The sequence below is a fragment of the Lontra canadensis genome, unplaced genomic scaffold (assembly GCF_010015895.1).
Source record: "Lontra canadensis isolate GAN:19392208 unplaced genomic scaffold, GSC_riverotter_1.0 scaffold49, whole genome shotgun sequence".
NCBI classification, from domain to species: domain Eukaryota; kingdom Metazoa; phylum Chordata; class Mammalia; order Carnivora; family Mustelidae; genus Lontra; species Lontra canadensis.
The window spans coordinates 10,851,432-10,923,520 of record NW_022631043.1 but is presented as its reverse complement, the minus strand read 5'-3'; positions in this window follow the sequence as shown (position 1 = coordinate 10,923,520).

Sequence of the window (72,089 nt, the reverse complement as noted above, 5' to 3'; positions counted from 1 at the left end):
CTCAAAGTCATAAGATAGAGCCCTGCATTGGGCTCTAGGCTCAGCGTGGAGTCTGCTTGAGATTCTCTCTTCTCTTCCTCTCCCTCTCCCTTGCTTTCCCTCTCTTTTTCTCCCTCCCTCCCTCTCTCTCTCTCAAGAAAATAAATCTTTTTAAAAATGGCAGGGGTGGGGGACTCAGCATTGAGTAAGGAAAATAAAAACATTTGCACCATCCTCTGGTGTAAATATTTCCTATTCAATTATCAGCAAGGTAAGTTTCAATTATTTTCCTAGTCACTGATCAGCCAGATAAATTTCTTTCAGTATGTCCTTCCTTCTGGCTGTCTCATTGACTGGGTTACACACATAATTAAACAGAAAAATGAATTGATTACAACTGTGAGAGTTTCTACAATGTAGAAAGGCCAAGTGCCTTGGGCTGCCTCATCTAGTTAGGGAGATCAAGGAAGGTTTCCCAGAAGTGAACAGTAAGTGGAAATCTGAAAAATGGAGCATTAGAAATAATCTAGAACAGAATTTCTCTCTCTTGGCACTATTGACATTTGGGGCCAGATGATTGCATTCAGTGGAAAGTTGTTCTGTGCATTATAAGATGTACAATGACATCCCTGGTCCTTACCCACTAGAAATCAATTGCATGCCTACTCAGTGTGACACACAAAAATGTATCCAGACATTTTCAAATGTCCTCTGGGGAAAAAGACTGATCTAGAGGGAAATGCAGGGGGTGTGACATTCTCAAGACAGGCACCCCTTATGCCACTCGAAGGCAGTAAACATGATGACGAGCCGGGCAAGATTGCTGTGTCTGGATCATGGAACCCCAGTGGACTGGCAGCTAGCGCTAGGTGACATAAACAAGGTAGGGGCAGACAGAATGCAAAACCTCAAGCATGTGTAAATGTTAGAGGGATGAGATGAATAACATATACAGCATTCTTGCATGACAGAAGATCCACGTAATGGACCTACACTGTTGACAAACCATCAGCATCATTTCCATCTTGGAACACACAGTCACTATAGAATTTGTAGGTTTTATTGGCTCTTTAATATTACTGCCAATGACATTCCAATTTCAGGCTTCACTCAGAGTTTTAAAAGAAAAAAAAAAACCTCCATTTGCAATCTGTTAACCTTTACAGCTACAATCTTTTTTTTTTTTTTTTTTTGTATTTTGCCTTTTCTTCTGCATTTCTCACACATATTAAATCTGACATGATGGCCTGATATTACTCCCTCTGAGAGCCAATGTGTAACCTCAAAGCCTCTCCAGACTCATATCTTATCTCTTTGGCTACCTTCCTTTCCCCATAGATTTGCTGTTTGTATCCCCAAAGAGACAGATGGACATTTTATACACTCTCCTGTCATTCATTTGCTTGCATCTTCTTTTCATGAACTTACTGTGTATTGGCCAACATGGCATCTTGGAGAGGTGACCCTCCAAAGAAAAGATGACACTTCTTCATGACTGAGTCAAATTTACCTTGAGAGATGGTTACTATAATTAGATTAATTAGATCTAATTAGATTACTCTTGCAAAGTCCTTTTTTTTTTTTTTCTTGGTTTGTCTTCTTTTCATGTCCCCATTCACTCCACCTCTCCCTTGTCATTTCAGATCAATTTCTAAAAATGGGATGCCATCCACTCTGAGGGACACCTGGGTGGCTCAGTCAGTTAAGCCTCTGCCTTTAACTCAGGTCATGATCCCAGGGCAATGGTATCGAGCCCTGCATCAGGCTCCTTGCTGGGTGGGGTACCTGCTTTACCCTCTCCCTCTGTGGCAACCCCTGCTTGTGCTTGGTCTATAAAAAAAATATTTTTTAAAAATAGAAATAAATAAATAAATATCCACTCTGAGCCTCATTAGGGGAGGAATTCCCTCTCATTCATCTCTGTCTAAAACTCAGAGATTGCTTCCTATGAATTAAATTTGCCATTGCTAAATCTCTCTTCTCCTATGTCACAAGGACCATACCTGCTGTGCTACAGTTGGCATAAAGTAAGTTCTCCCTGGACTAGCAAGGATCTGATTTTGGAGTCAAATTAGGACATAAACAATCAGTTCCTCATTCTGAAGCAAATTATTTGTAAGGAGTGAAAGATACTTATAGATGCAGATAAAGAACTAAAAATCCTCTGAAGAGCCCCTGGGTGGCTCAGTCCTTAAGCATCTGCCTTTGGCTCAGGTCATGATTCCAGGGTCCTGGGATCGAACCCCACATTGAACCCCACATTGGGCTCCTTGCTCAGTGGGAAGCCTGCTTTTCTATCTCCCACTTCGCCGGCTTGTGTTCCGTTTCCTGCTGTGTCTCTCTCTGTCAAATAAATAAATAAAATCTTTTTAAAAATCCTCTGATTTTTATCATTTTTTTAAGTAAACTCTACACTCAAGATTGGGTTTGAACTCACGACCCCAAGATCAAGGGTCAAATGCTCTATATACTGAGCCAGCCAGGTGCCCTGTAGCTACCTCTGATTTTTACCTAAGAAAAAACAAAAGATCCAGGGAGAAGTTTAACAATCAAATAGGTAGAGGCAAGAACTACTGGGAAACTCTGACTTTTATTAATCTAGAATTTAAGATAGCTGGACAAGAAACCTGTTATCCTTTCAACATTTCCCTTTACCCAAAGGACATTTATGCCTATTGCAATCATGACAAGTGTTACAAAGCAGAGGTGTGTGGTGCCTATGAGAACATAAAATAAGTAGGTTTGAGAACTGAAAGATCATTGGAACTGACTAGGTGAAGACGGAAAGAATATAGTCCAGTCAACAGAAATAGCATGTGCAAGAGCCCTGCAGTTGGACAGAATCTGGTATATTCCAGTAGAGGAAAGGCCACTGTGACTGAAAGGTTGAAAATAAGAGGAAGATAATGCTAAAAATGTAAACTATGACTTTATTATAAATTCAGTGGGAAACCAAGTACTTTAAGCTTAAGAATGGTGGCCTTGTTTTTTGAAGTTGAAGAAAGCCATTTCAGCAGAGTAGAAGGGATGGAAGGAATGGGTTGAACACTGAATCAAAGGGACAGAATTTAGCTGGAGATAGAAGGTTTGGTTAGAAAGAGCCTAACAATGGCATGTTGTGGAAAGGTTTGCTTTACATTTGACCTGTGACAGAAAGAACATGTTAAGTAAAGAGGAAGAGTGTACTTTCACAGGGGCCTTAGTTTTCTTCACCCATAGTGGTCAAGGAAGAGAGTAACATTGTGTAGGTTGTTTTATGTACATTTCCTGTATGTCCCACTTAATCCTTGCAAGAAGAGAAGGCTACAGAAGCAGTTGATGGTTGAGCTGATATTTCCATGGAAAGATCTTTAATGTGTACTATCTTGAATCTTGACTGGGGAGGAAAAGATGGGGAAATGGTGTAGACGATTTTCAAAGTCCTCGTATATCTTTTTGAAAGAAAAGCAAAATCCCAGAGATAGATCTGGGGGCAAATATTACATGGTTCTCCTTACTTTTATAACTTGCTAAAGTTTTATCATACTTCTTTCATTATACTCACTTTTAGCAGAGAAATTTCAAGACATTGTTTTAATCCACAGTTTAGAAGCCATGATCAAAATCAAGAACTAGGCCCACTTTGTTACATTTTTATACATGTATTTATCTTCTCTTGTCTTTGATCCCTTACATTAACTAATTTCCAAATCATTAGGAGAAATTGCCTCCCCAACTTATCATTTGCTCACTACCACTCAGATTTTAGTAGCTCACTCATTTATTGGTCCCAGCCAATCAGCAAAAGGTTGAAGTAGGTCTGCTGCTCCTGCAAGTGGATGGCTGGAGTAAGAAGAGGGGAGGTTAGCTTTGTCTGTCTCTATTGCTAACCATCATATTAAAGCTGTTTCATGTGTCTGATCAAAAAGATGGCAAAATGACACTTTTGAATAATTTCCTTCTTTTTTTTCTGAGACTGGGCATGGAGTTTCATTCACTGATTAGCTTTTACAGGATGATTAGGAGCAATGATTAGTTTCCCAGACAAATTTTAATTATAGTTTTCTTTTTTTTTAATCTGATAACTTGTTCTGTATTGGATATGGGCTAAAAGTATTTTCCTTAGAAACATTAGTCACTTTTCCCAATTTCCTTTAGTAGCCGTTATCTGTGATAAAATTAGTACACATACTTGCTTGTACAGTGTAACAGTTAAATCACAGGTATTAGAATTTAATTGCTTGGTTTAATTCCTCACTACACTACTTAACTATTATTTTAAAACTAATCAAATTGCTTAAACTCCCTGAGCCTCAGTTTCCTCATCTGTAAAATGCAAATAAAGATAATTCATGTCTCATAGAATTTTGGTAATATTTGAATAAAGTAAGTACATAAAGTTTCCCTAATAATGCTAGCTATTATTACTCTTTGGTTTTGTTGTTGTTTAAAAGATTTTATTTTTAGGTAATCTCTGTACCCAACATGGGGCTCGAACTTACCACCTCAGGGTCAAGAGTTGCATGTTTTATGGGTTGAGTCAGCCAGGCACACCAATTGTTGCTCTTTGTAACATGCACACATACACACATGCACATAAATAAGTAAGCACAAAGGAATGTGTATCTGGAGGCTACTTACAAAGCAATGCAGCATCCAGACACATCTAGAAAAGTGGAAGACAGCCAAGAGAAAGCTTCTGTGTTTCAGTAATTGGGGGTTTAATGAAGACCCATCATGTGACAACCTCCGGTCTTACTAGTTGAATACGTCCTAACTCTTACCCTCAAGGAGTTTAAATTCTAACAGAAAAGTCAAGCCAGGAAACTCTGCAACAAGAAGTGGGAGGAAAAAGAAAAGAAGAGTAGGGGTTGGGAAGAAGAAGGGGAAGGAGAAAAGGGAGAAGAAGATGGCCAGGATGGTTGATGAGAGCAAGGAAAGGGAAAGGGATCAGCCTCTGGAGTTGGCTTTGTCTTAGAAGAAAACCCATTTTCTACTTATATGAAAAGTAGTGAAGAAATTCAGCCTGAGTTTAATGGAAGAAACCATGATTACAAAATTTCTCCCTGCTCATATGTCGATCGTAGCAATAATTCAAACAACAACCTACACTTACTGAGCTTTCCCTGGGCACCACGACACTGTGTTAAGTGCTTTGTAAGTAATAGCTTAAACTTCACAATAATACAAAAAAAGTCCTCAATATTTCCCTTTTACAGATGAGAAAATGGAAATTGTACGGCATGAAGCATACTGGGAAGGAAAGATAGTAGGTTGGTGAGGCTAGCTTGTCTAAGGTGGTGTGAGGCTAGCATGTGTAAGGTTCTGGAACTGGGACTTGCAAATACAAAGGAGTAGAAGTGCAGGATGAGCTGGGACAAGTAAATGTAATACACTCCTCCACCTTCCCCAAATTCTGGGACATATTTAGCAGGTCCTAGAGTTCTCCCAGAACTTAGAACCGTTGTTCATGGCACATTCAATCTATCAAATGGAGTCATTCCAGTTGTGACAACCATGATAGCACAAAGTAACACACACCATGAGAGTGGCAGGCCCAGGGGGCTGGGTAGACATGAATGAGGGAGGTTTAGCCAGGCCTGAGCAGTTAGAGGAGACGTCCTTAGAGAGAAGCTTGGATGTGATTTCAAGGATGAGCAGGAACTCTCCAGGCAGAGAATTAGTGATAGTAAGCAGGGCATTCCAGGTGTGGGGTATGGCATTGGCAAAGGCACCATGTGAAATAGGGTTGTGTGGTGGAAGCCATAATTAGGCAGGTAAGATGAATGCTACCAAATTAACTGTTTAAACTCTACATCCGGGGTGCCTGGGTGGCTCAGTGGGTTAAAGCCTCTGCCTTCGGCTCAGGTCATGATCCCGGGGTCCTGGGATCGAGCTCCGTGTCGGGCTCTCTCCTTGGTGGGGAGCCTGCTTCCTCCTCTCTCTCTCTGCCTGCCACTCTGCCTACATGTGATCTCTCTCTCTCTGTCAAATAAATAAAATCTTAAAAAAAAAAAAAACCTCTACATCCACGGAAGAATCCAGAAATCCACATTCATATTCTAATTACCAATATTCTAGAAAATTCAGGCAAATTCAAGCAGAATTCTCTGCTTAATTTATTATTTTATTTATTCCATATTCTAGAAAATTCAGGCAAATTCAAGCAGAATTCTCTGCTTTCCTAAGCTTCAGCAAATAGTAAGCAAGGAAGAGAACATGATATTGGAGACAAGTACTCTCAAAGGAAGTGGGAAGAAACTGTAAAATCATAAAATCAGACATAAAAATCGGAAATAATAGACTGCAGTTAATAGTACACAGGCAGACTCACAAACTTCAACAGAACCACTGTCTTACCTGACAGTGTCACAACGAGGTGCTCCACAGTGATCAACTGAATGCTTTAAGTTTAGGTGGGGTCATGAGGGTGGGGCCGCCATAATGGATTAGTGCCATTTTAAGAAGAGGAGACCAGAGGGCCCTCTCTCTCACTATTTGAGGACACAGCAGGAAGGCAAACATCTGCAAAGCAAGAAGAAGTCCCTTCTTTGCCATGTACCTGACCTTGCTGGCACCTGATCTTAGGCTTCCTAGCCTCCAGAACTGTGAGAAATAAATGTCTGCTGTTTGAGCAATCCAGTTAATGATGTTGGTTGCAGTAGCTAGAACTCAATAAGACACCTAACCCCACTTCCAATGCAAGTATGGTTTCTGAAATAGTCCCAGAGCATGGTAGACCATTCATATCTTAATGCATGCCAGTGATGGTTAACATCACTTTAGCAGGTTTGGGAGCTGAGGAAGGAGAGCCTCAGATATCTCTCAGGTTTTTGATTTGGGAGCAGGTAGAAGGTGCTCTATAAATGGAAATGTGCTGGCTTAAATTGGAAGAACCTTACAAGATAACCAGGCAGAGTTACTCAGTGTGCCCTGGGGCATGTGAAGCTCAGGAAGAGATCTTGGGGAGGAATTTGGATTTGGGAAATAAGTGGCTGATGGCAAGTCATGGGAATAATGAGAGGGGAGAAGCCCAACTAAGAGGCTATAATTATCCAATGAAGGGGGAGGCCAGTGTGCTAAAGAATGCCCACACCAGGCCATTAAGAAAACCCACCAGGGCAATAAGATGGCCTTCCAGCATTTAGCCTTTCCTTCCAATGCCCTGCAGCTTTGTTATGTGCTTGATGCTGGTGTCCTAAAATAAATAGGTATTTTATGTCCAGAGGAGAGAGGAACTTTCACCTTATTTTAGATTCTAAAGTTCTATGAATGCAACTTATGTCTATATTAATGTTCCAGGAGCCATAGTCTGCTGTTGACTCATTCTGAATCTTTAGTCAAACTAAAACCCCTGAGTTATATTCTCATTAACTGTTATAAAGCCAAGTTTCTGTAACTTATGCTAGTGCAGTTGGTTTTTGACCTTCTATATAAATCTTGTCTGAATTAATTGTTTCATCCTTTGTTCTTTGGTGACTTAGGTCATCAGGAAAAAAAATGATGTTATATTTTATTTCTTCGACGTAAGAAGTTAGGTAAATGATTAACATATCATCTACAATATTTTTAATGAGAAACTGTAGTTTAAAGAGTCAGGTTTCAAACAGATTACAAAATATCATTCTTTCCTTAGTTCATTCTATAAATACGTGCTACCATGTTGGCTATTTACCAGGTACTAGGGGCTGAGTATTCAGGAATATAAACAGTCCAGTCTCTTCTCTTATGGGATTTATTCTCATGCGGGGAAGATAAATATTAAGCAGATGAATAGAAATATAAAAGTAAGTGCCATGAAGGAAAAGTACAGGTTTCTAAGAGAAAGAATGACAGGGGATCTCCATTAGATGGGTGAGTCAAGGCAGTCTTCTGAAGAAGCAGTGTTAAACTAGACCTGAACTATGAGTAGGTCGCAGCTAAATGAAGATGGAGTCGAGGAGCAAGGCTTCAAGACAGCCTGGGGCAAATACAAGATCCAGAGGCAGGAGAGGGTTGCTGTGTCTGATGTCCCAAATGAAGGTTAAAGCAGCAAGGGGGTCACCCTTGGTGGGACTGGTAAGTAAGAGGGCAGCCAAGTCATCTAGCCTGGTACATCACGTGAAGAATTATTTTTTGTTTATTGTTTGTTTTTGTGAAATGCAATGGGAAGTCCTTGAAGGGTTTTTAGCTAGAAAGTACATTTTTTGTTTGAGAAAGATGACCCTGGGGGATCCGTGGAAAGGTCATTGCCAAGGTTCAGGTGAGGGATGCTGGCAGTTGCACTTGGGTGGTGGCAGCAGAGGTGGGGAGATTCTTGATAAGCTTTGACAGGATATGTTGGGGAAGGTCTAACTAATTATGGCCAGGTTTGAGAACTGTTCAGTGAGGTGAAGGGAGGTAACATTTACAAAGATAAGGAAAACACCAGTAGTGACAGATTCATAAAGGCAGGTCAAGATTTTCCAAATTGACATGTCTGTCATGAAAGCATGTTAGTTATATTACTATTTCTAGCTAGAGATACACATTTTGGAGGCCTTGACCTGAGATGAAATTTAAAGGTAGTAAGTAATGTTGTGTAGAAGACACTACAAATCATGACTTGGCTTGAGATCAATGCTTTAGGAAACACCAACGTTTAGAAATGGTGTAAAAGAACTTAGCCAGCCAAAGCAATAGAGAAGGAAGGAAGGAAGGGAAAGAGAGAAGGAATACCTAGAGTTGTGCTTTCTTGGAACACAAGAGAAATGGGTGTCCAGAAGGAGGGTGCAATTAAATGCTAAGAGGTCAAGAAAGTTTTATGGCATTAAGTGCTTCTATGGGAAGTCTTGATGGGTGGATGTGACTTTATTTATGTGTGGGTTCCTAGACCTTGCCTCGTGTTTTCACGTGTTTTTCATAGCAGACTCACAATAGGTTTTTGCCAAATCAGTGAATAGGTAAGATAAGGAAATCATAATGCCTTTCAGGATTTGTGGAATGGTTTTAAATGCATAGTTAAACTCATAATCACACTGTGAGAGTCTTATTTTCCAAATGAAGGATTTGCTTCCTGGAGAAATTAGGGTTCTTGGCAAAAGTCAGATATCTAGTGGCATAGTATGTGGCCAGAACAACTCTATTGTTCTGTATCAATATCCCAATTCATTAAAAGTGAGGAATAAATGAAGTAACATAACTAGAAATTAACATGGGTTAGTATGTATTATATTAATATATCTTAAAGTATATATCTTAGAATGTATTTGTATATGGCTGTGAGTGTGTTTATGTGTGTCTGTCCACTCCAAAATTTGAAAATACAATCAAAGACCTAAACCATGGGGTTGGCAGTCAGCTTGCAGAGATGGCAGCCACACAGAGTAGTGTAAGGGGGAATGGAATCCTAAATAGTATAGTCTGGGTATCCAGGCAGTTGATGGAGGAGAAGAGGTTGAGGATATGAATGGACAGTCTCAGAAGGTTGACAGTGAGTCAGGCTGGAGACCAGTGGCCATCATGATGAAAGAACTGCCCATCACTCCCACATACATTGTACAGAGGACAGATTCAACATAGTCTTGGACTAGAGGGACTGAGTTGCACCTCCAGGATTCTAGGCCCACTCACACATGGGAAACAAGAGCAGGTGCAGTCCCTTCACAGACTGAGTACAATGACCCAGGGTGAAGGAATTAGTCATTCTTCACCTTCTTTTTCTCATGTTGTTCATTTGCTATTAACAACCGTTAACGGAAAGAAGGATTGTCCCTCCCACCATGACTTCCAGTTCCCATCACATCTACAAACCCACATTAACCAGCCCTAAATGGGGAATGTGAGGCTTGCAGGATAACTAAGTTTCAGGAAGTTCTGCTTTGGTTGAATAGATTTTACCATGACTTTTATAATCTCCTTTCTTCTGATTCCTTCTCAGCTGATTGAGGAGTGAATGAGCTCATAGAATTTCTTCTTTGGACATATATTTAAAAAAAAAAGAAGATCCTCATGATTTTCTGTATGTATGAGGACAAGGGTTTATTACTTCCCAGAATTTTGATTTCTGTAAAGTTCTAGCAGAGAATCACAGAATGGAACATAAAAAGTCCCTTCATGGCTCTGGGAACCTATGTTCTTGGAAGATGCACTCTGTAGCTCACTATATTAGGTGTTTCCAAGTTCATAATTGGAAATAAAGGATCCTAGTGATGCTTTTGGGTAAGCAGAGATTCTTGAAATCAGCTCAGCAGGGTCTATGCACTATGGGCTCTTAATGGCTTTGCAGTGTGGGTCTTTAATGACTTGCACAGTTGGATTGTATGGTTAAAAAAAGGGGGGGGCACTATCATTCTTCGAGATATTATTAAAAAAACTCAGAAAATAGCACACAAGGATAAGCCGTAATGCAGACATTTCCCAACAGGTATGAAGTCCTGTGAGGGTCTCCTTATTGGAAAGGATTCCACTGGTAAAGTGTTTGAGATTCATCTTGGCTACTATGAAATCTTATTCTTGGTTTCAAGAAAATCTTACACTTTAGAAACCAGTTACGTTTGCTTCATTCCATGCTTTCCAAATTTCTTTGCCCATAGGACCTTTGGGTTGTTTTTGATTTCTTTCTTCAATAGGAGTCTGGTTTATTGGACACAGATTGGGCAAGAACAACTAGTGCCTGCCCTGGGAAGACTTGGATTCAAATCCCAATTCTATTCTTTTTTTTTTTTTTTTTTTTTTTTTAGGTTGCTGCCCTAGCCACTGAGAGTGGAGTGAGTTTGGGCAAGTAACTTTAACCTCCAGAGCTCACAGAAACAGTAATGTATGCCTCAGCAATTATTTCAAAGATTAAGTGAGGTAATATATGTGAAATCCAATCATTAGTATTTGGTACACAGTAGGGGACGATAAAAAATCACTTAGCTAAATCTGAATCAGACTGAATTGCTGTACTGAAGGCAATCAAAATAAAAGCAAGCCAACAAAAGGCACGTTTCATAATGACGAAGACTCCTGTGGCAGGCTTTGTGAAGCATTGATGGCAGGCACACCACAATCGCATACCACTATTTACTAAGTCTTTATAGCAGGCGCATTCAGTAGAGATGCTTAAGTAAGTCCGTACGTGTCCTTGAACACTTTCAGCCTTATTGTCAGGCTAGATTAGTAAAGCAGACTGAAAGCCAGACCTTTGCATTGAACTTCCTTGAGGAAAAAGCATCCGGAATCAGAGAGCTAGAAAAGCTGTTCAAATACTTTCCCGGGAGATGCAAATCATTTCTGAATGCTGAACAGAAACATCATGACACTCCATTACAACACTGATATCAGGCAACAACAACAAAAAAAAACCATTTTGCTAAGGAAGCTCTTGTGGCCTGACAGGTTCAAGTTTAAAAGGAAGTTTAACTTCCGGCTCTCTTTCACTTTTAAAATAAGTGAAGGCATTATTTCTTAACCAGTGAGGAATTGATTTTCCATCTACTTCTAAACAGAATCTCCTTACACTAGGGAAGTCCAAGTCAACCCTGTATTTGAAAATTAGCATATGTTTACCAGACTTCCGACCAGAATGGAAATCCCTAACTGATCTTTTAACTGCATAGTGTAATTTTGTCTTTGAAAAAGAAAAAAGAAAAAAAAAAGAAAAAAAGAACCAGCTTTCTGGGAAGGGTTATCTTGTCCCAGCCTGAAACTGGAACACATTAGTCACCTTCATACTTTATTAAAAACTAGCAAAACAGTGGGTAAAAAATCTCCTGGTCCATTTATTTGACTAGAAATAGTTAGCTTCCTGAGAACAGCCTGAATCAAGAGGAGAGGCTGGACTCAATGAGTGAGAAACTTCATAACAACTTTACACCTTCAGGCATTTCCAATAAAAAGGGGGCGATATTTTCTCCAGACAGGTCTGGAGTATGGAGGATATGACTCAGATTCATAAACTATCTCAGACACTATTTAGAGGCCATGAATGTGAAATGCGACGTTCAGCATTGTGCCAGTCAACAACCCATACTAGATACATGATATGCACCTCAGCAGACAGCTGAACCAAGTCTGAAACAGAGCCTCCTCTACTGATGCAGTTTGAAGCCACTTTGTGATGAAAATGTGTCCAATCTATGCAAATATCTAAGCACTTCACAATAGGGGCTCATGAACTGGTGTTAGGGACTAACTAATGGTCTTGACCTGAAACTACTGAGAAGCATCATTGCTCAAGTATCCAATTCAGACAAATGATAAAACTAGACATAGAGTCTGAGGAAGGTAAAAGAGGGTGATGAGAGCATTTATTTAGCACCTACTGTGTTGCCTAGAGGCACTGTGTTGGTTAATTTGCATGCTTGCTCTCATTAAGCTCCATTACCACAGGGTGAGGTGGAGATGGACATTGTCATTTTAAAGAGAGAAAGAAAAGAAGCCATAGGCTCAAGATCAGTAGGGAAAAAATTCAAATTCAGTCCTTCTGATTGTAATATAAGGATTTTTTTCTTCTCTCAGTTATATCTCACCTGTGTTTTACAAACCAGAGGTCTGGGTGTTATTCAGTAGGTTAGTATTCTTGTCCATTTCCTTGTGTTACTTCAACAGGTCTTCATTCTTCTAAGTTAAAAAAAAAAAAGTATAATAGCTAACTCTATTGAATGACAAAAACTGCTTTGAATTTGGCAGAGATGATCTATTTTAATCTCTGCAAAAGACCTATGCCAAGTCCTAGCTTTCATCCTACAGATGGGAAAACAGAAACTCACGGCACACTTTGTCCAGCATTTACGTAGGTCAGAAGTGGCTAGACCAGGATTGGGGTCCAGGTAGTCTGATTCTAGATTTGCTCCCTCAGCCATTATGCTGAAATTAAATATACCTGCATACTCTATACATTTGCTTTTTAAAATTGCTCTCGACTTGTTTATTCTCTTCAGAAGTAGAATCACAGGACTGATGGGATCAGTGTGGGACCTCAGGCTTTGTCCACACACATGCTGTGGCTATCTACTTCCCAAATGATCAGGTTTATCCTGAGAATGCGGTTGCTTTGCAGTGAGTGGCTTATTTTAGTTATTGGACTGACATTAAGATGATGAACCTGCAAGTTGAAGCTAGTGGCTGGTGTTTTTATGTATGTGTATTGGCAGATCAACTATCAAAAAATTTCCAATATCACTTGATAGAATTGCTCCATAAAAGACCAATTGGACACCTGGGTGGCTCCTTAGGTTGAACATCTGCCTTTAGCTTGGGTCATGATCCCCAGATCCTGGGATGGAGTTTGGCATCAGGCTCCTGGCTCACTGGGGAGTCAGCTTCTCCTTCTGCCCCTCACCCCGCCGCACTCACTCAAAAATATTTATATAGATTTAAAAAAAAAAATGCAGTGGACTGCTGTGGGTAGCTTGGATACACATTCTGATATACTAGGCTTTAACCACACTTGTGATGATGTCTATATAGTAGAGATGGGGAGTGTGCCTTCTTTAGAACTTTACAACAGAAAGTTTTAGTGACATAAATTACATGAAGTACAGAGGCTTCACATTCAACTTTAAGTAAGCTGATCTCTCTTATACTGGGATATATTTATCATCATTCTTAAATATTATCAGGAACAGTTAAAGTGTTACTATAGTCTTCTTAAAATATTTCAACTCAAATCATTAGGAGACATCATGTTGACTTTAGTTGTCCCTAGAGTTTGTGTAAGAACAAGAAAGACCTACTGTTTCTTCTTGAAAAGGTGTTGCCATTCTTTCTCCCCTGAGTGCCAAAGAGAAAAATATAGTTGTACGTTTTTGTCTTCACACTTACAGCAAAACCTAGGTCTTAGTCATACAAAGAGTGATTTTGAATACTTTAACAGAACACAGAGAAAATATTCTCTCCAACATGAGTTTAGCTAATAGAAGCTCTGTTAGGTCTTTCTTACAGTTTAAAACAGTTTGTCTTTTAATATGTGGGTTTGCCTCCAGAAGGAGCCTGTACCTTTTCTAACTCGTTTCTTTTTTCAAAGATTCTCAGTAGTTTTCTCAAAAGGGCCACAAGGTTTTCATCCAAATTTCCCCACACAGACGACTGAGACCCCATAGCCTTGGTCTGAGGAGGGTCCTCAGGGGACCAGGCTAAGCTTGCTTGGTTGTTCCCTGGCTTTGAGGGGCAGATCTGAGGAGAAGCCATTATCTAGGTTTGGAGTGGAAGCATGCCCAGGAAGCATGGTAAGTTCCTAAATGTCTGTCCAAAGAGACAGTCCTGATGAAAGAAGAAAATGCCCAGTAAGGGCGCTGCAACTAGGACCGGGTGAGGCTCGGGACTCAGACTGGACGGATGCCTGAACCAGGGTTAGTGGCAGATCCGGGGCCTTTCCAGTTAGGCCAACATATTTTAACAAGACTTGCAGGTTGGCCACAAGCTTGTGTAGACACATTCAACTGTAAACACTTCTAAATGTAATTGAACAGCAATAAGACAAGATTCTATGCTGACCTCAGAAGCTACTTCTTCACAAGTTGAATCTTCACCCAGCAATCCTCTCTTTCGCCAGAATGCTTCCTTCACATTTTTGTGCTGAGATGTATCGCCCTGATGATCTTGCTCTGCCCTTGAGAGTTCAACTGCGTGTCTCTCTGGTCCTTCCCACGACACCAATACAAAGAGCTCATAAATGAAAAAGGTCATTCGTCAATGTGTATGTGGCATTATAAACATAAGACGGCGTGTGGGGGTATTTCGTTTCTTAGATATAACAGTTTGTTTTGGTGAAATTATTATAATTTTTAAATCTCTTTTATTGTGTTCCAAAATCTGAGCAATTGTTTTAATTAACGTAATTGTTTTTGTTTTTCAATTACACGTATGTTTTGCGTAAGCAACCCAGTCATTTTCTCTGCATTAAATAACATGGTCATTGTCTCTGCACTTGGACAGGTCTGGGCCCCAAATAGACAAGAATGAGTGTGCAGCTGACTCTAACCAGTTCCCAGCATGCAACAGTACTCAGTGTGTGGGAACAACTAACAGGTTCAACCTAAGAACACAAAGATTCCTTGGAAAAAACAAAATACATAGATTATAGCAAAATTTCTTTGCAGTTCCCATTTTAGCTCCTTTTCCAAGACTTTCTGCTTTTAACTTTTGTCCAGGAGCTTTAACAATTCATAAAAAAGAAGAAGAAGAAGAAGGAGGAGGAGGAGGAGGAGGAGGAGGAGGAGGAGGAGAAGGAAAAGAAAAAGAAGGAGATCACGCTTAAGTTTCTCTACTGAAATAAGATGGGGAAATAGTTGTATTCAGCAGTAGAAGTTCTGAGATCAAAATTCATTTTCTCCAGTTACTGACTGGATCAATGTGGAAAGGTCACATTATCTCTCTGAACCTTTGCTACCTAACCAATCACATAAAGGCATCAATCTTTTCTTTTTCTTCACTATCCCATAAGATTGCTCCTTAGAGCAATCAAAATACTATAAAATAGTTCAGTACATTGGAAAACAAAAGGTAAATACAAGTAATATGTATTATATTTTCTCCTCTTGCTATTTCATCAAAGAAGATAAAACCCACAATGTCCTCAAATGGCTAAAAGTTAGTTGGTAAGTCAGGATCAGGCCTGCCAGAATACAGCTCTGCAGTCTGTACACTGCACAACTAGGTCCAACAAGGTGGGGTTGAGAGGGACTGCTCTAACCTGAGGTTTACTAACATAGCCACGTACCCTGGCATGGGGTTGCTTTACTTATTTATTTTTGCTAATTAACCCAAAGGAATACTGGGGTTAACAGAAGCCTGGATGGTGCAAGAGAAATCAGGGCTCTGTAAACTAAATATATTTGTAACTAAATATATTTATAATATCATTCAATTACTCACATGTCAAAGTAAAAAGTTAGAATGAGGAAATATGGATTCTAGCCCTGGCTTTGCTGGAAATCAACATTTAAGCTGCTTCCCTAGCTAATTTGGACTTCTGCACACTCATTTGTAGAATGAAAGAGTTACTTCCATCTAATCTGGATAGTTAGTATGTTTCGTCAGCACTCTGAAAATGTAGACCTGTTCTTCACTCAGTGGATGGTCTGCCAGCATCCCATCCAGTTACTGAGGTTACTTAAAAATTCCTGACAAGCTGTAATTGGTTCCTAAGAATAATAGGCCTAATATTTAAAATGGAGAAAGCTCACATAGTCAGCCCCCAGCAGGTGCAGACGAGGGCTGGGGTTCTTTACCCAGGGCAAAAGACGCACATCCACCTCCTATCTTCTCCCTTACTCATCTCACTAAAAAATTGCTCACTGGTTATTGTGTAAAAGATAATTGATTTAATTACTCTCACCTAAACAAACAAAGCCAAACATCACACGATGGGATTAGCTGCTGGCATCTCAAAGGCCTGAAGGTCTGGGGCACCCACTTTAAATTGCACGTTAAACAGCAGGTTCACAGAACTGTGAAGAGGGTGGGTGCAGGGGACTTACGGATCAAGTTCAGCTTCTGTGTTGTTTAGATGGGGGCTCCTTGGAGAGCTGGGGCTGGCCCCAAGTCACTCGGACCTGAGTGGCAGCATCACCTGAATCAGAAACCAGGACATCTGACTTAGGTGTATCGCTTTTCCAATAATGTCATAGTTAGGCTTTGCCAATTCATCTACCTTCATCCTTCCTCTTCCTCAGAAAACTCATGGACCTCCCATGGCTACATCTAGTGTCTTTACACAACTGAGAAACAGACACTCGGACACACAGCTTTGTGAATAGACAATGACTTTCCTCATTTACACCAAAGTTGTTTCTACCTCAGGGCCTCTGTGCTGACTGTTTCCTCATCTTTGGAGTACACTTCTCTCCACAGATTTCTAGAAGGCTCCCTCTCTTCCTTGGAACTGTTCCTCAAATGCCACCTCTTCTGAGAAGCTGGTATCTGCCATTCCATCCGAAATCCTTGACCCTGCCATTATTCTCTATGTCCCAACTGTGCTTCCAAAGCCCTTATCAATCCTCAATATTATACTCATATTATTTATTTTCGTGCTTGTTAATTATTTCTTTTTTCTGCTCTTGAATGTGAGTTTCAAGAAAAATAAGAACTTTTTTCTTGTATCTACCACTTCATCTGAATGGCTCCTAGAAGACTGTCTGGCACATAGTAGGTGCTCAGTGCATATTGCTGAATGGACGAATGAATGAATGAGTTCCTAAGTGAGATAATCTTCGTAGTTTCCAGATAGTTTTCCTCCTACTCTTTTTTGGTAATTGAGCTGGTTAATTTGGGTGCTTCTAGGAAATTAGATTAGCATAATTCAACCTCAGTTTGACACTCTTTAAATGTCAACTCCCTCTTTTTCTCTTAACGATAAGTCATTCTTCTCTTTTTACTTCAGTTTTGCAAGGCGGTATAGTCAGTGTAGACTACCACAAGTTTCTTCTTGAATTGTAATGATAGATTCAGAGCTCAACAGGCTGTTTATGAATCGTATCTGTTTCAAATTGGTTAATTTTGAAAAGAAACCTCAAAGAAATTTCACCTCGTCTTTATTAAGTATTTCTGCTTGTTCATACTGTGTTTATATTGCTCTACTGATGAGGGTGCTCTGAACCCAGAACCATGCCTTTTTGTGTCTGAGGAGGTCTCCACAAATGGTGTAATACTAATTACATTCTCTACTTTAAGCCCAAAATATTGATGGATAGTGGGCTAAGGGTCCCAGTGGAAAAGTACTGGCAGGACTTCTTGCCTATTATGACATTTTTATTTAGCTCAGTCTTTATTTTCCAATCTACTTTCTTTAGAGTCACTTCACTTAAGGGCTTATTATTCATAGTGAGAACATTTTTCCCCCCTGTGGCAGAGAGAAGAGTCTAGAGATTGCATTTGATAGAAGGACAAATTCAGAAGCAATCCAAGCCAGACTCTGGCCTCTGTGCAGAGCCAAATCCATTAAACAGAGATGATGAGACAGAAAAGCATACCCTTTAATTAGTTACTACCCACAGAGAACAGCTTTCAAGGCAGAAGGGAATACTGGGGTCCTCTATGCAAGTGCCTTCTTGTCTGTCAGGGATTTCCTATAGTCTTCAGGAGATATTTGCTTGCAGATTAGGTCTTTCCTTATTTTGATTTAATGTAAGTTTTATGGTATGTGCTTTTTTTGTTTTGTTTTGTTTAAGACCTAGTTTACTTAGCCATTCACATGGCTGAGTTGCAAGTTCCTCAACGGGCAAAATGTATACTTAATCTATATTCAGAGCTTATACAGGACCTATAGTAGCTTTTGGCACATAGTAGGGGCTCTGTAAGTATTTGTGAATGAATGATTCAATCAATGAATGCATGAATGAGCAAATAAAGTAAACCAGTGAATTCATTCTTCTTACCTGGTTATTTATAGCAAGTACTTCATAAAAGAATACTTTTTGTGTAGTATTGGGTCTATCCCAACCCCTTGCCTTAATCTGGAGTTATTCTAGAAATCCTCATAGAATCAGTTGAGACCTCTGTTGTGACGCATCCACTTCTGCCCAGGCCTTCTCCCATCTTGTCCTACGAGGTGGGTTTCCCATAGGGACAGCCCTCTTCCCTCAACCAGGAAAATTTCTGCATTTAAATCTCTGCTGCAGAGTCTGGTTCCAGTAAACCCAGCCTAAGGCATCATTCCGAGGCTCCGTTTTCTGTATTTAAAAGAGAAGATTCTACTTACCCTGAAGAGTTGTTGAGAAGATCACAAGAAAAGTACAGAACAGAAATGCCATAGTTGGCCTCCAGTGGACATTAGCTTCTTTTCCTTCCTTTTTTTCACAACCTGGACCACACTTTAATCCTTTGCTACCACAAATAAATGGTAGGCAGACAGTTGTAGCATGAATAAAACATGTAAAGGTCCCCATGTGTCCTTTCCCTAGCCTGCAGCATGATGACACGGGTGAAAGCCAAGATGCCCAAATGCCAGGCCATCCTGTGTGCACTCTGGAAAGGAAACCTCCAAGTTCAAGTCTCATGGAGTTTACTCGTAGTAAGTTTAAGTTTCTCTTTTTTTATGAAAAGGAAAGAAAAGTCCAACAATCACACCAGGACATTGTGTCTCTTAGAGAGGGCTACAAGATTTTCTCGGGGCTAGGAATTGCTTCCATCAAAAGAGAAACTGGTCAGTTACCTGCCTCAGTCATCGTCATAAAGCTCTCCTAAGACTCGTTGGGTGTTTCTTTTTACCTGCGTTCTCAACTGTGACATTATGTCTGCCTCTAAAGAAAAGCCACTTGGCAGGAGTGCCAAGACAGGCTTTCCAGTTCGCTAGTATGGATTCTCCTTTGAGGGAATGCCGAAATGTTTACAGAGCTTCCCCGTTGCATGGTAGGCAGCAGATTTCCAAAACGATGCTGGACCCGGTTTGCCTTACGTATTGCATTGAATACTTAACTAATGGATTGTAGGCACCATGAATCTCTATTCCATCATTTCCCTCTCTGTAATGTGGAGTTAGATACTCTTTGGTGATGAAACTGTAGAATATTTTGTTTAAATATGGTGTAGACACAGATTCACTTACACGTACATTCTGTTTTCAATGGATACTTGATGCCAAGAGAAAAAAGATAAGAACAGTTGGATCCACTAGTTAGCAAGCACCATTCATGTGCCAGAGCCAAACATCTGGTATTAGGTTACTATTATAATAATGTTACATAAAAGAAAACCAACCCAAACAAGAGTCTTATAAACAACAACATTTGCTTTCAAGTCCATCATGGGATGTAACTACCATTTGGCTGATCTAGGCTCAGCTTTGCAGGGTAGTTCTGCTTTAGGCTGTGGATTTGCTGGGCTGCTTTCAATGAGTTTGCTCTGGAGTCTGGGATCAAGGGGACATGCTCCCTAAAGCAACCTACCCCCGACAGGAAAATATGAGCCCATCCACCGATTTCTTTAGTGTGATCTGCTGTTGTCTATCATAACTCATTTGTAGACAACAGCAGTTGTCTGTTTACCTACACTTCTCAGGGGCAATAGGTGTTATTCTTCCCGGGATCTGTTATATCTTAGAAACTGTCTGGCACACAAAAGGTGCTCAATAAGTGTTTTTGAGTTACCAGGTGCATAAGTAAAGATCATCTACATAAATCTATACCAATACATTTGAAAAGGATTGTGTTGAAATGATGAATGGTTAAGCTACAATTTGTAACTAGGACAAGCTTGACCTGCTTGGGCGGTTGCTGAATCCTTTGAAGCTGACACATTAGAGCGCAAATGACAAATGGCCCTTCATGTCAGCATGAGTGTCGTCCACTGGGCGGAATGGACCACTGACTTGACCCAGTATGTTTTCTTTTTGTATTCATTCATGGGAACCTGATGAAGTAATTGAGAGAGTTCAACAAGCATCCACACATGGCTTAGAGTCTTTAAAACGTTGTATTTGGAATTATTAGAGGGAAAGTTTTTGTTATCTATGAAGTATTAAGAAAGGATTCCAGTAACTTACTGAATGACCCCCTGGAGAGCAGTTCACACACAACTCCATAAAGGCAAACAGAAGGCGTTCATGGAAAGTCTTCACATCAAAGTACCAAGAGCTAGCTTGCAGAATCCCAGCTTCCATGGGAGATGTTCAGAATGGCAATAGGAGTTGTGGAATCAAGTTGCATGTCCTTCTTAGATTATAGAAGTGAAGGATGCTGGGCATGCCATTTAATTCTCCTGAGTGTCAATTTTGTCAGTTGTAAAAGGGGGCTAGGAACGTCTACATATTTAGTTCATCATGCAGATGGAAATGGGACAATGTACATGCAGCACCTGATGGATTTTCCTTGTTTTTTCGTGGAATTTGGAAGAACCTGTTATTCTCTCCATTTAACTTTTCTTTTGCCACTATCTTGGTATGCTGTAGAAGTATACAATTCTTTAAGTATTTGTTTATTTATCCAAAGTCTATTTTGTATCTGTATGATATAAATCAGTTGCATTAGACTTTTTATTAAGGGATCTGACTTCTGATCTGGTGATGGCTGGTTTCTGTGGCTCGGTTTCCTCACATGACTTAATTTCTTCGGGGTTAATTGAAGGTGTAAGAGTATACAAATCCCACACCTCTTCATCTATCCACTTACCATTCCCCCCCTTTCCTGTTTATGCATGCATCCATCTGTAATTCCATCAAAAATGCCTTCATGCCACTCACAAATGATCTTTTTACAGTAAATGGATCATTTGTATTAACTTGACATTATAGGCAAACAACTAAAATTAGCCAGGACACTGCTGAAATGGATACAGTGGGGAACAATATTACTGCAGTAGATGATAGCTACACATTATTAGATAAAAGAGTATATCATTTGGCTAAATAAAATTGAACTGGTGGCAAAGGCACATGCAACATGCTTTGTGCTATCTCCAAATCCTAAAATTCACATTAAAAAAGCAAATAAGTTAGAGGGTTATTATTTACCTCTAATCAATCAGTATAAGAATGTGTTAAATAACAAGCTCTTCTGACACATTCAGATGTGATTTAGTTTATGAGAATCTAATCTACATAGAGAATTTTTTCAAGAACACATACATCCCATAAATTAAACCAACATGGTCTTAATTACTAGTTTCATTAAAGATGAGCTCTTATTTTTTCATAAAATACAGTCTTAGATCTCAGTTCATTCTACTCTGAATTCAACCTCTAAGAAGAGCTTGAGCTCCTCTTTCATTCCCACTGTTGTGGAGTTTGAGGAATTCCCTACTGGTGATTACAATAGCCTCCTAGGTGACTTCCTGCTTTCCTAGCCAACTCTCTTCTATGTAATTTACCATCCATTCTGGTGATCTTCGAAGATAGAAATTTTTTTTTATCGTGTTATGTTAGTGACCATAAAATACATCATTAGTTTTTGATGCAGTGTTCCAAGATTCATTGGTTATATACAGCATCCAGTGCTCCATGCAATACATGCCCTCCTTAATACCCACCACCAGGCTGACCCATCCCCTCACACTCCTCCCCTCTAAAACCCCAGTTTGTTTCTCAAAGTCCACAGTCTCATGGGTCATCTCCCCTTCCGATTTCCAATGATTCACTTTTCTTTTCCTTCTTCTAATGTCTTCCATGTTATTCCTTATGTTCCACAAGTAAGTGAAACCATATGATAATTGACTTTCTCTGCTTGACTTACTGCACCCAGCATAATCTTTTCCAGTTCCATCCATGTTGATGCAAAAGTTGGGTATTCATCCTTTCTGATGGAGGCATAATACTCCATTGTATATATGGACCATATCTTCTTTATCCATTCACCTGTTGAAGGGCATCTTGGCTCTTTCCACAGTTTGGCTATTGTGGACATTGCTGCTATGAACATTGGGGTAAATGTGGCCCTTCTTTTCCCTACATCTGGATCTTTGGGGTAAATACCCAGTAGTGCAATTGCAGAGTCATAGGGTAGTTCTATTTTAAATTTTTTTGAGGAATCTCCACACTATTTTTCAAAGTGGTGGCACCAACTTGCATTCCCACCAACAGTGTAAAAGGGTTCCCCTTTCTCCACATCCTCTCCAATATTTGTTGTTTCTTGCCTTGTTAATCTTTGCCATTCTAACTGGTGTAAGATGGTATCTCAATGCGGTTTTGATTTGGATTTCCCTGATGGCTGATGATGATGAACATTTTTTCATGTGTCTGTTAGCCATTTCTATATCTTCATTGAAGAAGTGTCTGTTCATGTCTTCTGCTCATTTTGAAGATAGAAATTTGATCCTAAGGGCGACTGGATGGCTCAGTTGGTTAAGTGTCTGCCTTTGGCTCAGCTCATGATCCTGGGGTCCTGGAATCAAATCCCGCATAGGGCTCCCTGGTTTGCAGAGAGTCTGCTTCTCTGTCCTGTTCTGCCTCTCCCCATCTGCTACTCCTCCTCTGCCTCTTCCCTCTCTCCCTTTCCCTCTTCTCTACTTGTGTTCTCTTTCTCTCTCTATCTCTCTCAAATAAATAAATAAATCTTTAAAAAAAAAAAAGGAAAAAAAGAAATTTGATTCTTAAATTCACTCAAAGATATTTCATTTCCCTTAGGCTGAAGGACAAATGCCTTAGCAGAACACATGCCACTGATCTGGTCCTACTTCTCACAGCCCTACCACCTGTACCAAAATGAATTCATTAATTAAACTTCTTACTATTCCCTGAGTTTCCTTATGCTTCTGTGCCTTTCCAAAAGCTCTTTGCCCTTTAAGAAACAGCCTTTCTCCATTAATATTGCTGAAGCCTATTTGATCATCAAATGCCTCCTCCTCCAGGAAGCCACCCTTAACGTCATCATGTGTCTACCATTCTGTTATAGGGCTCCCTTCCTTTGCTTCAAAGCCAGCCTCAGTAACCTTGTTTGATGCTTAACATGCTGTACTGTAATTTTCTGAAAAAATGTTTCCATCTCTCCCTATCCACCGTGACTGGTTGAGTGCTAAGACCCATGGGCCTAACATAGTGCCTGGCATGTGTTAGGCATTTATCAAACATTTGTTGAATGAACAAACTGAATGAACTTTTTAAAGCAGCAGCAATTTGGTTGTCACACACAAAATTTCAAACAAGAAAGAGAATTACCATACAGGATGATTTGTCTGAGAGCTTTGTTTCCCTGTCATAGTATGTCAGGGATCAAAGGGGAGCATTTTCTCCTCTTCAAACTGAAAATAGTTTTGTTTTTACTGCTTTTTCGTCCCTCATATTGGAGGGAGCTTTCATGGTAGACTTTAATATGACTTGATTGTCTCTCTATTCATATCCCTTGATACCCTGCTTTTCACCACAAGTCAGCAAGATCAAAATCTGCTCCTAATTATCTTCACTACCTGCTGAAATATTTGCTTCTGGGAATGTGTCAGTTGCTCAACAATTTTGCTCGCGGACACGGCACACAGTCCCATGAGGCAGGGTAGTGATGTCCTGACTTCAAAGGGCCTCTGCCAAGCAGTGATGTATATTGTCATGCAATTACAGCGTAATTAGGGTGGCGTGCTATATTCTGACTTCTGCTTGTATCACAGAGAATGGATCCCAACAGTGCACACTGTCACCCTGATGGCGGTTCCAAAGTTACACAGAGGGTGGCTCTTTGACTCCTCCAGTGTCCAGTCATGTGAAGATGGCACAGGACGGTCGCTGGGGCCAGATTTATTTTAGCACATATGTAATGGGCTGTGGCTTTGTGCCAGGCCCAGAGGTAGTCTTAGGTACAGTATTTCGCAGATTCCTGGTGGCAAGTGTGAATTCTCATATCTCAGAGGGTTTAGCTAAAGCTCAGTAAGGTTATGGCTTGCCCCAAATCATGAGATTTGTCATTCACAGAGTCTGTATCAATGAGCAAGTTTCCTAACCTCTGAGATGCAATGTTTTCTCCTAAAAGCAAATTAATGCCTTCACTGCTGGTTTGCCATAAAAGATGCACACAGATATGTGCACATATGTATATATATGCATGCATGTTTGTATGTATCTATTTTTCTTTGTATATATGTATCTATATATCTCAAGTGGAGTAATTGACAGAATAGGTTCTCAGTAATTATGTTTTAATTGTTGCTATTTTGTTTTCCCTTCCAATACCTCCAAAGCTAGGGAATCACCCAGCCTTCCAGTTTCCTTATGCTTAATGACACACAGACCTTTGTGAACTCTCCTTTCATTCTGTCAAGGAGCAAGTGGAAATATCACCAATATTTGGTAGGTCCTTAAAGTGACTGAAGAAGAGCACGTGGAGACTCAGTTTCTCTCATATATCTCTTATTCTCACAGTGGAGGCCCCAAGAATGGTAGATTTGGGTAGGAGTTTGGAGGAGGTCATTTGGGGCTGTCTTGAACAGCTGATTTTTCTGGTCTCCCCCTGGGGGACTTGAGCTGATTCAGTACAGTCAAGAACACAAAATCAGGAGTTAGAAAAGTTCGAGTTTATTTTCAAGCTCTGTCACTTCTTTGTTGTGTCAGCTTAAGCAAGTTCCAAAACTTACCTAAACTTCAGGTTTATCATCTATAAAATGGGAATGATAAGAGCACTTGCCTCGCCAGGCTGTTGGGAGGATCGAATGAGGTAATGCAGATGGAGCTCTTGGCATTGTGTCGGTCACATTCTTAGATCCAATAAATATCATTATTATTATTAGCACGACTATTACTATAACTTCCTTTCCCTGTCTTCTCCTATTTTCTCTCTTCTCAGGCATACACAGTCTCAACCCAACCTGAAACTCACCTCAGATGTTAAAACATTCTTGAAGGTGCTACCATGAATGGGAGCAATTAAGTGGAAGTACAGGCTGTATGCAAATGAGCTCTGGAATTCACTCCACCCCTACCTTTGCATCTCCAGCTTACACACATTGCAAAGGCTCAAGCCACCTCAGGCAAGTTTTCTGGTAATAATAAGCACAATGAAAACTTGAACACAGTCTCTGAGACTTTTTGGAAGCAAGGTCTCCTTTTTATGTCAATAAACTGAATTTTGGGGGTGTATAGGTTGTTATCAGGGAGCAGTATCAAACCTTCAGAATCATCAGCAAAAAACTAGGTTGAGCTGGATGGGAGAGAGCTCTGCGTATGATTCTATCACTTCCTATCTCAAAGCAAATCAACAACAATACCAGAGTGGTTCCTGTACCAGTGTTTGAGTGTAGCAGTATGTCAACAGACCTGCACTATAGAATTCTGCTCATGATGTTTCAACTGTGAGGCAGAACTCAGTAGAGTATAAACTTAACTTACATCTTGATATGCAAATTTAAACACAGTGAGGGGGCAGAAGACCAGCAATGGAAGGTAAAAGAGAAATAAGGAGGAAGTGAGGGAGGAGGGACAGACAGACAGAGATGGTTGTCACTCAAATACCTGGTATTGCAGAGCAGTTTTCTTAGTATTTGTTATCTGTTAAGAACTTTCATTTCCCCCTTATATCTACTCTACCCTTTCAGCAAAGGATAATTTTTTAAAAAATTCCAAACCCTCAATGAATTCTCATAAGTGCTTTTAAAATTGAGAGAAAAAGATACCCTGTTTTTAAAGAATTATAGTAGGCAATTAGAACATTTGAATTGTTGGCAAGTTTTCAAATATTCCAGATTTACAGTAAGAAACCCAGTTTTCTGGAAATAAGTGATTCCAAGGGGCCAAATCTTGCTAATAACTTTGCATTCAGTCTCTTAAATGTTAAAGATATATTTTAGTATTTGATATATTTTTCCCCTTTTATGTCTTGAGTATGTCCTGGCCTTATGAAGCTATGATATAGACTCTCTTAAGATAAAGTGCTGTGGCAAGAATCTTGAATTCAGATGCCAACAGAGGTTGGCCAGATAAGATGATCCAGAGAGGCACACAGGCCAGCAGAGAAGAGAGAGAGCTGTTCTATGGGAGATGCTATGGCCATTTAAGGTGGTACTTAGCTCCAGTCCATTTTTCTCATACCAAATCAGGGAGGGAGTGGTTGAGAAAGGGGTATCCTATAGACTTCACGCCATCTGGCATACAACATGTATTTTTCATTTATGTGTCTGTTTCTCTTCTTCCTTGAGGGTGAAAAACATATGTATTGAATACACTTTAAAAATCTGAGAGGAGGATAATAATATTTCACATATAACATAGATGTAAACATGCACAATATGGCGGATACAGATGTTTGACCTTCCTACCTTCCTTCCCTTTTCTTTCTTTATTTGGCAAGTAAGTATTGGGAGTCTATAACGTGCCAGCCACTGTGTAAATGTGAGGAATACAGCAATGAACTAGTGGGAAAAATCCCTCTTTTCTTGGTACATACATCCTATGTAGGAAGACAGGGATAGTAAACTACACATATTCATAATAAGTATATTTTTAATATATGATAAGTATATACCTTTAAGTATGAATTGATGTATATTTTGATTTATTTATAGTCTGTATCTTCCCAACTAGAATGTAATCATTCCATACATATGTAAGTATGTGTGTGTGTGTGTGTGTGTGTGTATATATATATATATATGCTTACATATGTAAGGGTTTATATATAACTGTAATGGTTAAAAACAAGGTAAAGAAAGAGGGATATGGGGCTCCTCGATGGCTCAGTTGATTAAGCATCCAACTCTTGATTTCAGCTCAGGTTATGAACTCAGGTTTGTGGGATCAAGCCCTGCTTTGGCTCCATGCTGAGCATGGATCCTGCTTGAGATTCTTTTCTTATCCCCCTGCACCCCCCATCCCCCACTCATGCACTCTCTCTTTGTTTCCCTCTCTCTCCCTCTCAAAAAGAAAGAAAGAAGAATGGGTTGCATCAGGACAGCTGTGGAAGATATCATTCCTCTAGGTGGATGGTAGGGAGAGTCTCAGTGAGAAAGGAACCTCTAACAATAATATGATAGCTGTATATATTTGTAAGGAAAGAATGTTCCAGACAGAAGGACATACAAATGCAAATGAGATAAAGTGTTTGGAAGAGCAGGGAGGATAACATAGCTGGAGAAGACTGGCCAAGATGACAGTATCAGGAGAAGAGGTCAGAGAGTCAGCAGGTCCAAATCATCTGGGATTTTGGCCATTTTATGAAGGTGAGAAGCCATTGAACACTAATGAGCAGAAGAGTAATAGACTCTGACTTACATCTAAAAGGATTACTCAAGATGTGTTAAGAATGGAATGCAAAGGGCAGGAGTAGAAACAGGAGAAAAATTGAGAGATATTTCAGGCAGCGAGGTGACACTGAGAGTGGGTGATAGCAGTGGAATAGTAAGAACTGGTCAGGTTCTAAATAGATTCTGGAGGTAAAAATTCCAAGACTAGCTGATGGGCTGCATATTAGGTGTGAAGACAGAGAGGAACAAAAGATAATGCCAAGATATTTTGCCTGAATGACAGAAGGATAAAGTTGCCATGAACCATATTGTGAAAGGTGGTGATAAAAACAGGTTATGGAAGAAATGAGGTTAGGGGTTAGATTTTGGCCATGCTAAATTCGATATGCTATTCTAACATCCAAATGGAGATGTTACATCAGTATATGTATATGCAAATCTGGTGTTAGGGGGATTAGATCTGAGCTAGAAATATAGCAGTAGTAGAAATACAGCAGTATTCAGCGAGTAGAGAGAATTTTAAGCTCTGCATCTAGCTAGGTCAATTGAGGAAGTTTAGATAAAGAAAAGATCTAGGGACAGAGCTTGGGGGAGCTCCAACTATTATAGGTGTTGAAGAAAAGAATAAACCAGGAAAATATGATTGAGGCAGGAGGATAACCAGGAGACAGTGTCTCCCTAGAAGACAAGTGAAGACAGTGCTTTAAGAAAGTGGGTTATTAACTGTATCAAGCAACATAGATCAAGATGAGAGCCAAGTACAGCTATTAGATTTAGTAAACAAAGGTCATTAATGATCTTTATCAAAATTGTTTTGGTGAAGACCAGTTGGGGACAGTTCCAGAAAGAAAATTACATGAACTAAAGGCATAGGTTTCTATAAAGGGCACAAGAAAAATGATACAAATGTGGTACCAAGGGATGGAAAAATTTTATTTTACAGCACATTCACTGCTGATGGGAATGAATCAGTAGAGCTGGAATTCAGGAGAAAGGAAATTTACTGGAATGATGTCCTTGACTAGAAGAGGAGAGGAAGTCTAGGGTGTAAGTGGAGGAAATGATCTTGGATTTGAGTGCAGACTGTTCTTCTACAGTAATCAAAGGATGATGGAATTTATGAGCTCAGAAACCAATAGACCAGTATAGGTGATGGTACAGGTGTGAAGTCTCTTCTGATGGCTTCTACTTCCACTTAAACAAGACAAAAAGCCACTAACTGAGAGTAAGGAAGGGGTAGGGATTGGAGGTATAAGAAGAGAGGTGGGATAGGGTTGCCTAGGACACTGGGAGAATGGATGGACCACGGAAATGTTCATAGATCATCAGGTGGCCCTAATCATCCACTTGAAATTGCAGTCATACATGTAAAGTGAGATGAGTTAATATGGTATGTATTTTTCACAAGATATTTCAGCAGCCAGGCATAGAATTGACAGAGTGTTGAATTAAATGAAAGTTTGAGAATTTTCCATGTGAGTACAAGGAAAGAGGGGCAAACAATAGGAGATGAGCATGAACTTAGTGAAGAATCATGGAATCTGAACTTCCGTAAGTGCTTCCTGAGAGTCTGGGATGCATTTTGCTGAATTTGGAGGACAGAGAGATGCACAGACATGTGGCTCACTCTAAGAGAAGGATCTTATAGTCTAATACAATGTCTCCCAAATGTCATTTAAATACCCCATCTTTTTATCATCATATCTTTGTATTCCCTATAATATTGACTGTTTAATTATGTACATGTTTACATATTACTAAATTTATTTGAAAAGAGATTTTTGTGTCTCAACACAATGGAAAGCCAGTTTCATCTGCAAGAAATAGAAAGTAATAGTAGGTAAATACAATGAAAAGGGCAATATGACTGAATTTCCAAACCACTAATTTGTGTGCCACAGTCTCCAAGCCTAGATTTGCTGTCTCTTTGATAATAAATGAGATTATCGGGTACAGGAGTTGTTAAGGGCATACTAGTACAACATGTACAGTTTCTTCTTAAAATTCTCAGCAGGATCAAAGAGAATGAGGAGCCCTTTTTCCATTTATCCTTCCCTGTTACATAGTACATTATGGAGTCGAGTATAAAAACCAGTTCCATTCTCTAATGATGTACATCCCATATTTAGAGAAATATGCAACCAGTAAGAAAACAGCTATACCAACACGTAAGTACCATAGGTATAGCAGGGGTGAGAGACAGACCTAACTAGGGTGTAGATTGCAAAACAACTTGAATCCCATACTAAATGAGTTTGTCACTCATTAAAAAAATAAAGCTTGGGAATCAGGAGATGGATTTAGGATGAGTGCCCATAAAATTACATCATAGTTGAGTTAGAAGCTGATTCTGTAAGAGGTGAGCTCTAGAAGAATTGAACCAGATGCTTTTGGATTTCTTTATTCTCTTTGGCCACAGATAGCCATAGAATTTTCCACTACTAGGTTGGGTTTAGTATTGTTCTCTTCAGTGAGCCTTGCTTTGGACATTTACTTTACCTGTCCTATTTATTTTGATTTACACTTCTGTGTTAGGGAGGTAAGAAGACTAGTTAAGAGGAAGTGACCCAAGTTGGAACCCACAATGTCTAAACTACACTGAGATGGAAAGGAAGCGCAAGAATTAAGATATTTGATTGCTGAATCTATCAGGCTTAGGGATAGATGGACCAGGTGCGAGAACTTAAGAGGAGGAAGGACCCTAAGATGGCAGAGCAGTTCTCTGATATTTAAGAGTAGATGGAATGTGAAGTATGATTTAAGAAACATTTATGTTGTCAAACTTTGAACCACTTTACATGGCAAGAGGTTTTTCTGGCTTACTTTCTGTTTCTTGCCTGTCTTCTGGCAGGTGAAGTTACCAATTATTTAAGTTCTGTATTTATAAGGCACATTTAAACTGTGAGTTAAATATTAAAACATAAATGAGATTGCTCCTTACTTAAATTATAGATTTGTAATAAAGACCTAGCTTGTGATTTGGTATGAGAAATCTACCACTTGGTAGTAAGCTTCATGAAGGTAGCAATAATGTCTGTTGCTCAATAAATAATTATTGAATAAATGAAAAACTTCCAAATCTTGCAACGCTACATTTTTTACTGTTTGAAGTCAATCATACCACTGTATATTTTTTTTTTTATTCTCTTAGGATATATTTATTGAGAACTACTTTCTGCCAGACATTATGCTAGGCAGTGGGATATAGTTTACGATCAAAATGAAATATTGTGTTTCCACAGATCTTTCTAGAAGGTGAGATAAAGCTTAATCAAATAACCACACAAATAAATGTAAGAGTACAACTGTTATTGCATGCTACTAAGAGTTAGAAGTTGCCATGAGAACATGAAGACATTCACTCGCTAATTCAGTAATTACTTTGGGACCTATTATGTACTGGTTATTTTCTTATAGGCACTAAGGAAGCAGCAGTGAACAAACTAGGTAAAGCTTCCTGTCATCATGAAGATGGCATTCCTTTTTTCTTTTTTAAAAGATTTTATTTACTTAGTTGAGAGAGAGAGTAAGCGTACTATTGGGGGAGAGAGTCAGAGGGAGAGGGAGAAGCAGATTCCCCACTGAGCAGGGAGCCCCATACGACGTGGGACTCAATCCCAGGTGCCCCATGAGGATGACATTCTAATGGAAGGGGCTAAATCATAAGCCAGATCATTACGTTATCAACTGGTAAGCAGGGAAAGCAACAGGAGTGTAAAGGAGGTCATGCTTTTAGATAAGGTGCTCCTTTGGGAGGAGAAGGATTCAGAGGGAAGGTGAATTTTTAATACAAATGTGAAAGAAGAAGTGATCTATTTAGCCTTTCCGCCTCTCCCATCTCTAAAATGAGCATAATGTTGTGCAGAAACCAGGGTTATTGTGACGACTAAACGAGCCTACATAAGGGAAAGCCTCTGTACTTGTTCCTGGAGCTCAGTTAAATGTTGGTTCCTAACTGGATGAATCTCCGTGTTCCCCGTCTTCAGACAAGGGGCTGAAATCTGGGTCACACGTATGTTTATTTGTCCTACATCGGTCCACCTAACTTTTGAAACAAATGAATCAACCTCCCCCACTCGCTCTTAATGTGAAAGGTAATATTTGCTTGCAACCGATACATTTTGCACTTAGGCATGCTTCTGTGTATTCACTGCTGTCAGCTTCAGGGTCCTGAAGAAGTCAAGATGGGATCTCCTCTGGGTGGCGGGAGGCGTTGCTTGAAATGTGGAGGAAAGCAACAAGAATGAAATCCGGTGGCAGTTCCAGGTCAGGATGAAAAACATCCTGAAGCACTTTCCCCTGTGTGGGTGCCAGGAGTGTCTGTATCTGGGAGCAGTGGACTGAATAGCACACTGGCTTGCCAGGTGACCTTGGTAGGATGCGTAACCCTCTTAGATCTCCGTTTTCTCATCTGTGCAACAAAGGGAGTGCTAACCTTCCCTGACCCCTCAGAAGTGTTAGGAGGGGGAATAAGTTAATGTTTGGAAAGGCTGTGTGACCCTTGGAGCCAAGACATTATCAAAGTGCAAAGTAAATTACAGGGACTGTTTGCTATCCCATTAGTAACTCAAACAGTACAAGGGGCTCCTCCTGTCAAGTCCTTGTAAGTCAAGCCTGTAATACACACTTGTTTTTTTTGTTTTGTTTTGTTTTGTTTTATTGTTTTTTGTTTTTTTTTTTTTAACCAGGACAAAAATAGAAATTAAAGAATTGAAAACTCTTTCTCCTCAGACTCATTTTTAAAACATTCGGCCGTGGAAATTCTAATGGGCACTGATAGCTTCCATCCTCTGGGAACACCCTGCCTGATACCCTCATCAAATCCTGAGATCCTGGAAATGAGATATATTTGGAACTTGGAACCTGGACACAAAGCTTCAGGACTTTTATGACTTTAGCCAAGTCACTTAGCATCCCTGACACTCTCTTTCTGGCATGTAAAATGAGACTCTTCCTCCTCCTCACCTCACCTTGTTGGTTATCATGTCTCCTTAATATAACTAAATAGCTAAGATATATAGACTGTCAACTATTACTATGTTAAGCACTCTATTTATACTATCTCTTTAAATCTTCACAAAAACCCTATGAAGTAGGGTTGGTTGTTTTCCATAATTTTCATATAAAAAGCTGAGGCTGTGCAGAGTTAACTTACCCATAGTTACCAAGCTTAAAGGCAGGGAGGCTAGAATTCTCCACAGCTCTATCTTGTTCCAGGCCAGAAAGATGAACCTGAGTCTTCTGTGCTCTAGTCATCTTTGTATACACTCAGCCTGGCACAAAGTAGATCAGCACTCCCAGTGTTATGCACCTGCAGAGTGAAAATGCTTTGTGATTTTTAGAATGTTATGTAAATGATGATATTAAGATTAATACTCACATTTTCACAGACCACATGTGTCCATCAGCCTTTTGTGCAGGACAACAAACATTAAGACCTCAGATGCATCTGCCTATTTATCACTGGGAATTTGCAGTAATAAATCCTTTCTAGCTGAGATGAAAAGAGGAAGGGTTAGGACGTGGCTAGACTGGGCTTATACTTGGATCTCCAAAGGTTTAATCAGGCTCTCTCCAAACTATTAGCCTATGGTGCTAAACCAATTTTAATAATCATAATCTGCCACTTCTTTCCCAGCACAATTTCATGCTAATAAGGAATGGAGGTTCGGCAGTTGTATAGTGAGAGAGGGATTGGTGGTAAAATGTCAATGGAAGTACTAGACATGTAGTTCCTGATAGACTATTTTCAGCAATGGTCAAATCTTTTAGATACTAACCATCCTCTAGCATTGAAATATTCCTCATACTCCAAGCTACACAATGTTTGACTAAGTACTTGGAATGGAAGTCTAACATGTCTACCTTTCCTAGCTGCTTAGAAGGAAAGACTAAATCTAATGACATTTATGGGAGAGAAGGAGGGGCTACTACTTGAAACTGGTATTTCAATGGATTATCTTAACTTTCATAAGACAATTGTGGATTCCTCATTAACCTTTGTTAATGTTGCCTCTAAGAACTGTGTATTTTATTGGGGCGCACAGAGGTAGGACAAAGGAGTTAAAAGTGAAATCACTATGGGGCTCCTGGGTGACTCAGTCAGTTAAGTGTCTGACTCTCGATCTTGGCTCAGGTTTTGATCTCAGGTTAGTGAGCTTGAGCCCTCCATTGGGATGCATGCTGGATGTGAAGCCTACTTATAGAACAAGTAGTACATCCACTGGAGGCCATGTTGGTCTTAACTTGGAGGCTTCTACAATATTCATGCTGTGACTTGGATGAGCAAAGTAGGAGTCTAAACCCAGTCAAAACAAGTTTCACTTCACTGCAGAAACATCTCAAATACATAAAATTGGGTGTTAGAGGATTGAAAGAGATTAAAGAGGTTTTTTTCCTGATTTTTTTTCTCATTTCCAAGGCACCTAAATATCAGTTGTAAATGGCTTCCCAGCCTCCAAACTTAGACTTTCCCTCCTATCTTCCAAAAAGCAGATCTTATCATGTGAGTATTAAGCTCCCATAAATTCAGCAAAATCCGTCCTTCCTAAGGGAAAAAAATTAAATAGTTTAGGGTAGCTTTCCCACCACTCCACTAAATGTAATAATGTCTAGAATAATCTTGCAAACTGCAGAAGAGGGTGTCAAATGCAAAAAGAGGGGCACATCCTTTATTGGAATAAAAATAAAAACAAAGCTAAGAAAACTGGGTCACTGTCTCATTGTGATTAGTATCAGTCTTCAAAGTGGACCTGAACCTTCCTCATTCATTTTCAACGTAATTGTGACAAGTTTTTATGTCACATGCTTACTTTGGAACTTTATATTTCAGAAGAATGCAATCCTTCAACCCTGTCCCCAAAATTATATTCCAAAAGCCAAGTTGGACCATATGTTTTCCTTATCGATGTTTTCTCATTCATCCATTCCATAAATATGTAATAAACACCCATTATTCTGAAAGGTGCTAAAAATACAACAGAAAATAAAATAGAAAAAAGAAGTTCCATCTCTCATGGAACTGTTACCTCAGTGGAGGAAGTCAAAGATAAATAAATACACGCATATGTCCCTAAGATGATGCCACATAGTAGAAAACACTAAGGAGAGAAAAACTCAGAGTTAGGGAAAAAAACAAGAATATCAATTACAGTTTGAGCTACAAAGGGTGTCCTTTCTGAGAAGGTGGTATTTGAGCTGAGATTTAATTGATGATTGGTGGGAAGGACACAGCCACGTGAACATATGATGGAGATAGCAGAGGGGTGAAAGATTGCCAAGTCCCTGAGGCAAGAAGGAGTTTGACTTGTTGGAGAAACAGATCAGCAGAGTTGGAACTTCAGAACAATTGGCTAATGGTTAACTCTTCTCAGCATTTGAAACACTGCTTGATGTGACACCCCTGATGTTCCAATCACATCTCTCAACCCGTTTCTTTTACCCTCCCCTCTAGTTTTGCTCAACTGCTGAGAGACTTGGCATGCATGTACCACGCTGTTCACATCTCCATTGATTAGTACACGCTGCTCTCCCTGTCTGGAATGTGCTTCTCCATCCGGTCATCCCGTGGATCTTAAACATCTTTCAAGATAAACCTTCCCTTCCATATCTATGGAATCACAAACAGGGAACGGTTAATTGCCCAAATTTTCCAGAAGTCTATCACTATCAAAATGCTTTGTCACTACTTTTATAGCCTATATCATAATTGAGTATTCTCTTGTGGTCTACTTTGACCATCATCAGATTCAGCATAACATTTTAGGCTGTAGATTCCAGAAAAACATGCACCTTTTCAGCATCTGGTGCAGGAATATAGGCCACCATTCAACAAATGAACCAATCATTTCTCCTTCATTCCCTTCCCTCCCTCTTCTCTCTCTTCTTCTCTCCTTCTTTTCTCCCCACCCTCCTTCCTTCTTCCCGCCCTCCCTCCATCCTTTCTTGCTTTCCTTCCCTCCTTCCCCCCAGTTCATTTTAACCAAATTTAGGCATCATCTTTAAAACCTCCCTTTCCTCACCCCCCACAGCCATGTTAGCAGAAATCATGCTTCATCCATCCACCCCTACAAACACCTATTGCACTGTCTTCTACCTTCAGCAGATAAGATTTTGGCAGTTCAGGCTCCTTACTCCTGAGGCACTGAGGAATTTCTCCCCCATATTTTTACATTATTCCCTCTTCAGAGCTCACAGAGAGGTTGTCCTAGCCACCCTATCACGTGCAACATACCTCCTCATACTCTTTATCACATCACCATTTATTTCATAAGACTTACCAAAATATTAGATTCGGTGCACCTGGTGGCTCAGTCGGTTAAGTGGCTGCCTTCACCTCAGGTCGTGATCCCACCTCGGGCTCCCTGCTCAGCAGAGAGCCTGTTTCTCCCTCTCCCTCTCCCTCTGTCTGCCTCTCTGCCTACTTGTGTTCTATCTGTCAAATAAATAAAATCTTTTAAAAAATATTAAACTATCTGCTTGTTTATTAGTTATTGTCCACATTCCCTCATATTTCTATAGGCCCATTGAGGAAAGTTTGGACCTTGCATATTTTACTCACCATTGTGTCCCAGAACTCAACATCATATTTGGCATATGTACCGGTTGAACAAGTAAGTGAATGAATGAACGTGTACATGAGCGCCTGTAATACGTCAGGCTCTGTGTTAAGTAATAGGGATACAAAAATATTAATTCATGGCCTTTGGCCTTGAGGCCCTTTTTCCTTCCTTGTAAATCTAGCTTTTCTTCCTTTCTTCTTTCTCATGCAGTTTTTGAAAGAGTGTTGTGTAGTGCTGTGAGTTAGAACCTTGTGATAAATGTGTCCACTGATACTGCCAAGTATAGGAAATAGGAATGTGACTCCTGCCCAGGGAATCTGAAAGAATAGACTTCTTTCTGATGGGCGGGGGGGGGGGAGGCAACAGAAAGGTCACTGCCTAGAGAGTAACTTGCATCCCATTGTTTACTGGGGCAAAGAAAAGTGAGTGTGAGTGTTTTCCATGGAGCAGAGATGGGCCTTGGGTGAGAAAAAACCTGTGTGGGCTTGGCTAAGTCCTGACAAGCTGGCAAGGGACCCTTGAAGCAAGAAGCTAGGGATGGAAACCAGATTTCTGGGGCTTATGGAGAGAGCACATGTGCCTACTCAATGTAATAAAACCAAGAAAATTAAAAAAAAACAAAAAACACCTTGTGATAATGCCCTAGAGCAGAGGTCATGGGTCTCATCTGGAGGGGAACCAGTTGTCTGTGTCCTTAAAGGAGCTTCTTAACTTGAGTGCTTATTTTTCAGTCACTTGGTTTTGGTAATAAGATGGTGTGAATGAGTTAGATCAAATATATCCCTTAATTAGCATTCATCACAGGATATTGTATACCCACCTTCTCTTCTAGACTCTGAGACACTCAGTGGGAAACACTACATCCTATCTACTCCTTTCCTAGTCTTCATCTAGTACCACCATAGGTATGCTAATCTTTTCCCTCTTGAAACAACCACAACAATTAGGGCACCTACTTAATTGTTTTTCAGAGTATGTAGGAAACTTTAGAGATTATGCGGACTTCTCTTAATATTTTGGATGAGAAAAATGATGAGAAGGATTATGTTCAAAGTAAATGGCAGAAACAAAACTGATTTGGGTCCATGGCTCTAAGCCTATCCTCCTTTTCTGATTCAAAGTTGCAACTTTATCTGAGAGAAAAAGGACCATTCTTGGGAATCATGCTGGGTGGAGGACCTTCTACTCTCACATGGAAAGGCAACAAAGAGATTTAAAAAAAATAAATGAGTGTTGAGCTGGCATGGAGAGGTGATGCCATGTACTCACGGCATATGCCAATCTGACAGCAAGGAAATCCTGCAGACTCTGAGACTCACTGGCAACAAGAAGCTGAGAGCTGTCAGTAAATTAATCTATTAGTGATGTTGGAGAAGAACATTCCCTTCCACGCACTGCTCTATTTACAGTAACAGTAAAGGAGTAGACCTGAGAACAACGTGGAGGCAGACAGAGTAGTGATCCTTTCCCATATGTAGGTCCATAAGGTTAACATTTTCAAAGAACTGGCACAGAGCATGTGATGATTAATGTTATAATCAGCTTGACTGGGCCACAGGGTGCCTATATCTGGATGTGTCTGTGATTCTGTTTCTGGAAGAGAATCACATTGGAATTGGTACACCGAGTAAAGCAGGGTGAAGACTGCATGAAGCATTATGTGGGTGGGCCTTGGACTTTTGAGTGCCTGGATAAAATCAGAAGGCATAAGAAGGGAGAACTCTCTTTCTGTGTGACTGTTGAGATGAAACATGGATCTTCTCCTGCCCTCAGACTGGAACTTTCACCATTGCTTTTCCTGGTTCTCAAGCCTCCAGACTTGGACTAGAGCTCCACTATTGGTTTCCCTGGGTCTCTGGCTTGCCAATAGCTGATTGTGGGACTTCTTGGTTTTCGTCCTTGTGTGAGACAATTCTTTATGAGAAATCTTTTTATTGGTTCTGTCTCTTTGGATTACTCTAATACATAGTATTTCTAATTCTTGGATAACCAGTAATAATTATAGCTGATATATGTTAACCAAAATACTAAATTAACTAGCACACCCCTGTTTTCCAGGTTCTGGAGAATATCCTTATTTAATTATCTTGATTTCCTTAAGGTACTTCAGGAAAAATTGATAAAAAGAGAGGCTATAAATAGTCAGGAGTCCAACATTTATTAACACCCCTTTTGGGGAGAACTGCCTTCCAACCACTGCTTGGTGGTCATGGAGGTCTTAATTGTTTATATAACATCTTGGGTAAGAATTCCTCACCCAAACTTTAATGTCAGTTCTGTATAGGTCTTAATGCATTGCTGTAGTGTTTCATCAGTCAGAATTCATCTATAAGAGTTCATATTCTTGACCTTTTATCTCTGGCCTACTGATGTACTCCTGGGTCCTTTCTGAAGTCTTTTGGATGGCATGACTATGGTTTGCACAGAAAGGTCAGACTCCAGGGTTGTGGAGACCTCCCACCTGATCTTGGAGATCCTTCCTTTGTGAAAATTGTTATGTTAGCCAAAACAATGTGCAGTCAAGCCCATGTTCACTCATGACATAAAATGTAGTCAGTAAGCAACTTCACTCTCTATATCAGATTCTGTCTTGTTCTGGGCCCACATTTCTGTTGAAGACAGACGGAAATGACAGAGGGAACTTGGCACTTAAATTCGCCATTCCCTTCTCACCTAAAACAGACTCTTTGTTGTTCTGTTATCTTACTCTTATTTGCACAAATACTCTGTGGAGTCAGAGCTCAAATTTCCTAGTAAAGGAATTTTCTCTTCTGTCAAGAAGCATCCTTGGCCACATGGTGAGTTCCCGCTACCCATAGCTTATAAAAACACTTCATGTTCAAACCTCTAAGACTTACTTTTGCTACACCAAATGAAATGCTTCAATTCAGAAATCTCTTTTTGTCACACAACAAAACTGGCTTGCCTAACTTTTGTCTTCCTTTGAGCTTTACATCCTATTTGGAAGCCAAAAGTTGGATACTGGCTATTACTCCTTCCCCTTCTACTATCCTAATCTTTCTGGGGACAAACGAATGTCTCTAGTAGTACAGGAAGATAGGAAACACCAGGAGGAGAAAAGTCCTAACAAAATTTTCTTAAATTCTGTCAAAAAGATAAAGATTGCTTGTAAAGTCACCTAATGTAAAAGTTTGTAATCCATTTCTTTTTTTTTAAGATTTTATTTGTTTATTTGACAGGCGAGATCACAAGTAGGCAGAGAGAGAGGGGGCAACAGGCTCACCACTGAACAGAGAGCTGAATGCGGGGCTTGATCCCAGAACCCTGGGATCATAACCTGAGCCAAAGGCAGAGGCTTTAACCCATTGAGCCACCCAGGTACCCCTGTAATCCATTTCATATGAACATATCAATTATGTGACAAAACTTTCAAAATAAGATTAATTTCCATTATAAATGTTAACTCAATGCAGTTTAAATCAATTTAACATAGTCACAGTCAACAAACACTATGGAGTGCCTGTTATGTACCACGTTTGTGCTAGATTCTGGGAAGACTGAGTGAGGAGGTACTTTCATCTTCTTAAAACAGCTCTCATACTATGAGTAAGACTTATAAATAAATAAATTAATTAACAAATTAACAATTCAGTAAGTTTTTTAAAAGAATATAGATAAGGCCATAGCAGATACCTTTGACTTCTATAAGAAATACACTGTCATGGCACAGAGAAAGGATAATCTGAGAGGCTCAGGTATAACACTTCAAAGGAAGCAATATCTGAGCTGGATCATAAAGGATGACTCATTAAGTGCACAGGAAAGGGGAATCATTCCAGGCAGAGGAGGCAGAAATCTAAAAAAAATGACCAATGCATACCTAGGGAAGAAGAGCCATTTGACTTGATGTACCAACATGTGTACTCACAGAAAGCAAATAACGTTTTATGCGCTGGTTAAATGTTGAGTATTAGCAATTTAAAGAGCACAAAACTCAGCACCTTCTCTCAGAACAGCCAGTCTGGGCACAGGAGAGGGGAGACAGAGTAAGTAATTAAGGACAGGTGAGATAACAACAGGGTCCCTGGGAAAATAAAAGAAGGGTGCTGGATTATGCATTGCATTTTCTAGGTAGACTGTGAGACGGTTCATGCTTCTAGGTCATATTACTTAGAGGGTAGGTTGGAGTGAAGTGACCTTGTTAGAGGAAGTGTCGCTTAATGGAGACCTGTCTAGCCAGAGACATTTAAGTAGGGCAATCAGGGCGTGGGTTGACACAGTCCCCATCTGGCCAGCTTTTCTAATATCCTAGTTTTTGTAAGCCATCATTTCCCATCACTGTTTGCTGTCATGTTGGGTGGTTTTCTTTCTTTTTAAAGCAAAGACAGCTCAGGAAGATGAATATGTGCAGCAAGCTAAAGAATTAATCAACTTTAGGGAGAAGAATCATTTATGGACATCTCATTCATTACAAAATTACTCATTTGGCGTCTGTGATTACTTAGACTTTTATAATTCCACTTTCTGTAAGGACAGCGTTCAAAAATGTATGTATTGTAGACACAGATACAGGAAAATGTTTAACCTCCATAAGAAAATGCACTATAGCCAATAATAATTTATCTGTAGGACCAGAATTAGACTCTACTAGTTTCCAATTTCCCAATCGAGTACTTTTTCTCCTAGTTCATACTTTAAGAAGTTCTGAAAAACAAACAAACAAACAAAACCTCCTGCATTTCTGTATAAATGTTGTATATAGGCTACTTGTATGCAGAGGAAATAAAACAATAGTTATTATTTTATACAATGTCTGTGTTACAGGTACCTACCTATGTACTTGACATATATAAAATCACTTAGTCTTAAAATTACTTTATAAGGCATAAACTGCTATTATCTCCATTTTAAAGATTCATAAACTGAAACCCAGAGAAGTGAAGACTCTTAGTTACAGACATATAGCTACTAAAATTGTCAAGCCTGGGCCACAAATTCTAAACGTTCACCTCCAAAGCACTGCCCTCTGCCACCATGTTCACGATCTTGTAGCAACTGAGTATAGCATTTGGAAATTTAGGAAATAATTCCTGACTAATAATGTGCTATTAAGAAGTGCTTTGGCTTATTTAGAGGTATAGAAGGACTGAGATCTCAAGGTCTCTATAATTTGAATGTGAGGAGGCAGACTAGAATTCTGGAGCTCTGGAGAGTATGAGGTCAATGGAAAGCCATCATAAGTAGAAAGGAGCATCCATCCCAGAGTGCTGCTGCAGAGTTCTAAACACATATACTGAGCCCTGGGTGGCTATTGAACTGGGAGTGGAGGATGAGCTTGGTGTCATAGGAATTTAGGAAGACAGGCTGTTTGAGTAGGTTCACTTTGAAACCCAGTGTGGGCTTAGTAGGATGAGTATTGTTCACTATGATGGAAAAAGAGAACTGATGGAAGTAAAAAAGCATGGAAGTATATAAATATGAAGGTGGGATGATTTCATGGAACTAGAAGGTAAGATCATTGTATGCTTTGAGTTTATGGGGAAACAGAGTTTCACCAAAGTCCAAATCAATATTGTACAAATATCAACTGAGGGAGTCCTGGTATAGAGTTAGGGCCTGAGTTTGAAAGGTGGGTAGAGATTCAGAGAGCTTGAGCCGGCTAATACTCTGACATTCCTTCAAAAATACATTTGTTACACATCTGTTCAGTTTCTTATGAGAGATTCAACCTCAATTTTGTATACCCACTTAGCAACAAAAATGTCTTGTGCTTCACCAAATCCATATTTATTATAGAACAGTATAGACACCATTTTTTCCTGTTATTTGAACATGCTATGGAGTATACTCTTATACCTTGTGAAGCTTGTCAAAGTCCTTTTTCAACCTTGTATAGCATTCTCAGAGAATGGTTAGAATGAACATAATTCTGTTTGGTCACATTTTCAATGAGGTTTAAAGACCCCTTGAGAATGGAGCTTCCAGCAAGTGCTCATCTAGCACTCTTTTAAACAGAGGTCTCACAAAGGCAGATTCTAGGTCTGGATAAGTCCAGAAAAATCCATGTGGGTCGGGTAATTTATTTTCCTCACATGGACTCAGCTACTTTACCCATAAAGCGAAGCTGTTGAAAGAAGCTAGACACAGAAGAACACATAATATATGACCATTTATATCAAATCCAGAAAGGCAAATCCATGCAGATGGAAAATAGATTAGTTCTTGCCAGGGGCTGGAGAGAAGGGAGAATGAGAAGTGACTGCTCATGGGTATAGACTTACTTTTGGGGTGATAAAAATGTTCTCTAGTTAGTGGTGACAGTTGTACAACTGTGTGAATATACTAAAGACAACTAGATTGTATACATTAAAAATGGGAATGTTATGGTATGTGAATTATATTTACATGGAAAAAATATATGAAGGCCTTTTCTAGTGTTGACATTTTACAAATTTTCACGAGATTTTTTTTTAAATCCAAATTCAACCTGGAGCATAGCAGAAAGTAAAAACAAAAATGAAAACAAAAACAAAAGCCAAGAAAAAAAACCATTTTCTAGTTCAGTCTCCTCTTCACTCCTGGACTGCAGACCACGACTTTGATGCTATCCCATTGCTGGCTTTCTGAGCAGTGAGAACTTGATAATTATTGGCAAATTTGCCAGATGGGTAACTTCAGGAACAAGGGAAGACATTCCCCTGGATGTGAGCCTTAAAAAATGAAAGATAAGTATATTTATCTCAGTGGGCTTCAGTCCCATTTCAGAGAGTAGTTTGAACTTGAATTCAAGTGATTTGGCTAAGATACAAATAGCACACATTATATGCAAATTTCCCAAGCATATGAACACAATCACATTCACAGTTGGAAGAAAGGGAAACAAAATCTATATATAACTACACAATCACTTATTATGCTAAAAATACCCTCTTTCAAGACATCTTTTTTTCCAGTGGTTGGAAAATAACTTTGTACTATGCCCTCTGTGGCACTAATGATCAATTGTAAAATTATGGCATAAAATTTTAATCTGCTATTTTTTTTCCCCTCTGAGCAATTGATTCTTGAAAGCAGAGAAACAGAGCCTGTCTCCCGCTTCCAGGCCTTTGAGCAAAAATGATCATTTTAACCACCTGTTTTGGTTTTAAAAATGGTAAAATTCAAGAATAGGCATGGTGACGTGAGTCTCCTAGCTGTGCAGTACTTACTACAATTGTGTCTGGGGGAAACTGCCACTTAGGTGGGGGCTGGGAAGCTCTTATTTGTTGTTTTAGATCATCACGCATAGCTGGAACTGATGCAGTTCAGGGAAGAGGGAGCGTTTCCCCTTAGTGCGTGCCTTGAAGCTCTCCACCACTAGTAAGGTTCAGTGCTCAGAGAAGGAGAAAGCAAAATGAATGCCAGGACTTTTATCTCTTAACTTTCCCCATACCCATTTGGCTTTATTTTCCTTCTCTGGTGATGGAGGCAATCGAAACAACTTTATGAACTATAAAGGCGTTTTCCATGCTGTTGTTCAAGGAATGCTGGTATATATGAGATTTTGGAAATGTACATATGCTTGGGAAAATACATTTTCCTTGTCCAAAAAAAAAAAAAAAAGAAATTCTGTATATAATTTCCTGGGACCCTAGGACCCTAGGATCATGTGGGAGTGTGGGTAGTAGCAGGTGGTTGGGGTTGGGGGTTGACAACACACATTAGCGTATTAAAGATCTTAAGAAGCCTACAGGGCACTATTTTCGCAAGAAATCCTGCCTGGGAAAGTAACCTAAAGTTTAAAAACCTTAAGTCTTATCCTGGCACATAATGCCTTTGAAGATGCTAAAATTCATCTTTCTTACTTTATCAAGTCATCGAGAATCACTTTCAGATACTGTATTGATCTCACTTTTAATTGAATATTTTCTTTGAAACTGGAGAAGTTTTGTCTTTTGTGTCTCTTCTGAGTATTCTTATCTACTGTCCTAATTGCGGGACCATATATGAAGTCATTTTCTTCTGCATAATTCAGGTTAATTATTCCTACTTAGAACTGACACACAATCCCCGATCTCACCGATTGGACATAACAAAAGTTTGTTTCCTCTTCACATTCAATGCAATGTGGGTTGGATGCCTCTCCTCCAAGGAGTAACTTAGGGATTCAAGCTCCTTCTATCACTTGACTCCACCAGGCCTGGCGGTCTTTCACGTCCAGCATCGTGAATGGGATGAGAGGGCAGAATGAAGTTTTTACGGATTTTAGGGAGGGTATCAACCTATTATGGGGTAGGTGGAGAATGTTCCTTTTTAGGCTCTGATTTTGCTCCTTGTTGAAAGAACTCCCTTGTTCTTTGTATCCCACTGTCTATGGCTCCACGCTTGTCGGTCTTCTCTTTGTTCAGTACTCTCTTTGGGGACATCTGAAGTGGGTATTGGAGAGCACACCATTCTTAGGGGCTTTGAAACTTAACTCCTTCTTATGACTAGCTGGGGCCTCAAAGGTCCTCAAGTTTTGTTTTTGTTTTTAAGATTTATTTATTTATTTCTTTATTTTAGAGTGAGCAAGAGAGAAGGAGAGAGAAAGAGAGAGAGAACACAGTGAGAAGGGGCAAAGGGGGAGGAGAGAGAATCTCAAACAGATTCTGCTGTGCAGGTAAAGCCCAACATGGGGTTTGATCTTATGACCCTGAGATCACAACTGGAGGTGAAACGAAATCTCAGTCCCTTAACTGACTGTGCCACTCAGCTGCCCCTACAAGTTTGCCTCAAGTCTTGAAGTCAACAGACATTTTCAATGAATTTGTGATTTCTTTGCAAAACAATTCTTTCAACAACTTAGTAACTTCTGGTCTCTATTTCTCAGTCAGTTCTGGGTCTAGTAACCACAACCTAAATCTTTCCCTAGACAGACCTGCTTTATTTCTTTTCTTTTCCATCCCCCTCACCTCTTTCTCTTCAAAAGTGCTCCACTGAGACTATTGGGATTGAATTGGGTTGATAGAGTCAGGACTGATCATTACCCTGAGCAACCATCCACCTGAGGAGTTTTTCTGAGACTGTGTATTTCAAAGTATTTAAAAATCTCCTACCTTACTTTCAGGGGGTCTTGAATCTGTTAACTTTTCCAAATCTGGCAAGACCTTAAGTTTCTGGACTTTCTTCTCTTTTATTTCTACCTGCAAAGTGTCTAATTCTCTTGTGAGCTCATATCTTAAAATATTTTGCCACAGCAGCCATTGGTAGCCAACACACACTACAAAGTTTCTGCTTTCCAAGCTTTTCCATTAGAGCTGCTGGTTGACTAGGCATGTAATCTGTATCCCAAATAACCACAGGATGGAGTTAAACCAAATTTTTTTAGAACTGTGTCATCCGAAGTGCTATCCTTCCAGCCTTTGTTAGCTTCCTTGATGCCTATCTCTTAATGCTTAACCAACGCCAATTTATTTTAATTCTTTGTTATAGTGGCACTCCACTTCAAAGACTGATCTCTGTATGAAGTTATATAACCAGCCATCCTGAAATCTCAGTGATTTAGCATACAAAAAAGTGGAATTCTTGCTCATGTCAGAGATTGTTATAGATTAAATGGCTTTCTTGGTTTTCCTAAAAGAGAAGGATCCAGGATTCTCCTTTTCATATGACTGTCATCCCCACATCTTTGTTTTGGCCCTATGGACAGGGAAAGCGTGTGAGTAGAGGACCTCGAGATTTTACGGACTAAGCTTAGAAGTGGTGCATATCACTTCTGCTCATTTTACTTTGTCCAAATAGGATTCTTAAGAAATGTAATCTTTCTTTATTCTTGGGAAAAGGAAGAGAGAGGAGGAGCATCCTCTTGCTTACTTTCATATTCCCAAACTCCTCTGTCTCTGACTTGGATAATTTCTTGAATCAAAAATAGATGTTAAACAATGGCTAAGGTTTACATGACATTGCAGCTTACAAGGTGTTCTCACATGCAGTATGTTATTGGATTCTCAAAGCACCCTTATGCAATATCTATTTATATCACTCCTTTACAGATGATAACACTGAGGCTCATGAGTCTAATCTTTTAATATTTATCAAGCTTCTACTGTATGCTAAGTTCTCTGCATGGTATTAGTGACATGAAGTTAACCCAGAAACAGTCGCTGTTCTATTGCTTCTGATCTAATGTAAGAAACAAATATTAATTGAATAAAAGCATCAGTAAATTGGTATTTACAAATGAAATCAGTATTCTGTAAGATATATGATTGTGATATATATATATGTGTATATATATATATATATATATAAAATAACTCACTAGATAGAGTGATAAAATATTAAAAATTGGATTATGGTAATGGTTAATACAACTATGTAAATATACTAAAAACATTAAATTGTATACTTTAAATGAGTGAATTTTATATCATTTAAATTACATCTCAGTAAAGTTGTCAAAAAACAAAAAAGAAATACATGCAGGAAGAAATACAAAATGAATTTATCCATGCCAAATAAATCATACAGATTATAAACACTTCAGTCAAAAGAGTGAAAAAGTACTAGACTTCTCAGTCAGGTCCTTAATCAATTTTCTTAGATCCTTCTTTCTTGAGAAGTCAGGAAATGCAAAGAGATGATATTCAAAAGGAAAATCTATGCCACCTTTTTATTTTAAAATTTCATCCCATGCTTGGAGAAAATTATGTTAATAACATAATAGAAGCCACATTTCCCCTTGATGACTTCTTCTGAAGCAAAAACAAATATTGGTAGAGTACGATGTGTATTACACTTTTCTTAGCAAGGCAGTAGACACTGAAAACAACAACAAAACAAGACATACAACAACAGAGTCTAAATGAGGGACACGAGGAAAGCCTCCTAGAAGAGCTTGAAACCTGATACCTAAAAATGAATTGGAGAAAATAAGGGAAGAAGGAAGAAGAGCTCTCTGAACAGAGAGAGAGTGTGCGCATGCAAAGGAGCAATTAAAATGCCTAGAGGTGGCTTGTGTGCAGGATGGCAGAGCATAGGCAGCAGTCAGGCCAAAGGGGCCACAAAGGCCTAGATTCTGTCCATCCTACAGACCAAGTTAAGATTTTTAATCTTCTACCCTGCCCCCCCACAAAATGAGAAACTACTGAAGACTTAAAGGGGAGAGGCAGGGTTAATTTTAGGAAGAACATTTGTCCCCCTGTAGAGTCCATCTCTATAAGTTATGTAGCTAAGTTCACCTTCAAGTAGTTGAGTTGGGACATCCAACTCAGACATCAGACTAAGGAGGCCACCAGCTGGGCCCAAAGTGTACTCAGGACAAACCAAGTCAGCTGAGCTGGCACTTATGAAGGCCTTCATTAGGCCTGTCCCAGCAGGCAGCTGAATATTCCTGGTGAGGCAAAAAAAAAAAAAAAAAAAAAGCTATTCAGAAGCCTATGACCACAAAGCAAGTAAAGTTTCCTTATTGTGCCAACCATGGGGATCTTTGAAAGTTGAGGCTGCTTCCCCCCAAAGGGAGAGAGTGGAAGGTCCCCAGTGTGCTTACGTGCAAGCCTTCACTCAACATGGACTGCCTGACGGCAAACTCAAGGCACAGCTCTGAGGAAGCAGCATGCTGATAGAAGCTGAGCACCTGCCCACTGGAGTCTTCATCTGAATATCCTTTCCACAGCCTGTTTTCCTGTTCAGTATCAAACCAAAGCAAAAGTACCCTTTCCAAATCTGCATCTCTGTTGTAGCCATGACTAAGAGGCGACCTGTTTGAAGTAGCATGACCCTATTTGTCGTTTTCAGTTGGCACCAATTCTGACTAATCAGTGCCCATGTTGTATCAGTCAACTTTTTTTCCTTGATCCTGGCCAGTCTTCAATCTGATAGCGGTATTTTTGAATCCATCTAGCTCAGCCTAGTGTTGAAGTTGGGGCATAGATTTGTCCTTCAATCAAAGACTCTGCCTTCTTTCCCTTTCCCTCCAAAGAGCCAAGTATGTGCTGGCCAAGGCCTCCTACATAGTTGGTAGGATGGGCGGAGCAATTGAAGAGGGGTGCAGAGAAATAATGGAAATAACGTATTAGCCAAAAGCTCTGCAAAACTTTTCTGAATCGAGATTTTGTACTCAGACACACAGTGGAGGGGGTTTCCCACTTCTACCCCACTAATCCTGGGAAATTCGCCAAAGCTGCCCAGTCTCATATCTGCTTCATGACTGAGGTCTGTAAGTGTGGGGGCCATTTTTCCTTCATAGGCAGCTTGCTGAAGATGAAAAGTAAAGGGACCTTCTGCTTATAAAGATCCTTTAGATACTGAGGTTGGAACATTACACATATTTAATTTTCATATTTAATTTTCATAACACAGCTGTGTGAATATAGGATTGTCCTCACTTTATAAACGAGAAACTTGACTGTCAGGGCAATTAATTTACATAGTAAAGATCATGTAAGTGGAAAGTTGCAGTGTGGGGATTCAAACCCAGATCTTTCTAACACCCAGCACATGCTCTTACTTATTCAACACTGACTCTCCTTAAATATATTCTGATAAATGAAAAACTTGAAAAACAAGTTGTATGTGACTTGGTAAGATCATAAGTCTGGTTTCAGTAAGTATCTGTTGAGTTGTATATTCTTGTATGAGCCCTTTCAAGTGCTTTGGGAGCAGGAGAAAGAAATCCAAAATGAAGGGGCAACTATTTTGTTTAAACTGTAGATATTTAAGCACAAAGGAATAGGGCTGATTCATGAGCAAATATATCAGAACTTACCAATATAAGTAACAGCCAAGTCCTCATCAAACTAGTAATCTTGCTTCGGAAGATGCCCACTTATCTCAGTTGTGCTGAGTGGCAACAGAAAATGAGCATGGGCTTTGTAATCAAAGGCCTTCTGTGGAACCCCAGCCCCACCGCTTTTCAAATGGTCAACCTCAGACAAACACAGTTCTTTCTGGATCTGAGTCTAAAGAAAGATGTGAATGCCACACTCACAGATATACTTGATGGTAATGCCTCTGATGATTGTCTTCTACTCCTTCTTCTCTCTCTCTCCCCTTCCTGTCTCTCCTTCTTTCCTTTCTTTCAATCATGAGTATTAAAAAACCCTTTTCTTACCATATCTCCCCTGGCATGTTTGCCATGACAATATTGATGGCTTTTAGAATGATTGTGGTTCTTGTTTCATGACTCTGTGGTTTCCTCTGGCTGGAATGGCTTTAATTTCTTATTGCCTTCATGAGATTTTACTCATCCTTTGAGATCTAACAGAAGTACAACTTCTTCCTTGCCATCATTTCTATTTCTCCTTTCTCTCCTCCTCGAATAAAGTCGATTACTTCATTTTTTATTTCTTCACCCCAGCCATACCTTGGGTATATCTCTATGGTCAAAGATTCCAGCTTTAAACTACTCAGTACCTACATTTGATAGTTCACATCTGATCATGCCTGGTTCATCGATGAAACAGAAGTCTCCTGAGGGCATTTTATAAGGGCCAAGGTACCTCATGGAAGAGACTTCAACCTCCTAAGGAAGCCAAGAAAATAATTTTGTTTTAGCTTTGGAACAAAGAGAACAACAGTATGGTGTCTGCCACTAGGATTTCCCCCACATTTTCCCCACATCCCCAGCTCACCCATTCTTTGGATATAGGATTGGATTTAATTAAAGATAGATTTCATCTCCTTTGCAAGATCATGCTGATTGGTCGTGCCTGCCTGTAATAATGGGTTAAGAAGCGCTTTGCATCTGTAGCCAGGCTCAGTGAAAAGAAGTCTTATGATTGATTGAGGATGTCTGCCAGCCTGTTGGAAAATGAAGAGTGACTACACACATATGCACATTTACCATCCCTGGACCAGGTGATTTCTAAGTCCACATTTAGCCCTGAAAGTTTATGAATACGATTTAATCAAATTTGACCTCTATTAATGCTTCACAAATTATTCTGAGGTCTACATTATGAAGATCAGTGTCAATGAAGTATTGATTAATGGAGATTTCTGTGTGACTGACTGTTGTATAAACCGGTTTTGTCTGTTCTTATTCTTACGCTGCGTCCACATTTAGCACTTCACAGAACAGGTTTATTAACTGAGTTATCTAATGTCATTATTTTTTACTATGCATGATGAAATCCCATCTGCTTCACTTTGGTTTAATTTGAAAGACACTAGGTACTGTTCAGTATGCAAAATGCTAAGGACGCACTGACGATAACACTGCCTCCTTTACTAAACACATTCCTTAGCATTTTAAGCAACACATACGTGGAAACTAATGGATAGAATCTGGGGTGAGGTGTGCAATCACAGAAGTTTCCATGAAAATTGAAGACGAAGATTATCTACATCAAAGAATCTGAAGCCAGGAGTCACAATAAGATGTCAGAAGAGAAAATATTTTTCAGGAACGCTTGTTTGATATTCTAAGAAAAAATTAAAAAATTCTACACAATGATGTACCTTTTTTAACTTATAGGGTTTTCTCTCTCTCTCTCTCTCTCTCTTTCTTAAAATCTTCAAGTGTGGGGGCACCTGGGTGACTCAGTCATTAAGTGTCTGACTTCACTTCAGGTCATGATCTCAGGTTCCTGGGACTGAGCCCCATGTCAGCTACCTGCTCATCAGGGAATCTGCTTGTCCCTCTACCACTCCCCTTCTTCTTTTCTTTCTCTCTCTCTCTCTCTTTCAAATAAGTAAATAAAATCTTTTTTTTTTAATTGTCAAGTGTAATTGGTGAACAACAACAACAAAAATGTGCCAAGTTTCCCATATGGATTTCCAAGACCATCATAAAACTACAGAGTATATAGACCCAACTCAAGAAGCAAGGATGATTCTGATGGAGAAGAATTATACAGTGCATAAGGAATAAGCTGTTAGTCTTGCTTTGCAAAGGGTACTAAGGAAAACCTTCATAGCTAAGATCAGATTGAGTGGAGAGCAGGAAAGGTAGTTAATTCAGGGGAAAAAAAAAAGAGTTTGTGCCAAGGTATTACACAGAGGTATTAAGTAACATAGCTTACCCAGGAAAATGCAAATAGTTTTATACTGTTGGATATGAAGTTTCAAGATAGAGCATGACATGAATAAGGCTAGAGAGAGAGGGAGGAGCCAATATGTACAATAAGTAATTCTGTTAGAAACATGACTTTCTTTCTAAATATGTATTTTTTATTAAGTGTATAATTGCTCTTTTCCTTCTTGCTTGGTTACTCACTCACAGACTAAAAGGAAGACCAGGTAGAAGCATGTTTTTTGTTTTTGTTTTACTTCCTTCATAAACTGTACTTCAAAACCAAATCAGCCATGACAAACCTCTGCTTGGCCTTGGCTGCCTCTCAAAGACCTTCTCTCATTGCTGATCAATGGCTCTTCTGGAATTAGACCTGAGCCAGAAAGAAAAACAGGCCCCCTAATGAAAGAGAAAGGCAGTAATGGGGTGAGACCAAAACGTCCCAACCAGAGTACAGGCCGAGGGATTCTTCTTACTAAGAAGCATCCTGCTTGTACAAAGATCATTCACTGAATGACCCACATACATAGTTTTCTGAAAGTCAGTAAGCCACCTCCTGCGTTTAACCTCTTGATCCTTTGGAGGAGACATTTATAATACAGAGCTCAGCTGTGCTACAGGAAAGCCAACTCTTCTTTGAGGGTTAGTGGACCAAAACCTTTGATGGTGAACTCCCAGCCTCCTTTGTCATCCCCCCCTCCTATAGTAGCACCCTCCTTATTTACTGGTTCTGGTTCTCCCCAGAAAGAACAGGAAGAGGGCTTCACATCTGCCAACAGGAAGCAACAATATTTCTTTCCCTGAGAATCAAGAGGACTTGATATAATTTTCATGATGTGTGTTATCTTTGAAATCTTCCTTCCAATTTTCCTCAGATTGCATCATGAATTCTTTTGGGCTATTCTTGTATTGTAGGCAATCTCAAGTTGGTTATGACAAAGAGGGTGCTAGAAGGGGTGGGAATTGTCAGTAGTCCTGTTTCTACAATAATGAGATCTCAACATACGTGACATTTGTGAGAGCCGCTGGTATTGTACCCTCATCTCTGACTTCCAGACTCCAGAACAGAGAACATGAAATCAGTGCTGTCTAAATCAGCCAACCTGGGGTCCTTTGTTATGGCAGCCCTAGAAAATGAATAGAGATTTTGCTACTGGGAAGTGGAGTGCTGTTATAACAAATACCTACAAACGTGAAGTGGCTTTGGAACTGGTATAGGTGGAAGTCAGAAGAGTTTTGAGGTGCCTGCCAGAAAATCCTAGGTCTTCTGGAGGAGACCATTGGTAGAAAAATGGCCCTTCAGGCTGCTCCTGGTGAGATCCCCCAGATAGAAATGAAGAACGTGTTACTGGATACTGGAGAAAAGATGATGGTGTTCTAAAGTGGCAAAGAACCTGGCTGAACTGTGTTCTATGTTTTGCAAAACGTAGACATTGTGACTTTGGTAGACATTGTGACATGGTAGACATTGTGAGCAAAGGACTTGGATATTTATTTAGCTAAGGCTATTTCTAAACAAAATGATGAAAGTGGGGCCAGTCTCTCCTCTATGTATCTAGTAAGATGCCAGAGGAGAGAGAGAAATGGAAGAAGGAACGGTTAAGTAAAAAGGAACTAGAATGCGAAGATTTGGAAAAATCCTAGCCTATCCCTATGGCAAGAAAGGAGAAATAGTGTTCTGGAGAGGGCACCAACTTTGCGCTGGACTATCATTTGATAGAGATTATAAGATCTGATCAGCCATCTCAGCAGAAGCCTATAACAGAGTTGGGGTTATATAAGCAGAAACACTTCCAGCTGGGACTTCACAGGACACAGAGTAGACAAAGGGAAGGAAAGCAGTCAGACTTCTGAGCATCTACAGCATGGGATGCTACGAGCCATGTGGCTGTGGATATGGTTTACCTCTCAAGGAAAGGGGAGAATGCCCCCAAGGGGATTCAGAGATTGTCAAGACTGCTCTGTTTTATTTCTTAAATTCCACATATGAGTGAAATCATATGATAATTGCCTTTCTCTGATGTCACTACTAGATATTTACCCCAAAGATACCAATGTCATCTGAAGGGGCACCTGTGCTCCAGAGCCCTTTCTCTAGTCTCTCCAAGGATCAACAACATTTGGTCCATTTTCTCTGCTGATGGAATCTCTCCTATCCTCTAAACCCCACAGCAAGCACAATTTGTCACGTTATATGCTTCTATGGTATCTTCGAGATCCCCTGTGATCACGTTCATGATACATTGTTATAATCCACATTCAGTGGTGGTCGTTCTAGGCTGGCTGAGATCCTGGAGGACTAGCAAATTAGCCCCAAATGTCTTTATTTTTCCTGTACTCAACTAACTGAGGCAGGGAAGAACCTTGTGCATTTTAGCCTGGTTTGCAGCAATGAGGGAAGAAAAAAATATAAGCGGTCTGATTAAAGTAATTGGGAAGTCACCCAAATCCTATGCTCATTATCTGAGGGATATGATCCCTCATGCTCAGTCTATAATTACCAGGTGAGTCTTCCTTGTGCCTTAGATTCCACATGGAGGTATGGTTAGAAGTGCAAGGGAAGTGAAACATGGGAGAAGTGGTGAAGACCCTGCCCCAGGATTTCCTGGGCAAGTGAACTAAACCCCAAGAGCCAAAAGAATGTTCTCTTTCTGGAGATGCTGCCCAGAGAACATTTCCCTCAGCTCAAGGAGGCACAACCCATGCTTTCTTTCAACAACAAACCGAACATATTTGCTTATAATTCCACCTTCCTTGGACTAGAACTTTTCTCTCGGTGGCCTGAAGTTATAACAGGCCATTCTCTTATTCAAACAACGAAACTTCTGAGGACTTGAGTGTCAAGAAGGCTGCTGGGGTTAGAGCAGTAAGTGAAACAGACACTATCCTTCAACTGTGGGCATTTTACTCTTTATAAGTCATTTTATAAAACATTGTTTTAGTATTCTCCAAACTACTCCAGCAAGCAGATGTTGAAATTGAAGCTGAAAGAACGAAGTGCTTTGCTCAGCTTCATGGAGATCATGTAATGCAAGGAGCTGGGATTGTAGAAAGTTCTTCTGACCCAGGCCCTGTGTTCTTTCCACTGCCCTGCTATACTTCTGTGTAAGAGAATCTTGTCCTTCCCAGGGATGCAGTCATTTTCACCTGTGCTGATGACCAAAGAGGAGGAAAGCAATTTCTACAAATGACTGAGGAAGAACTTAAGTGAAGCATTTCCAGGTCCAGCTCTGTCTCTCTTGCCATTAAAAAAAAAAAAAGTACTAATTTATAAAATTCGATGAGGTAGAGATAACTAGAACTGAGGGTATCCGATTTTCTTTTAATTCTTGGGCACCTGAGAAAAATTTCTAGCATTTAGTTTGGGACCAGGACACTAGCTCTGTCCAATGGACTGTGTAGGAAAGTGACAAGATACACCCTGCTTTAGTGATATCTTGAGAAGAATCAGTAGATAGGAAAGAACTTACCTTGAATACAGAATAACTGTAGAATCAGTTAATATCAGCCAAAAAAAAAAATTACAGGGTCACCAAATCTGTGAAGAACTTTAAAAATATGTATATATGTGTGTGTGTTTGTGTGTGTGTGTGTGTGTGTGTGTGTGCTCAGATATATATCTAAGCATAAGATCTGGATCCTTGAAATGTTCTATTCAAATAGTCCTACTGGGCTGGACTTAGCCCAATGAGGTTTTGATAATGGTGGAACTATTTCCAATTTTCTGAAACGTGCTCATTTAATATGGATGTTTAATTAATTCCATCTAGTGTAAAATCAAAACATGTAATATTTGGAAGTACTGTTATTACACAGAATAGTTTGGGAAACACAAGCTTTTATAAAGGAAGTACTAACTAAGTACTTTTGTCTATAGGATTTACTCATTTTGTGACCACAATATTAAATTTTAAAACTAAACATTAATTTTGAGGGATGCCTGGTGGCTGAGTTGGGTAGCTGACTCTTGATTTTGGCTGGGGTCATGATCTCAGGGTGGTGGGATCTTCTCAACCTGGGCTCTGAGGTCAGTGGGGACCCTGCTAGTGATTCCTTTCCTTTTCCTTCTCCCTCTGCCCTTCCTGCTGCTTGAACTCTCTCTCTCTCTCTCTCTCAAATAAATTAAATAAATAAATCTTAAAAAAAAACATTAATTTTGAGATATTTATAGATTTTATACTGCTGTAAAAAATAGATTCCATATAACCTTTATCTAGTTACCCTAACGCTAATTGCTTGCAAAATCATGTATAATATCGAAAAATAGGTTATTGACATTGATACAGTCAAGTACAAAATGTTCCATCACAAAAATCCTTGAACTTTCCATCTTTTCTTTTTATAGACACACTCTCACCCCATCCTTAACCTGTGACCACCTCTAATTGATCCCGTTTCTATAATTCTGGGACACCAAGCCTCATGTGAGTTTCTATTCACCCATATATTTGCATATACTTTTCTTTCTTTCCTCCTGATGTCCCAAAGTTTCTTTTTTTTAATTTTTAAAAAATATTTCTTTCATCAAAGTGAAATGGATGTTTTAATAAGTGGAGCAGAAAAATAAGATCATGTCTGGCACATAGTAGAAGCCTAGCAAACTGTGTACTGAACCCATCTAGCTGCACTGTGGGAAAGGCAAGTCTTCCTAGAACTGCTTTCCAAACAGAGGGTAATTGGTCTTGTTTCACTTCTGCTGGGATGGGAACAGGTTTGTTTTTTTTTTGTAATTTCGTTTCAATATACACAGTATTTATAATTTTGGTTAAGAGGGAGGGAAAGAAATTTTCCTTAGAGACATTTGCAGTGGCTAATCAAGAGGACAAGTGCCCATGACTCATTTACTCTGCCTAACCCATCCATGTCACTCAAGTATCTTAGCCCCAGATTGTGGAGAGAACCAGCAGCGAGCATTATTACGTTTCCAGCATTCCATCCATTTCCCTCTTAGATAGTCACACCTGGAGGAATTCTAACTGTCCGAGGTGTCTGAGCTTAAAGGTAAACCACTTGGAGCTGATTTGTCTATGGGGATCCCATAAACAATGTGTCTTCTTTTCGTGTTCCCTTTCTGTCGAAAGAACTTCATTTAACCATTAGATCATCATGCCTAATAAAATTTTGTCTTCTCAAAAGTGTTATATAAATGGAATCATGCAATATGTAACCTTTAGGGATTTGATTTTTTTTTTTTTTTTACTCAGCTTAATTATTTCTAGGTTCATCCAGGTTGTTGTATGTTATCAATAGTTCATTCATTTTCACTGCTGAGCACTATTTCATGGTATGAATGGATCAGCTTGTTTAACTATCTAGCTATTGAAGAAGACCGGGAGTCTTTTTCCAGCCTTTGGCTATTACAAATAAAGCTGTTATAAATATGCGTACACACATTTTTGAATGAGTCTCTTATATAAACCTCATAGTTCTGAAAAAAATGTCCAGAAATACAATGTTAGGTTGTATAGTAGTTGCATGGTTTTGTTTGGCTTGATTTGGTTTTGGTTTTTGGTATTGTATTTTTTCCTACAGAATTTTTTTTTTTTTCTCATTGAAGTATAGTTGACACACAATGTTACATTAGTCTCAGGTATATAACAGAATGATTGGCCAACTCTGTATGTTATGCTGAGCTCACTGCAAGTGTAGTCACCACTTGTCATCATGCAACGCTGTTACAATACTATTGCTATATTCCCTTTGCTGTACCTTTCATCCTCATGACTTATTCATTCCAAAACTGGAAGTCTGTACCTCCCTCTCCCCTTCACCCGTTTTGCCCACCCCTCCACCCACCTTCTCCTCTAGCATTGTTATTGTATTTTTAAGTTTAAAATTTTCCATGTATTGTTTTTTTTTTAATGTCTCCAATTTCAGTTCAGAGATGTTCTATATCATTGTCAAGGCTTTCTATTTTTCCATTTCTTATAAGCATGCTTGTAAGTGCTTGTTAAAATATTTTTATGGTAGCTGCTTTAAAATCCTCTTAAGATGATTCTAAAGTCTCTGTCACATTTATTTTGTCCTTTCTTCATTCAGTTTGAGATCTTCCTAGTTCTTGTTGTGACAAGCGATTTCGTTGCTGACCCTGGGACATTTGGAGTATCACGTTATGAAACCCTGCATCTTATAAGAGCCTTGTATTTCAACTGGCTTCTTTTGATGATACTTCATCAGGGGAAGGAGGGATGCTGTGTCACTTCTGCCAGATGCAAATGGAGGCCCGGATTCCCTCTTGACACCTAAGGTGGGGAGCCTTGTAAATTTTGGATCTAATGGAAGCTTTCCCTCTAAGCCACACTTGTATCTCCCTGACTGGGTGGGGCAGGATTGGCCTCTACTAACATTGCCAAGACTATGGCCTTGCAACTGTGGGGTAGTAAGAAAGTCCTGACTCCACTGGGACTCCTCTGACATTAATCCAGTGGGGTGGGGAAGAATATTTCATTATTGCTAGCTGGGAGAAGAAGTGCAGACTCCTCACTCAGCCTTCTCTGAGGTCACCCCATTGTAGAGACCAAACACCTTGCTGCCACCAGACAAAAGTGGAAATTTGGCTCTTCATTCAGCCTTGGTTGGCATGGGTCAGAATGAAGCCAGAGTTTATTGTGTGGTGTTAGGCTGGGGTGGTACGGTCATTATTGAAAGGTTTTCTGTGTTAGTAGGCTGCTCCTTTCCTAGTCTTTTGTCTTGAGAGGACAGCTACTCATCAATCTACCCATCATCTACTTATTTTGATCTGTGTCCATTGACATTTCTGGGTTACTGACTTTTTCAGCTCTAAGTCTAGGTTAGGCAGAAAGGCAAATCTTCCCAGAACTGTTCTCACACCAGTTATTTTTATTACACAGAAGGATATTAATGTTTCTTTTCTCTTGCTTGCTTACTTCTCTTCTCTTCCCTTCCCTTGTCTCTTCTCTTCACCTTTTTTTCACTTGTCACCTTTTCACTTGTCTTTTTTTCTCCTCCTTTTCCTTCTCCCTCTTCTCTATTTTCCCTGTTCAAACTCTTCTTTAAGTTTACATTTTATATTGGCTCTCTGTGTCCATATATAATTTTATTTTAATATTCATTTTATAACAAGGGAACTAATATCTGAGTGGAAACCACAGTGGCCTTCTGGTTCTTTCTTCTTTGTCTCAATATATGCAAAACTGGGTTGTTGGTTGGGGACCCACAATCAAAATAATTTTGTTTTTATAAGCCTCTGTTGGCCTGCATTCCATTCTTTTAGATATAGTGAAAACATCTCATTTCTCTTCCAAAGTAATTCTCTGGAAACCTTCAGCTAAATAATTCTCCTGACATAAAAAGAAAATGGGATTGGGATTGATATTGAGCTGGGTTTGAATCCTGGTTCTATCATTTTTTTAGTTGTATGACTTGCAGCAAATAATCTAACTTCTCGAGTTAGATTTCTTCTAAGTAAATTGGAGATATCATGACACTAATGTTTCCAAATTATCAAACACAATTCCTGATACATAGCAAGCACTCAATCAATATTGAAGTCTGGAATTATTAATTATTGGTGCTCTTCAGCCTCCAAAGGCCAGTTTTCCACTCTAGCTATCTGCTTTCTTTCTGTAGGGTTAGTGTGTATCTATCATTATTTTTTGTTGTTGTTATTTTATGAGTGTTATTACATAAAGCTGTCTTAGTGTTGGATGAAGAGATCTCTGAAATCATTGAAAGAATTCATTGACCATCATTATAATCATTATGATTATCTTTGTCCAACTCAAGCTCCCATTTTGTCAAAAAAAAAAAATCCCTAAACAAATATTTCCTTGATTAATAAAGGAATATTTCCTAAGCACATACTCTTAATCTCTCATTTATGATGTTATGACTATCATCAGATCCAGTGTCAACTGTGGCATTTTGTTAGCATGCTTTTTTTTTTATTTGCTGATGACGGAAAGACTGCTCAAAGAAAGTCTAGATAATGGTTGATAATGGTTGATTTGAGACAAAATCACCTCGACCCTTATCATTTCATGAGAAAAATAGCTCAAGTAGGGATTAGTTCAGAAAATTAGTTCTTGTGGTTATCTCTCGTGTCAGTTCATTCTGGATTTGATGAGTTAAGTGTAAGAAAAAAACACAAAAGTCGTTTAAAATTTCAAATACATAGAAAGTTTCATTATTTAAAATCTAGCCATAGTTGGTGAAAGATAAATTCTTACCAGTTAGAAAAAGAGTCTCCAACTATGTTTCCCAATATTTTTCATAAATTACTTTTTATACTTTTATTTACCTAAAACATCTTGCATTTAAAAAAAAACATGGTGTAAAACCGTAATTTAAAAACCCTATTTTTCCATCTCATCCCTTCTCTATAGCCCCAAAACAGTCATTTTCACTTATACTTGTGTTTTCTTAGGTGCTTTAACTCATATTAACTATTCTTATTTTATCAATTTTGTATCTTTTCTATTGGTTTGTATATTGATAAAGAGGATTTATTACACTGATAAACTTCTTTATCTGTGGCTATCATCACAATATCATAATATAGTTTACAATTAAATTATTATTTGCCATTTTAAATGTTTCTGAATATGTATTATTCATTAGTAAACCTAAAATGTGAATGATGTATATTTTTGGGTAACATTTCCTCCTGTAGTTATATTTTTGGTCGCTTGGGCTTTTTTTTTTTTTTCTCTATCAATATTCCTTCTTAAGCCATTAATAGTTATATAAGGCCTTCCTGTGTACTCTTTTCCACGTGGCCATGTTCACCAAATAGTCTTTCATTTCCATTTTCTTCAGATCGATATCCCTCCAGAAAAGCTCCTTTCCACTGTCTCACTCCGGAATTGTTTTTTCTGGGCTATATCTGGGACTTCTCTCTATCTTTACCTTGGGTTTCATCTTTGACTTTGGGATAATTTTGTGAACTTGCATGTAATGTACATAGTTTTGTAAATTTTGTTTTTTATTCTGTGATCATATTTTGATTTGTCATTTTTCTGAGTAACTAATTATAGATTGAAATGATTTTTGAATATAATTTTGAAGATATTTGTCTATTATGTCCTAGCTTCTAGTTATTTTAGTAAGTCTAATTATTTGGTAAGTCTGATTCCATCTTATTCCTGATCTAAACATGGAGAATTCTATACTATCCTGAAAATTTTAGGATTTTTCTCTTCTCACTATTACTTTGATTTTCATGAGATGTGCTTTGGTGTACATCTTCTCTCATTTTGTTCTTGGCATTCCAGAAACACATTCTTAAATTCTGAGATATTTTCTTGATTCATTTTATTTCTTTTTTTTTTTTTACATGTAATTTTCTTTCTCCTATTTTTTTTCTTCTCCTAAAATTCCAGTTATTTGATATTGGAGAGCTTGGGTTAATTAACCAGATTTATCTGTCCTGTCTTACTATTGTATTTTGTTTGCTCATTTTTTTTGAAAGATTGCATCAACTTTAATTTCTAAATATATTGATTCTTTTTAGTACCCTTTCCTTTGCTAAAGTCCAAGCATATGAGTGAAATTCACCACCACCACCTCCTTCCTTCTCTCTTCCTCTCAATCCTACCTTTCTCCAACAGGAGATGGGTAGCGTGTTCTCTGGAAAAACTAAATAGCCCCTGAAAATAAACTTGCAACTATAGTTATTTAGGTGTACCTTGGTGAAATAATCGGTTCATTCCATGCCATCTCGTTCAAAAGTTTGCTAGTTGACAAATCCAATCCCTGCACACAGAGCTTCTCGTAAGCTTTCTAGCACCACATTCTCAAATGTCAATGGACAGCCAAGCCAATGAAGAACCTTCCAATTTGAAACACAAAGAAATAGGAAAAAAAGAAGCTGGGAGAAAAGAGAGGATAGAGAGAACAGAAAAAGTAAAGTGTTTAAAAAATTTATTATTCGTAGGTGAGAAAAGATAATTTATCCATGGGAGAGGAACAGATGCTATATAAAAGGAATAATCAGATAATAAGAACTCTTTTAAATTAACATTTTGATGGCTAAAAAGGGCCAGTGATTTTCCTTTTTATAGGTATTTGCTATTCAGTTTCTCTACTTATCTACTGCATTCAGATTCAATCTTTTTCAAATTCTCCCTCCTTCCTTCCTTCCTTCCTTCTTTCCTTCCTTCCTTCCTCCCTTCCTTCTTTTTTCCATTTCTTTGTCTTTAGAGTTCATAGCTTTGTTTTGAAAAATAATGGCATGCATTTATTCATTCATATGTAGTTAAAACTCTTCTTAAGTTGCTAAAGGAGAATCATTTTTAAGGTACTGTGGTTTTTTTTTCCCGTTTTTTTTTTTTTTTTTTAATTCTAAGATTACCACAGTAGATATTGGGTTAAAAGGAATAAGCATTCACGTTCTCCATAGAGATTTGACAGAGGTCATTGATATTTTGAGTAATCCTCTCTCTAGGTTGACAGTTGACTATTTTTGGATTAGAAACTCCTTTAGTATGATATCCTCCTTTGCTTGACCTAGAAACTGAAAAAATGGAATTTAAATCAGAAGAGCTTGTCAAAATCATGGCTAACATCATCATCCCCTTTTACCCCATGTAATCAATCACAAAGCAATGTTGATTTGTCTTATGTCTTGAATCTGCCTGCTTCTTACTTTCTCCACAGTCAAGAATGAATTCCAAATCGCAACATTTTTACTAAGATTTCTGTTGTAGCCATCCAACTGAATGGCTTTCCCTCTCTTCACCCATTCGCCATTTGATAGAGCCGTCATTTTAAACCACTGATATACTCTTGTCATAATCGTAGAGAAAATAAGTCACAGTTTCCCATTCCTCCTAGTATAAAGACCAAATGCTTACCATCATCCACACAGTCCTGTGGTGCTCTGACCTCAGATGAAGTCTCAACTCTATCTGTCGCTTCTGGCTCTGTTGCCCCTCTTTTAGTTCCTGCTATGTTACAAACTTCTCCCCAGCTGAGGACCTTCACTCAGTTATTTTGCCTAGAACCATTGAATTCTCAGAAACTCTATTCCTTGCATACTTAGCATTCAGGGTCATTACTTGATAGAGCAAGAGGTCAGGTCCAGGGGAAATCCTGAAACACTTGGCAGAAGTTTTTTGAACCTCTTTTTCAAGCTGTGTTACTGTGAGTCACTTACAAGCTCTTGGGGGCATGCAAGAGAAATTAAAAGATTTTAATTAAATTAAAAGAAATTTAAAAATTTAGCTCATCATGGGTAGTTTAATCAAATAATGGAAGTAAAGTTTTTATCACAGTGCCTGGGAAAAATACATTTTCAATACATTTGGGTCCTTTCTCCTTTCCTTTTTTTTTTTTTTTTTGTTGAAATCCCAATAACTATTTGTTGAAGGCATGAAAGATTGGAGAAAGTTTCCTGTACAGTAAGAAACATCATGTATACATCCCTAACCAAATATACCATGCGCCCAGCAAAAAACACTTCAGATTTTTTTTTTTTTAATTTAGAGAGACAACATGTGAGTGAGGGGGGTTGTGCAGCAGTCAGGGGAGGGGGATAGAGAATCTTAAGCAGGTTCCATTTTTCCACAAGGAAAAATTGGAAGTGAAGATTTCTGAAATTTTGATTGCAAACTTACAACATAAAGAAATAACCTCTAAATGTGGGTTCCTCTGGGGTGGGGAGACATTATTGTAGGGAGGTCTCTGCTTTACTCATTTAAACTGCCTGGCTCAGAGAAAAATTCACCAAGAATTTTCCTCAGGCGACCCAGTGCCCCAAACAACTCATTAAACACTATTCTCACATGGGTTTTTACATCCAGAATTCTTGGCCAAAAAGTAATTCTTGCTAAAAAAAAAAAAAAAAAAAAAAAAAAAAAAAAACTTTCACTTTCCTAAAGTTTCTTCTATAACATTCCCAACTATTATGGTTCACAAAGGTTTTTGTCGTCCTTCACCTTCCTGTCGAGGGTGTCATAGCGTCATCTGTCCCCCCAAACACTATGCTGACCATAGTGGTGAATCAATAGCATGAGCTACAGACTTGGATCAACTGCTTTAGATTTGCCATACCCATTTCCAAGTTTTATGACAATCTTTACTTGATTGTACAATCCAAGTTCAAAAACTCTGTTTCCAGAATTTCACTGTAGTTCTATTCCAAACTATCTGTGATGTATATTACACATATTACTCATTACTATTGTTTTTTTCCAAATCCCAACTCTCCCTGTTAGCCCTCCTCAGAGCATCAGCTTACAGTTTTTTGCAAACTGTAATGTGGCAGAAGTGTATCATTGATACTGATGTGATGTTAGCACAAACCACATATAGGCCATATCCCTTGATAATTTTGCTTTTAAATTTTTAATTATCTACTTTAAGAAATCATACTTTTTATGTAAACATTTAATTATATTTCATACCCTGTAATCCAAATTTGATTTCAGAATTTTCAACACTACTCATCCCCAGGAAAAGGATGAAATTTCCCAAAAAAGTCTAAGAAATTTTGTTCTATTGCTCTCTTGGGTAATTTCCCATCAGCCATTGAGTAGGCAATGTATGGTCAGTATATAAACTGAACTTTAGTGTTTCTTTAAATTCAGTGCAACAAAGCAAAAGAGCGGGTATGAGGTGTATTCCAAATTCAAACTGTGCTTTACTATTAATCACTTTAAAAATTACTGGTGTTCTTTTTTTTCTTCTCCATTAAGTTCAAATTTCAAAAGACCTAGTTATGTGAAAGGGGTGAGAAAGGTTAAAGGAAGTACACAGTGATAAAAGATAGATGATGGACTCAGGACCCCCTAGGACGGCTGCATGGCCAACCTCCTTCTTGAGCAGATAAACGCCTGGACACGCAGACAGAGGGTACTTGATGACTTAAGGTCTACAATTCTCTTAGCTTAGGGTCTTTACAGTTTTTCTTCTGACTACTTATTTTTCCATCTATAGAGTCTTACCAGTCATATAACCGTTATCATATTCAGATTAGAAAAAAAAATCTACACTACAGGCAACAAAGATGGGAAGTATCTTGATCACTACATTCTCACTTCTCATTCTCGGTGTTTGAACAGACCTAGAGATGCAATTCAGCAGAACAGAGAGACTGGGGGAAAACCCGCTCTCAATTTAAAGCAGTGTACAGCTGTAGGCGAAATTAAGCTGAAACGAACAAATGGGGAGTGGCAGAAAATACTATACACATCATGAAGATTACCTACCAAGCGAATGGGTGTCCTATTCAATTAAACAGCATAATTACATTCCGTGATATTTGACAGAGGAGCAGGTCCAAACAGGAAGATGTATTATTAAGGTGCTGATCTATAGTGAGGGCTAGTTACCAGATATGTCTTCCTGAGCACCAGAATCCTGCCTGAATCACCAGAAGGTCCAATTGGTTCAGATCTCACATCTTCAAGTTAACAAAAGTGATCTCTTAACTGAGGTCTTCATAAGGAAGAAAACAATTTCTTGATAATGGCAACCCATGATATTTATTAAACACTTTTATGTGGCAAACATTGTTCTGGGCATTTCATGTATATAATCTCTTTTTATCCTCACCCCAGTTCTAGAAATCTAGAGGTAAGTGTTATCTCTGTTTTACAGTTGGAAAAAATGAGTCTTGGAGAAATTAAGTCATTTGTCTTACTGATTCTAAAGCCAAATTTCCTAAGTTATGCCAATGTCTGTACACTCCACACTTAAGCACACAACCCTAGTGCTCAGGTGCTTTGCCAAGAGAAGGCCTGGGATTAATTTATAATTCCTTATCACTAGGGAATATCAGGGAAGCACAGCTTTGCTTCAGCCTAACTAAAATTTATTGCACATCTTTTTTTTAAAATTAATTAATTTATTTATTTATTTATTTTCAGCCTAACAGAATTCATTGTTTATGCACCACACCCAGTGCTCCATGCAGTACGTGCCCTCCATAATACCCACCACCTGGCTCCCCCAAACTCCCACCCCCGCCCCTTCAAAACCCTCAGATTGTTTCTCTTTCTTTTTTTTTTTTTCCTAAGATTTTATTTATTTGACAGAGGGCGAAAGAGAGAGAGAGAGCAAGCACAAGTAGGGGAGGGGGAGTAGCAGGGGGAGTGGCAGAGGGAGACAGAGAAGCAGGCTCCTCACCCAGCAAGGGGCCTGACATGGGGATCTCTCCCAGAACCCTGGGATCATGACTGGAGCCAAGGACAGATGCTAACGAACTGAGCCACCCTAGTGTCTAATTTATTGAACATCGACTCTGTAGTAGGTTCTGAGCTTTGTACCATGGGAAAGAAATGGATTACAGAAGACCTTCACTTTGAGGAGATCACATTAGCATCTCAAAGATGGATGTGAATATATCAAATTCCACTCCAGTGTGGAAAATGGAATGAGAGGTAGATGCGCTTCACCCAGGACTGGCCCTGACCCTTTATCACTACTCCTGGGGCTTCATTCTTGGCCATTTCCATGCTGCAGCATTCCAGTCCTGCTAGCTGTTCATTAATTGAGCACCTTTACTGGGTGAGTGAGATACTCAAGACACAGAAACTATCAAACCAGAGATCTTTTGGTAACTCAGCACTTAGGCACATGACCATCTCCCTGGATCCAAGATCCACACCTGACTGGCTATTTCCTTTTCTCAGTGGTGACTCTTCATAGAGATTTCTATGCCTCTATATGTTGGACTTGCTCAATCTATTTCAGTCTTCAAAGCCATCTTCATTAATTATTGTCATAGCTGCTTTGATTCCTTTTGTGCTCCCTCACAAATCTATGAAAATAATGAGGGTTCTGTACTTTTCTTGACCTACTCTGAGAAACGCCTGTTACAACCAACACCCTTTGCAGGCAGTGGGAAGTATTTTGTAAACTTCCTTCACTTTTTGCCCAGAGAGGATAACTTTTACCTGAAGCAGACTTTCTCAATTCCCTTAGAAGCCCCAAGTCTGCCATCAAATGCCTCCCAGGACAGTAGTTCAAATTAAGAATTATCTTCCTGCAGTCTCCGTGAGATCTTGTTAGTGTACTGTTTTAGGCCCATTCATTTCTGAAATTTTGTAGCAAGTCTCTGTTTTTCTCGCTTCCTTAGTCTTTGTTAAACGCTGGTCACTTGGTTAATTTAAAAAACAAGGCAAATGTGCTTCATATTTACTAAGTAAACAAAGTAATAGAGATTATTCATTGCATCTTCCTTTTTAAAAAAGTGCTTTTTGTAAAGTGTTCCTGAAAGAGATATAGGTGCATTTTATCTCTCACTTGAAATTTTGAGTTTTGACGTGGTGACCGTTTGCTACATGCTCCTGGGAAAGAGATTTTAATTCTCATGACCTCAGCCTGCCCATTTTTATAATGAGGTTTAGGTGAGGTGCTTGCTCTCTACGTTTTATTTTAGCTGACACATTCAGTTATTTTATTGTTTGAAATCAAGGATCATTTCTTAGGAAGTTCTCTGAAAACAGAGTCTGTCTTGTACCAGTTCACAGCCAGCACAGGCTAGATACAAATAACTATGAATTTATAGGTTTACAAGATCTCAGAGTTCAAAGAGACTGTCAAGGTCATGGAGCCCAACCCCCTCCATTGATACCTGAATCCCTTCTACAACATCCCCACCAAGTGGCCAACCCATCTACAGGTGAACACCTCTACCAGATCTCACCACCTCTCAAGTCAACCAGTTTTTTTTTTTTCTGTGGGCTCTTAGGAAGTTTCTTCTTGAGTTGTTTCAAAATATGATCCCCTGCATTTCTCATTAGGAGATCTGAATTTTACCACTTATGACTTCGTTCAAAAGTGTAGTTCCTTTCACCACATAACCATCCTTTAGATATTTGAAAATGACAACACAAATATCCTTCCTTGTCTCCAGGATAAACAATGAGTTCTTGAAAGCATTCCTGCTATGGTAGGACACCGAGTGTGTTCCTGATTTCGATCACTTTCCTTCTTAATTTGACCCAGATTGTCAATACCATTCTTACTGACCTGCCAAACTGATCAAATGTCTGACATAATCTTTGATGACAGAATTTGAAAATTGACTTTTAGAAGAAAGATAATCTGCTAAGAGATTATCACTGTAACCTGAGCAAAAAGTGACAAGAACCTCCACAAAGACAAAGGGGATTACTAATAGCAGATGGATATTTTGCATTTGTTTTAAATGCATAATCACAAGTAATATAACCATGGGACCCTTTCCATTTTAAAGTTTAAGTTACTTATGCAAGACTAATATGTGATAGGCCTGAAATTCCACATCTTTCCCGTGGCTCAAATATCCAGCAGTATTCTTCAAGTGAAAGGAGAATTTCAAACATATGGTATGGGAGGACTTTCACTCCATAAATAAATGGATAAGATAGAAATACTTGTCTCTGGGGCGCCTGGGTGGCTCAGTGGGTTAAAGCCTCTGCCTTCAGCTCAGGTCATGATCTCAGGGTCCTGGGATCGAGCCCCGCATCTGGCTCTCTGCTCCGCAGGGAGCCTGCCTCCACCTCTCTCTCTCTGCCTGCCTCTCTGCCTACTTGTGATCTCTGTCTGTCAAATTAGAAAAAAAAAAAAAAAAGATGGTCACTTTCAGGTTATGTGTATTTTACCACAGTTAAAAGCTTTTTAAAGGCTCTAACTCATGTGCTCTCAACAGAAAGGATGTCACCACCAAGAGGAGAGGTAGGCAGAGAGAGGAGGAAGCAGGGGGCTCTCTGCTTAGTGGGGAGACTGCCTTTCTCTCTCTCTGCCTGCCTTTCTGCCTACTTCTGATCTCTCTGTCAATAAATTAAAAAAGAGAAAAAGAAATACTTGTCCCTCATTGATTTCTAAATCGAATTGTTTTTGAAAACCCTGGTAAGAATGGCTGCCTAGATAAGGACCACCATACAGAAATGTCAAAAAAAAAAAAAAAAAAAGTGGCAATTTTTTTTTTTTTTTTTTTTTTTTAGATCTTCTTGTAGAAAGGACAATGAGTTCTATGTCTGTGTGTGGTCACCTTTCTTCTAAGATAGTTCTGTCCTTGCTGGAGGAGCCTAAGAGAACAGATTAGTCTTCCTTCAGGCCATTGGAACAATGCTCACTGGCTCCAGGAAGGTGCTGGAAATGAGTAGTCCACAGCAACCCCAATTGCTGTATAAACACATTTGCATGGATCTTTTCAGGTAGTGATTGTCTCAGTCTCAGCAGCTTTTTTTTTTTTTTTCCCCCTTGGAGTGTATTATAGATAGACCAGCCATCACTTGGACACCTCTCCCACACCAAGTACAGCAAAGCCTGCATTCTTCAGGAATGCCTGCTGCTCTGTAATCAACCTTCAAAAGAACAAGGCAAATTTTCAAGAGAATCCTTGCATTGAGGGGCAGAAAGAACAGTGTTTCAGATGCCATACAGAACAGGGTTGGAAATGGGCTCCTGCACCTAACAGATACCTGATTTGTGACATGCGATGGAATTATATCTGTGAATAGCTCAGATGCTCAAAGGGGAGTATGATGTGAGCTGATGCACGTGAAGTGTTTAGAATGTTAGGTGGTATAGAGTAAATGTTCAATCAATGGCAATGAAAGTCATAAGAATTCTTACTGGCTCAGATATTTCATTTGTGGAAAAATAAAGATATTTTGGTCATGCTGGAGTGGAGTTCTGGGTGGAACCTGAGTGGGTCGGGGAGGTGGGATTGACTAGGCTTTGCAGAAAGAGGAATTCACCTAACAATGGAATGGTGAGGGATACGGGGTCAGCATCCCCACATGAAGAGAGGTATGCTTGGACTTGGTCTATGACTCTCCTCTGGCTTTAAACTCACCCAAGGAGATTTTTGCTCAATACACTCAATGATCTGGCCAGACTTCATCAGGATAGCTCCCAAAATACTTCAAAGAAGGGAAGGCCATCTTCAGAGCAAGGCTGTGAGGACACTAGGTGATCAGAATGAGAGGATGGCAAGGCTGGAAAAGGCTCCGACAGCGGGAGCTGCTGCATGTGGGAAGTGGGCAGAGCAGAGTTTTCATCTTGGTTTCCTTAGCATTGCCTTGGGCCCCATAGGGTAATAAATGACAAGCTTCCTATCAGATCCCAGAACACGATCCCAGAACCCTCTCTCTGAGTGCTCGTCTGGGATTTAAATCCTCAAATGACTCTGGTCACCAACAGGTAGGATAAATTCGTGATCCAGGACAGGCATAACACAAAGCGGGGAGGTTGCTTGGATAGGTAGCCATCAGCCCTGCTTGATACCATTTCTTTTGAACACCTTGGGACCCAAAGGAAACCAGCAAAATTTGACCCCTAGGCTTCCCAACAGCAATCCCTTTGCAGGCCTTCTTCTTCTTCTCTGCATTCCCATCCCTAAACCCATACCCTCTTGTATTTCTGCCAAGCAGAACCATGTGATCATGTCCACCCCATAGGGAAATACAAGGAGTATGTCTGGATTCAAAGTCACTTCTAGGCCATATAATGTTACTCAAGTTCTCTGAGTTTTGTTTTCTTCATAGTAACTCCTGTCTTAAAGAGCTTCCCCGATTTACAGATCACCTGCACATAGTGAATAGTCAATATGACAATTATTTCCATTACTATGATTTCTACTGTGGTGAAAAGAACAGGTAATGGGATCTAGACTTTGGTCTCTATGTTCCACTTTCCAATGATCTAACACCTCAACACATTCAAGGGCATAGACTGCATGAGTTTGCACCATTCCCAGGAGCACAACCACCCTCCACATTCCGCCCCCCCAAAAAAACTGAAAGTGTCCCCTGCTCATGTCTGACCTCATGGCCTTAGGACTTGCAACCATTCCTTGGGTTAGAGATACTGACCCCTAAAGGCGCCCCTCTAAAAATGTATGTAGACAAGACCATTTTAGCATCCACCCTCACATTAATACAAAAGAATTTGGCTGATGCCCAGAATGAGCAAGTTTTGCAAGAAAGTGGAGGTGGGGGAGGAGGAAGGGGAAGACCCTAGTGAGGTATAAATGACAAGGAGGATGTGGTCACTGGATGTCAGGGCAGTTTTCAATCGAGAAGGGCATGAGAGAAGGAGCCCAGGTGATCCTTCCTGTGGAAGCAGGGTAGTTCTCTGTGGTGAGTCACCTGTCTGGGGTTCCCCCAAATCATAAACACCCAGTGGAAACTACACACTCTTGAATACAGAGGCTGTGTGGAAATGTGGACCCAAAGCTCCAACACCCTGGTCCTCACCTTGCTGCTGCTACTGGTTTACCTGCCGTGAGATCCCAGACATGAGCATTCATGTTGGAATGCTTTTCCTCATCCGTCCACTGGAGTGGCTGTGTGTTCGGGGAAGGAGGGTTATTGTCCTATTCTAGTGTGATTTTGCCCTAACAGAAGAGGAATCGAAAGCGAGACTGAGAAAGACTAACCTGTCAGTCAGGGAGCCCTGACCCAGCTCTTTCCCCCTGCATGTTCTTGACCTGAGGAGCATGAGGTTGAGTAAGACACACCCCTGTTCTGGAGGTACCTGTTTTCTAATCTGGGAGGCAGCTAAGAAAACAGACCACATCCCTCGTACACACTGGGAACATGGTGAGGTCAACACCATGGCATAGGGGAACCTCAGAGCTATGCCCTGTACATTTGGCTCAGGGCAAAGGGGAATAGAGAGATAGTTGGATGATTCCAGAGGCCACTCCCCTGCTCTGCTTCCTTCCCTTCAGGTCTTCACCTGAGCCCAGCTATGCCTGGTATCTAGGGTGGAGTTAGGCCTGGATCTTTCCCCTCTTCTTACCACCCCCTCCACATAAATTTACATTCTCCCTTGAGAAAAAGACATCCCTAGAAAAGGAAAATGTTATTTAAGTAAGGGGAATAGGACATATTCCCCACAGTGAGAATTTAGTAAGATTCTGCAATTTCTAGAAATTTCCAAGCCCATGGGTTTTATTTCTTGCCTACTTCTTTGAAATGATCATGATGTCAGTGATGATGACAACGTTGTTGAAGTAACACAGGTAAGTACAATAGTGATGATGATGGTGGTGGTGGTGGTGGTGGTACCATTTCTAAAAACTAAGGTGTAGTAAATCTTTGTGCACCAAGAGCTTTGTTTGCATTATCCAAGACAATACTTTTGTTATCATTCCACGTTCACAGATGAAAACATTGACAGACAGGCTTCTTTAAGATCATCCAATTTTATAACAGGAGGGACTCTGTTCAAACCCAGGTGTTAGATTTCAGAGTCTGAGCTCTTAACTGCTCTGCCTGGCCCCTGGGTGACTTCATGGTCTTATACTCTTGCTCTTCTGAGCTGGTCTTCAAGGGAGGGAGGTAAGGGATAGCTGGAGGGTATGGGCTCTGCTGTAACAAAGGGACGCCAGAATGGAGGAACCAAGAATGGTGCCTTTGAAGAAGAGAGCAAAACAGGCCAAATCATTGGGATCAGCTGGGAGAAAGTAATGTGTCCCTTGAGAGTGGATCTCTGACCAATGGACACAGGCAAGGAGACTTGATCTAGTTGGTGCTGCCCAGAGCATGAGGCAGCTGCTAAGAAAAAGAAAGTGATCTGGATCACTTATTGCTATGCACTATCCCACCCATCCTCCCACAAGGGCAAAGGAGAAGGAAAGGTACACTTTGGAAGGACTCCTGGTAGTGATTGCAACCTGCTCTTTAAGGACTCCATTATCCCTCTGGTGTTTGTGGTTCCACTTCCCATTCCAGCCCCATCCACCCTCTGTAGAACTCAGTTCTCTCCCAAAACCAGTCAGTCAATTAGTCACTTTCAGTAGCTGCCAATGTTAAAAACTGCAAAGCATCTTTCCCTTCTCATGGGCCTCACAGTTGCCATGGGCCTGCAATGCAGACACAGAGTGGAAGAAGGAGCTCTAGAGGAGAAGCAGGCAGCTCTGAAACATCCTTCCCCTGGTCTGGCCTGGCTCTACTCCTTCTCTTGCAAGTTGCAGGGGCTATGTTAGTATGACCTCCATTTCATGACAACTCTTCCAAATATTTGTTTAATGAGATTCCCGCCAATAAATGAGGTTTATCTGGAACTTGAAGATGATTGAAACAGAGAGTTTGGGGCTCTTTGGAGGCTTTTGGGTTTTTTGTGAGCTGGAGTGCTATATATAGTTGCTGCTTTTAAGTTCTTATATACAGCGAAACACAGTTTCCTGCTTTCTTTGAAAAAGG